We start from the raw sequence: 72,089 nt of genomic DNA, 5'->3' as shown, positions 1-72,089 counted from the left end.
CTACAAGATAAGCCACCCAATATGGAGGCTCTACAAAACGAAGGTATTCTAACCAACACATTTTTATTTAGCTGTGCATTTTGCTTAGAAATTCTAGAAGCCTTGGACCATATCTTCTTCTCTTGCTCCAAAGTCAAATTTCTCTAAAAAAAATATTTTTCAATGGGTAGAAATTAATTCGATTATGGAGGAATCTCGATTTGATCATTTCTAAATTTGGCGAATAACTACGTGACAATAAGGTGTCTAGCATAGTTTGATGATATGGTACACAATTTGTTGGATAATATGGAAGACTAGAAATCGAATTTTGTTTAAAAGATAAATCATTTATATCAAGAAACACACTGAAAAAATTAAGAAAATAACTTAGCTTTGCCTCTCAAGCAAGAAATCACCCACTTTATATCACAAGTATTGTGTTGTGATTGGGCGAACAAATATTTATTATGTTTATCCGGATTTTAATTTGTTTTTTCTCTCATTAATATATATATATATATATATATATATATATATATATATATATATATATATATATATATATATATATATATATATATATATATATTATTTTTTATTATTTTTTTTTCTATATATGTAAAAATAATTAAAAGAGATTATAATTAACAACAGGGGTAGTAAATGTAAGACATGAAGTTATAACTTTATTAAGGGTTGTAATGGAACAAAAACAGAACCATTGATATCCCAACGACAAGATAGTGGGACATGGAATCATGGGATTTATGATTCTTATGACAAATAGTTTCACTAAATGCTACATCACTGGCACTACATATATGAAACATCATTTTAAATATTAAAATTACATGACAATTAGAATTACAAATTCTTTATTGTTGACACCATTTGGTCACTGGAGCTTCATGTTTCTAAACCTGCAAGTGAAACCAAGAAGCAATAAAGAATGTTAAGATAATGAGAAGCTTTTAGAGTTTATGAAAAAGTAAAAAGAATGTATATATAGATAGTATATTACCTTTTCTCGTGATCGAAGGTAGCATTGTTGTTGTAATTTGGGAATGGAACTTGACCTGATTCAATGTGCCTAATATCCCTAACAAGAAGTTCATACTGTCTCTTAACATCTTCAGCAGTTTTTCCTCCACCAACAGCTTTAGCAACATTCGACCAACGATCAGGTGTGTCTTTATCAAACACAGCTAATGCCCTTTCAAATGCTTTGTTCTCCTTACCACTCCATGAACCAGATGCCGACATTGATGCCATTTCTTCTACTACAAACAAATTACTCCCACTTATCCTAAACACCAAACAGACTCTTAAGGTTTCGAAAGTTAACAAAAATAGTAATGCTTTAGATAAGAAAAAGGTTATTCAAAATGTGGAAGATATATTTTGTGTAAGTAATGAAACTCAAGGAAGAGATGATTTTGAAATGTGTAAGCAAAGATTGGTCCTTTATATAAGAAGAATTGGAGGGTTATAAGGTGTGGGGTAGAGCAAGTTGGAATGAATTTTTTTGATAAAATGTAGCATTTGTAAGATTTGTATTCTCAAGAACCACATAATAGAGGAGGACCAAAATTGAGGAGCAATATTGGAGAATCATCAACTAGCTACAAAAAATGGAAATGTGTAAAATAAGTGAATATATAGATAAGAATAGGACTACTCAAAAGCTTTTTAACTTTTTTTTCTCCCACTACTTTTCTTGATAAGAAGTCATTTGGTAAAAAATTTACTTTCATTTTAAGCTTGTGGATTTATGAGCCATAAAGACTCAATTGATTTTTAAAAACTCAAAAATGTGACTTTTAGATTTTTTTTCTAATTATTTATATTGATTGATTATACCATCTTATGTAATTAGTAGAATATTGTATTATCTTTAGATATCATTTTATGATTCTCTTAGTTTTTATTGATGAGATTTGTCATGTTTGTTGCAAGGTGCGCTTGATATATTTGAGGAATACACAGTTCATTGTAAGCATGGTAGTCAGAATTGCTATCCAACTCGAAGAATAAGACGATTTTGCGATCTTGTAACCCCCTTCGTGTTGGAGTATGGTCAAAATCATTTTTTGGTAGGCGCGGTTGGAATCTCTGCAAAAACGGTAGAAACATTGAAATCGCCGCGAAAGCACAATTCTATTCACAACACAGAAATTCAGGTTTGCAGGTTGGGTTTGCGACCTGAATCTTGAATATTATGACCCGATTTAGAAATAAAAAAACCTAAAGATTCTTGATTTTTTTTATTGTAGAGACATTACTTGAAAGTTGAAACATTTATTCTACCTAATTAAAATAATTAATCAATAACTAATCAATAATTTGTGGAACTTCCTAATACACACCCATAATTAGTAAAACTTACTGGATTCATGTCTTCACTTCATCTCACTTGTTAAATATGCAAAGTTAAGAGACGCGAAAGTCATTAAGACGTGGTTTTGGATAAAATAAATTGGAAGAATATTGTTATTTGTTTGAGGGGTGTGACACCTCTCATTAAAATGCTTCGTTTTGTTGAGTTAGATGAAAAAACCAGCCACAAGATTAATCTATGAGGCAATGGACCAATCAGGAAATTCAAAAGAATTTTAATGGTGTAAAAAAAGATATATGTTTTATTTAACTTTTTTTAATTATTTGTGGTATGGTCTTGTTGATATTAAAGGTTAAAACTAAATCAAATTGTTATAATTTGTAGTTACAAGCCTATTTGGAACATCATTGATGATAGATAAGACAAAATGCTACATAGGCTACTACATGTTGCAGCCTATGTAGCATTTGAGATGGTGGCACTTGAGAGAGAGTTTGACGATCTTAGATTTAATGATGATTGATTTATGGGTGAAGATGGCGGCAGTGATATTTTGGATGCATACTTTGTTCAAGTGAATCAAGAACAAATAGAAAAGGATGATATTCTTGTTCATAATTTAGAAAATGAACATGATGGAGGCAGAGATGAAAATGAAATTGAGGATGACTTTGAAGATGAAGGAGAAAATGGAGAAGACAATGAGATGTGGATCATGGAGTTGATGATCCCCTAAGTGATTATGACCAACTCCAACATTAATTGTTTGAGAATTAAGTTAATTATCATTAAGTTTTCAAGTTCTGATCTATTGGAGTTGTTTGATTTCTATTTTGAAGCTTTTTCATCTGTGTTGTTATTGTTCTGGTCTGGTTCGGTTTAGATTTTTTAATTGTTATTTTCTACTGTTACAGGGGTTTTGAGATATTTTTAGGTGTGATATACTATTGTTTGGAATGTTTGAGTTATTTTCGGTTGTTTCTATGAATATTATCATCCTAAATTTCAGTTTTTTAAAAGTAATTTTAGTGTTATTTGAAGTTTTTTCCCACTAAATTATGTTGCTTCATATGCATATTATGAATTTATATGTAATATTCTTGAATTCCTAAATTTGGTAGGATCCTACAATCCATGTTACAATCCTCTGATTCACGAACTTGTTACTAATACCCGATCTAGTGTAGGATCTCGAATTTGACTACCTTGATTGTAAGGAGTTTTCATGTTAAATGTAGACATGACTTTGCTAGAGATGTATTGTTTAATATATTTTGGTGAACAAGAGTATTTGTGAAGAACGATGCATTTGTGAATTTTTTACTCACCCACAAGAGAGAAGATCGACACTTAAATACGCATATGTTCTAGTGTATGGGTGAGTAGAAGGGAAACATAAATGTGTAGATTTAATTGAAGTTTTTCTACTTATGGGACTGGAGATTAGATATTTTTCTATGGGATATTCAACATACTTTTATACCATTTATATTTCACATTTTTGACTTCTTAGTACTAAAGATTGTTGGTCATTTACAAAAAGTACAAAAGTTGATATATAAAAATGTTATGTCTTCTAGGACAATGAATATAATTTTTAAGATGATTGATTTTTTCATAAAAAATAAATACTGATACAACTTTTTCGCTTGCCTTCCATTTATGGTTAATTTTTATTTTTTAAAATATTTTGATATAGAAACAATTATATTTTGGTTTATTTCATTTCTCTCTTTTATGTTACTTTAATATATTAATTTTTCAAACTATCTACTTTGTGATATATTTGTGATATATAATAGAATAAATATTTTACATTAATTCTAAGTATCAACTAAAATCACTTTTTATTCATTCAACTTTAAATATATTTTCATTAGTAATTTTAAAAATAAATAATTATTATTAAAGCGTCATTAATAACTTTAAAAAAAATATTGTATCAAGATTATCTTTTGAAAACTCTTTGTAATTCTATCTAATGTGAAGAATTTGGAATATTTTTGTTTATATTGGTGTTCATACGACTCTTTCTATCCTAAATGTTTCATATATTTGATTATTTCACACAAACTTAAAAAAGTATGATAAATAAAAAAAGTAATTAATTTTTTTATCTAATTATTTATATTAATTCTTGATATATATATATATTATTCTAACTCAACTTTATAAAACCAACTTAAAAGATAAGAATTGTCGGTCAATTATTGAGACGATATCCATTTTAATAGGAGATTCTTTAACATAAGTAGAACTTAAATCACAACACACCCAAGAAAACCATCTTGTTTATGAAGCAGTAGCAAAGAAAAATGTCTGTGGTTGAGATTCCATTCTAAGGAGCCCTTATCAAGTAGGTCATCAAAGTGCCTAACTTTAATTTTATTCTTACTTTTGCATGAAGGAGGGTCCAACATCTCAATCCAGTGAATCCCATTTCAGGATATATCAGAGGCTAATTGACGTATGCACCACACAAGCCACAATATCTTTGTCCATTTGCATATAGAATGTGTGTTTTCACCATTGCAGGTGACGCTTCTAGGTTTAGTTTTGTTTGTACTGAACAACATTCCAAACTTCTAGCTGGCTTATTGTCTCCGTACAATTATTTATGTTTGCTATGACTCCCAAAAAGAAAGGGTCGTATAGGAAATGCATGGCTTTAAATGGTTGTCATGGTAATGGTTGTGGCATGTCGCCATCCTTGTAATTGTGGATAATTGAGATCAAATACATATAAGGTGGCGTTCATCCGAGTCTCGTTTTCTTTAATAATTTGGATATCTTCTACATGAAGAGATTAATCACTCGAATGGAAAAGAATCTCAATAAACAATAGCATGAGCTATTTGAGAGAAAAATATTTTTTGATTTTTTACGTATACCAATAAAGCTAATTGGTATATAGCTAATCATTAATGTCATTTTTTAAACAATAATTTTTCTTTTATCTATAATAATTTTAATTATTTATTATATTCATTTTACTTTTTCTCTATCTGTTATAATTACATAGGGATAATTTTGATAAAAATACAATTAATACTACCTTGAATTTTACAAGTGACAATAAAAAGAAACAATTTTTTTTCAAGAAAGTTACACTTATAAAGGAATCGGAGTATATGTTTTTTTAATAATTTTTACAAAGTGTTATTTTTTGGTTGTGCTCGTATTTTAGTTTTGTTTTTTATTTTCTCTATATTCATTTTTCTTAAAATTAGTATCGGGTTTCGATCGAGGAATATGAGTTCTTAATATGTTTTGTGGTTGCAATATTGTCCAATCTTTGACATCAAAAAAGAAGTTTTGTGTAATAAAAGTGTTGTTTTGAAAAGACTTCAGCTAGGAAAGACTTAATACTTAGTCCATTGTGACTTCACCTCTCATTTACGGAAACTTTTATGTTGCACGGTTGTCGCCATAAATATAGTTGCAAAATTTGAGTTAGAGAAAATTGATGAAATAATTATTTTTTATTTATGCAAAATTCAAGTCAATGATATGTTGATACAATCAAGATTACTCAATATGTTGATTAATATATGACTATTGATTGACATTAATACAAGATGTGTTATGAGATTGTGTCATGGTTGAAGAACTCCATGCCACCATGGGAGTTGCACTATAAGTTTTTAGTCTGATTTTTGACATGTTAAAATTCATGGAGTCGTTTAGTTCCAAGTGAAGTATGATAGATCTTTTGAACTATGATTGTCAATAAAGAATTTGTAAAAATTCGTGAAGTAGTGTAGCTTCAAGTGATAGTATTTTTTATTGTGAAGTATGATTTTTTTTTTAACTAAGATTGTCTATATAGATATTAGATGATCATTTCAATTTAAATCAAAGTGGAGATTGTAGGTGAGAATTACCAGTCATTACTATTGGAACTTGAAACCACAAGATTGATGCATAATGGAGAAAATTAGAGTGTGGAGAGGACAAGAGAAAATTGGGAGAGATAATTTAGGGTGAGACTATTTTCATTAGTTAAAAATGAGGATGCCTCCAAGGATATTATACAAGTGTTACAAAGTGATTGAGACTCAAAATATACAACTACATAGCTAAAAACACAAAAACTATGGCATGTAACTGGTTACACTAAACCTATAATCGGTTACAGCTGCCATGAAAATAAATCTCCTTTCAGTGGTAACCGGTTACACTCAGATGTTAATCGGTTACAACTTCGACATTTTTCCTGTTTCTTCAGCTCAGAAGTGAAATTGCTCTTGCTGTAATCGATTACACCCCCGTATTAACCGGTTACATCACTTGAATTACTAAAGACACTTTTAACACAACATCTTAATTCAAGTGTTCCAAGTCTTTCATGCCCATGTTCATCTTCAACCTTTTGAACACATCATTTGTGATTCCCTTAGTCAACAAATCAACCACTTGAGTGTAACAACCTCACCCTCTTTGTTGTCCATCTCCTATAATAGATTCATTAGTCACACGACTTGTGTAAGTGCAACTTTCTATTTAGATGTGTTTTGTATGATGTCAAAGCTAGGATACTTTAGTGTTTATGTACATTGGACGATATCAACTTGAGTCTAGTTGTGCATTTTGCATTAGGAAGCATGACAACATGATTGGAAATGGTTTGGGGAAGATTTATGCATCAAAAAAATGTTTTATGCATCAAAAATTCACTTTGGGGTGGAAAGCTGCCTATAGGTCGACACATAGGCTTTACAGGTCGACCTATAGAAAAAAAATTGTGTACAGGTCAACACATACGATTATAGGTCGACCTATAGAAGAATTATTTTAACTACAGATCGACACATACGATGCATAAATCGACACCCATGTTGCAGTATTGAAGTCTGTAAGTTTTGACTCATGTGCCGCCTCTTTAGGTCGACACATAGGTAGCACACATCATGTACATATCGACTCATGACTTGTATAGGTCGACCTATAGATCAAAAATCTTGAAAATTTGCTTTTTCTTTCTATTCCTTTTGCATTCTTTTTTCTTGTAACATGTTTACATATATATACTCGGTACATGCATTATTCTCTAGCAAGGTTTCTAGTGAGTAAAACCTATATGAAACTGGGATTTCAAAGCATTTTCATCATCTTCAATCTCTCTTTTATGCATACGCATAATCAAACTATACTTAATCATTTTTTGATTAGGTGCCATCTAGATTAGGGTTAATAATGTCCAATTAGGTTGTTTGTACCGTTGATATTGGGTTGAGAACTTTGAGGATTTCAAATAAAAAAACCAAGGCGGGGTTTTCCTTCAAGATCGTTAGGGTTTGAAGGTTTTGGACACGATTATGCAAGCCGGATCTGACCAAGTGAAGTCTTTGAAGATCCGGAGGTTCTTGGGCAAAGGAGTTGCGTTGGACGGTGGGTCGCATTCGTAAATCTTGGGTTTTGACAAGTGTGCGCTTAGAATTAATTTGACCTAGTGAAAGCTTTAAATAACAAGGGGTTTCGTTCAAAGAAGTAGTGTGAGAATAATGAATTGAATCGACATTATTGATTACTTGATCAATCTTTGATCAAGGGTTTTGGAGGCAGTATTATTAATATCAAACATAGGGTCTGTAGGGTTAGACTTCTTCATCTCTTATATTCACAAATTTGTAAAGTAAGATATAATATAATATCTCGATTCAAATTCAAATTGAAGGAAGACGTATTCATAGCGAGGTCGATTAGGGAACTGCCTAAACAAATCATTGTGTACTCTCTCTCTCTCTCTCTCTCCCTCTATCTATCTATCTATTTATCTCTTTTATTTTCGGTTTGCAAATTGTCAATTACATTAATCGTTTGATCAATATTTTTTGGATCATAATTTTGAACATATTTTGAAATTGGTGTTGTTGTATAGATCACAAACCATTTGGTTGTGATTGGATTTCTAGAACAACAATACCATATAGAATTCCAAACATTATTGATCACACACTAAGTGCTCAGAAAATTGTCTCACTTGTTTTTTTGTATGAATTATAATTGGAGATAGATTTGTCTGTATTACTTTGAATTCAACTAGTTATGATTAGTTATTGTTGACCGATTTGTGAATCATTATCATATTGTTGCTTTTAATACGCATATCTGAGCTTTTTGATAGCGAGTTTGGTTAGACGATTTTTGATCCGGGATATTTGTAACTTGCTTCCGCTTCATAAATTTTTCAAACAATTTTTTTTATCAGGTTGATAACTCGGGATATATTCACCCCCTCTAGATCTAGACGTATCGTCTAACAACTTGGCACATATATAACAAAGCGAATATATACTCGACCTTACAAGACGAGAGTGCAACTACCAGTTCTTTCTTCGAACATCATGAAATTGGTGTTCCACCAAACATAAAGATGTATCCAGTTGTAGACTTTCAATCATCTTTATCTCCGCACCAATTGGAATCGATAAAGTCATGCAAATTACATTTTTTCATGTATCTGCTGTAGGAAAGAGAATTTTGCAACCAATAAAACCTTTGACATGTATTAGGATCCTCTTGACTGCTGCCATGTAAGACTAAATGCTATGTTTGGTCGCGTATTTCACAAATATCGGAGGATCCAATCATCCTCCTATACTGAGTTGGATCAACATCTAGCTCATCCTCATTCTTTGACAAATGTAACCTCGGTTCATCTGGAGTAATGGCAACATTACAATGCTTCATTTCTGAATTCTACAATATCTCAAGCATTTATCTTCTTTGGTGCATGAGCAGTCCCATTTTGGACTTGTGGAAGTCAATGCCAAGGAAGTATGTCATAAGGCTAAGGTCGGTCATCTCAAATTCTTTCATAAGTTCGCCCTTGAACTTAGAAATGCATTTTCCGTTGTTTCCCATTATCAACAAATCGTCTACATATAGACAAAGGATAATCACTCATTCACTTGTATCCATCTTCACATACACGCCATGCTCGGATACACATTTCTTGAGGCCAACCTCCTTTACAAAACCATCTATTCTTTTGTTCCAAGCTCTTGGAACTTGCTTCAAACCATATAACGTTTTCGTCAACTTGTAGAACTTTAGATCTTGGTTTCTCACAACAAAATTGTTGGTGTAAGCCCTAGAGGCCAATACTTTTGGTACTTTTATCGAATTATTTATTAATAATAAAAGGCTTTTTCTTTATTATGTTTGTTTAATAAAGTCCCTAGAATAGCTAGTCCGTTTAATGTATCAAGTGTGACTTAATCATAAGATCACATTAAACATAAGGACATTATTCTTAAAGTATCCGTAGTCGAGCTTTATTGTGAAGTGGGATAACATTAAAGCATTAAGACTATTATGTATATAGACTGATGATCATATCTCATGGATCATGGATAAGGAGTTATCAAGTCTTAAACATAGGTATGAATATTAAGAGTAATATTTATACTGGATTGACCCTCTATGAGAATAATATATAGAATGTTATGCAAAGTGTCATAAGTTATTCTCATGGTGATAATGGTGTATACCACCCTTCGACCTGAAACTACTATGGACCCTAGATGTAGAGTCGAGTGCCTTATTGCTGATCAAACATTGTCCGTAACTGGATGACCATAAAGACAGTTGATGGGTACTCCACGAAGCATGCTGAGGGACATGAGTGACCTAGATGGAATTTTCCCATCCTGCGTAACAGGATAAATGTCTATGGACCCAATATTGAAATGGACAAGGATGACACTGTCTATGCCTTGTGTTCAATATAGACATAAGGGCAAAAGGGTAATTGCACACATAAGTATTATCACAAAAGGATTTGTCAGATCACATGACATTTTCAGGTCTTGGGTAACAGTGATGTGTTGCCAGATACCCTTCATTGTTTATTATGTTAAATACGATGTACTTAAGTAGAATACTAAATATGGTAAGGTACTGTAACACCTCAAAATTTGCCCTCCTCTCTTGGGACTAGCATTTAACATATTACATATCATTTTAGGTCATTAGGCATTGCATATTGCATATCATGTGGTTACATTGTGCAAGTCATTCTCCCATGTCTTGTCCAGCAGATGAGAAAGTCAAAGTGCAAGCCTAGGGTTTATTGACTGATCATTGGCCATCTGAGGATTGGGCTGTGAATTAGGGTTTTGTGATTCTCAAAGGATATTGGTATTCATCTTGATTGAAATGATACATCATCATCATCATGGTTTGGTATCATCAGGACATTGAAGCATAGTCCTTGAGATTAGGGTTTTGACCACTGGTCAACCCTAATCAGTTGCATTGGGCCAATCAGGGCATAATCAGGAGATGAGGTTTATGATGGCTATGGGGTTCATTCCATGGTTTTATTGAGATTATTGAGGCTAGGGTTCTATCCTTGAGCCATTTCATCAAGAGTTTGAGGCTCAACTTGATCAGTGCATTGCCAAATTCATCTGTCAGATGAAAAGTCAACTGTGGTCAACTGTACATGATCTGATGGATGTGGAGGTGGAAATGAGTTGGATACACTTCATTCATGTTGGAACAAGTGTTATATGACATCTCAAAGCTTAAAACTGAAGAAAATCAAGTCAGGACAAAAACTGCCAAAAATAGCAAGTGACTTGTAATTGAAGTTTCCAAAAATGGAAAGTTTTGGACTTCAAAGCCACGTGTCCAAGGAAGCTTCAAATGAAAATTTGTCCAACATGAAAGTTGTAGATCTTGCTCTCACCTTTCCAAAAAGTCCAAGAACATGAATTTCTCATTTGTGGTTGGCAAGTTATGGATTGATCTAAGCACAAAAGAGTTGAATTTCGAAGGGGCATAACTCTTGATTCACAAGGCCAATTCATGTGGTTCTTTTTTTGAGCAAGCTCCATTTGACATGTACTATCATAATCCATCATCACATTTCATGAAAACTCATCACATAAAAAGTCCATTTTTCAAGTGATTTAATTTTAAAAAGTGGAGGGAAAAAGTGATTTTGAGAAATATTCATGGTTTACACATAATTTCACTTGCATTGGCTTACAAACATCATTTGAAACTTGCTTCAAAACATATTTTTTGAGTAAATTTGAAGGAAAATTCATGCACTATTCACCATGCATTTTCATGCATAGGGTGAAAACTCAATTTGCCAAAACACTCCCTAATTCATTCATTTCATTAACATTTGGCTTAAGTGTGATTAGAGAGTGATTAGTAGAGCATATATATACTCTAATCATAACAGAATTTGGGAGGTTAATCATTTTTTCACCATTTTTGGATCTTGAAACTTTTTCCCTCCAAATTTTCTCTCAATCAAAACTTGAAAATTCTCCACATAGCATAGCATTTTTCTTCCATATTCTGGTTTATTGAGTGTAGTGGATGCAGAATCAAGCATTGGATCATCAAATTCGAGCAAAATTTGTGTACATTTCAAGCAAACTCATGAAGATGGAAGTGGAAAATTAATCAAGATCTAGTTCGTTTCAAGCTTCAATTCACACATAAAGCTTCAAGTTATCATCTCAGGAGCTGATTTGGATCGTTTAAAGCCTTGGATCGTGCACATTTAGGGACTGCTCTTCAAGAGGTTCAGTTTTCGAATCTCTCAATTCTTAATTCCATTAACATGTTTAGATAGAGTTTTTCATGCTGATTAATCTGATATAAAATTCGTGTGAAATGGATAAAAAATGAATGAGTTATGCTTGCTTAAAGTTTGACATGTCAAAATGTTTTTGCTCGGATCTCTTAATCCATGGATTGTTAGGTTTAGATATTGATTGATCTGTAATCTACATTGAAAGAGCTTTCTGTTGATGTATGCATCTCAAAATTCTGGAAAATTTTCTGAACACAGCTCCGCCGTCTTCGCGAAGAAGATGGTGGAAACCACCGCTGGCCATACGCGTATCACTATGCGCCATACGCGTATCACTGTGCGTCATACGCGTATCACTATGCGCCATACGCGTATCACTGAGCCACCACTGGCCATACGCGTATCACTGTGCGCCATACGCGTATCACCTGCAGCATGTTTTCAAACTTAAAATCCATTTTATTTTTCCCTACAATTTCCATATGCATTGTTTTCCAAACTTCAAAAATTCATAAGTTCTTCATTTTTTGTCCAAATTTGATGAGACTTTTTGCATTATTCTCCTTGTGATGTGTAGTTTTTTATGGTGATTTTTAATATTTTTTTTTCACGTGTAGAAAAATAAATTGCCTAGGGTTTTCTCATGTATGTCCATTTTTGATACATTTTGGTAATTGATCCATGAAATGCTCATATCATAAAATAAATTTGTGCCAATTTTTTGTGATGATTCCTGACTGGTTGATGGTCATTTATATGTAAATTTTGTGGATTTTTGATACCTGGCCTTTGAGTTATGATTTTTGGAACATAGGTGTGACAATTTGTGTCACACCTCTTGATGTCAACTTGTGGAATTTAATTGATTGGCCTATACATGTTAGAATTGAATGAAATTTTGCATGGTGTTTGGTTGACATGTTAGGATGCTTGTTGAATTTTTGTGGAATTTTATGTCGTATTTTCTAATTGATCATGATTTTTCATTTCTGGTGATTGAATGTGCAAGTTCATATGACCTAGGTTGGTAGAATGATTGGGAAATGCTCATGTTGTACTGTATGGTCATGAAATTTGGTATGAATGTTGTAGACACATAATGTGACCTCCCTGTTTTGGTCTCATCCATTTCTTTTTTGTTTTCAATGAGATATGAATTTTTGAAGTGGATGTATGCATTGATGTTGTGAATTGAAGCATGTAATTGTGTCTGTTTTTGTTGATTTTCATTGACATGGTTCCATTTGCCCAATTAAGCTCAAATTTGACATGGTAGACCTTGATTAACCCCTGTTTAGGTGTATTTAATTTGAAAATTTTTGGATGTGTTTTGGTATGGATTTGAATGCAATACTTCTGTTGGTATGTTTGGTGCTTCATTTGAACCAATATGGATTGTTTTGTGCATGAATTGAACATGATGGATGATATAAACATGAGACCAATGATGTTTGCTTGTGTTTGATGATAATTTGATGTTGGATGGTGGATACCTTGCTGTTTTAACTTTTTTCTTGCTTTTGGACCCTAGGCTTGGCCTAGTGGTCTAGTTACTAATATTTGCTTGGTTTTTCAGGATCAAAAGCATAATGTACATGGAGAATGATACAAGTTGATTTTAATTGATGTTGTGGATGTTTGTACACTAACATAACATTGTTTTGTAGGTGTTGGAGCTTGGGCTTAAGCCTTGGGCTTGTTTTGTGTTGTATTGTTTAAACTGTTTGATTGTTTGCTGTACAATTTGTCTGATTGAATACTAACTGAGTTTGATTGTTTCCAGGTACTTTAGTTGCTTAGTTCCTTGTGAACTTTTGCTTTGCTTTGCTTAAGCAACTTGCATTTGAGGTATAACCTTCTTACTTCATGTAGTCTGGAGACCCGGCTGTTACCGGGCCGGGCAAATTGTCTGAAGTCCTCCTTAAGAGGCAATGATTGTGTATGTTTATTTTAAGCCCAAGCAGGAAAAGTCCTTCAAAGAAGGCAATTGGTGGAAGTTAGGGACAAGCAGCCTGTCCCCCACTATTCAGTGAGTCTTCTCCTTGCTCCCATTACATGGTTGTAGCATTGAGATCAAAAGCCCAAGATCTGTTGTGTCAGAGTCATCGAGTATAGAAGGGTTCCCCTATTCTGGACCCATGCTCATTTGTCAGCTCTCCCTGGTTAGGGATAAGAGCTGTGAGGTCTCATCCTCACTTCATCCTTTCATCTGCTTCACCTTAGCCTCGTAATGGCAAGGTTAAGAGCAAACACAGCCTGTACATACGACTTGCTTAGGCAGTCAAACCTGATTGATTGAGCCCCTTGTGTGGTTATAGTGCGTGCTATATGGATATCTGATTGACATGCTTGTTTGAGATGCCTGTTCTCATTTGATGTATGATATGATTGTGTGCTTGTGTGCTAGCTTCTTTCCTGGTTAGGTTAGTTTGCTTATGCAAGTAGGATAGAAAACCGAACTTAGGGTTAACGATGCATGACAACATTAGGCTCGAGTCTCAGCTCCCTAGTTGTGTATCTTTCCCCGGTTTCTGGTTAGCAATTTAGTCCCTTTCAGGGGAACTACATCGCCCTGATCCTCGTTCCAGACGAGGTATGTAGGCAGGTGGTCGTGCGAGACCACTCCGGGCAACCTTTTTCTTTTTTGCGTGTGTTTACTTGCTATCTGATTGTATGTTTGGGTTCGGATGCCGACATAAGCCCAGTGATTGGCTGTCGGGCTCCACGTTTGCCCTTTTGAGTGTGTTTTGGTTCGGATGCCGACGTAATTCCATCCAGTGGTTGTCGGGCTCCATGTTTGCCACCCTTGTTTGTTTTTGTTGTTTTGTGTTGTTTGGCGTGCGTAAGCCGAACTACAGTGGCTCTGATTCTTGTTCCAGACAAGATATGTAGGCATAAGGTGCGATACCTTATCGAGCCCTTTCTTCTTAACCCCACCTGCGTTCCCTGTGTGTGTGTGTGATGTATGTTTATAGCAACCTTATCTTTCTAGAACGTGGATCCCGTCGAGTACGACGGACGTGAGGGGTGCTAATACCTTCCCCTTGCGTAACCGACTCCCTTACCCTTTCTCTCTGGTCGCGAGACCGTGTCTTTCCAGGTTTCTCTGAGCGTTTCCTTTCCCTATCTTGGGATAAATAACGTTTAGTGGCGGCTCTGTGTGTTTTTTACTTTTAGGCTCGCCGGTTGATTTTTCGCAGGATGCGACAGCTGGCGACTCTGCTGGGGACGTGGATGTAGACCTATGCTGGTCCATCGTCCCTAAGCGAGTCCTTCCTAGCGTTTTAGGGTTGGTTTGGGTTGCTTGTTGTGTGATTTATTGCATTTATTATTCTAACCAGTGTGTATATATTTGCATTAATGTTTGCATGCATCATACTATCATGTTGTTGCCGTCCTCTGTGCAGGTGGTTCCCTCTGTTTGGGGTGGGTGTTCTGAGTGGGGCTAAAACCCAGGCCCGAGTATACACCTAGGACTAGTGTGGTCTCACGTTGCCTCTTTCATGTTAGATCAACATGTGCCTGGCGGCGTGATGTGCCACAAGCCGGACGAGGCTCAGTTGATAGTGCTCATCTTTGTGGAGTATCCACTTTATTTGAGTCACTCCATCTGAGTTGTTGACTCTGGTGACCGATCATTTCCCGGATCTTTGGTTTAGACGATTTTAAGAGAGCTACAATGGCACACCCGAAAGGGCAAACCCATTGAGTATCTCCGCCCGATTGTCGAGACTATTATCCGCCTTAGGATGGCTTGATTAGAACTTACCTGTGAGGGGAGGGGGTTCTGTCAGATGTTTGTTCAGATAGCCTTCAGATGGTGACTTTTGATCAGAGATTCAGAGACATAATTATAAGTCGGATTTATGGTCATTTATTGCCGTGACGCCGGAGTGCTGTCCGTGACTTATCAGTGGGGATCCGTTTATTTCAGGATTCCCCGGGCCGAGTTATTTATCAGTGGGGATCCGTTTATTTCGGATTCCCTGGGCCGATTCAGATAGAGATGGTTCAGTGATGATGATGATGTATCTGTCTTCCGTTTATTTCGGAACCCGTGAGTCAGAATTGTGATTGTGTATTCCTCAGATGGTTGTGATCAGTTCAGAAGCCAGATTCAGTGCAGAGGATCAGATGACTTGGAGGATGGCAACGCATTGCATTCATTCATCAGCATCATTACATTTTGCATTAATTGCATCTAACACATGTTTACCCATATGCAGGGACACTTTTGATCGAGATTCTGGTTGAGAGACTTGCTGCTCCGATATGAGGACCGGTCTGAAGCCCGATGTTGTATACAGTTTCTTTGATCCTGAGATTGGTGTGCTGAAGGATATGGTAGCATTGATTACTCCTGACCATGTGGGGATGTTTAGAGAGTCCTACGGTGGTATTCTGAAGACGGTTTTCAGGCTCACTGACTGTGACAGGAGCGCCATCCACACTCTTCTTCAGTTCTATGACCCGGGGCTGAGGTGCTTTGTATTTCCAGACTATCTGTTGGGGCCTTTGATGGAGGATTATGTTAGCATCTTGGGTATTCAGATCCGGGATCAGATTCCTTTCCATGTTACGAGGGTAGATCCAGATGTCCTTGGGATTTCACGTGCTCTTTATTTGAGTCCGGAAATGGTCAAGGAGGGTTTGAAGGAGAAGGGAAAGCTACCTGGGTTTCATTTGAGTTTCTTGGAGGCTAATGCCAAGGAACATGCTGCAATGGGTAACTGGAAGACGGTTTGTGCTCTGATTGCTGTGAGCATTTATGGGATCGTTCTGTTTCCTAACCAGAAGAATTTCGTGGACCATAATGCTATCAGGTTGTTTATGCAGAGAAACCCTATTCCTACTCTGATTGGAGATGTGTACTACTCGGTTCATAACAGGAACGAGAAGCGGCGAGGTGGTCTGATCAGGTGCTGCTCTCAGTTGCTCTTTAGATGGTTCATGGGATATTTGCCTTCCCGAGGTGCCTTTGTTCAGATTGATCCCAGTGTCAAGTGGTCCTTCCGGTTGATGGGTCTGCGGGCTGAAAACATTGCTTGGACTCACAATGGTTTAGCTGGTCGGGACTTCGTATGCAGTTGTGGGAGTTTACCTAATGTGCCTTTAGTGGGAGTTCAGGGTTGCATTAATTACAACCCGATGCTTCTCCGGAGACAGATGGGATTCGCTATGGAGGTTCCTCCTCTCGGGCGAGAGATTCAGGAATCCTTTTACTTTCCGATTGATGGCAACCAGGCCAAGCTGAGGCAAGTGTTAGATGAATGGCGAGATATCCAAAGGAAGGGTAAGGTTCCGTTTGGTAAAGTCAATTGTCAGTATTTTCCACTTTTTGAAGATTGGTTGCGGAAGAGGATTGAGTCTACATTTCTACCGTTTCCTGGAGGTGACTCTGTGTGTCATATGATTGAGGGTCCTAGTTCTTCTGTTAGCATGGAGGAATTCCTTGAGATGAAGAGGGCCAGAGATCAGTTACTTGCAGAGAAAGCTGAATTGGAGAGAAGTGTTGCTCGTTTTCAGGCGTCCAACCAAGAGATCAAGATGAAGATGGAAGATCAAGACAAACGGCATGCCTTGGAGGCCAAGCGCTTTGAGATGGATACAGCCTATTATGGGAAGATCAGTCAGGCCTTAGCGTCGTCCAACCGGGAGCATGACATCACGAAGGAGAAGCTGTTCAGAGCATCGAAGGTGATTGAGGATGAGAAGAGGAGGCAAGTCCTTGTCAAAGATCAGAGAGATGACAGAGTCAGAGGTCTCATTGCTGAGTGGGAGGCGAAGCTGCAGGTCAAGGAGTCAGAGAAGCTAAAGATCATTGCAGAGAGAGATCACTATATGGCAGAGAGAGACCACTACTTCAGGCAGATGAAGATTCATCAGAAGGAAGTTGGGAGACTACAGCAGGAGAACACCGAGCTCAGGTTCGCCGCAGAGTTCGCAAGGATGGAAGGCGAGATGGGGCCACCTGCGGGACCCTCATCTGGATAGATCTTGCATTTGTGTTGGATTACCGTCAGGCTTGTTGACGGAATCCACTTGTCTGTATTTCTTTCTTATTCTGGAGGATTGTATTTGATATCTGGTTGATGTATGACTATAGCACTGTTTGTGCACTTTTTTGGTTATGTAATGATGGTTTCTATTCAGTGATTGGTTGTCAAGCTTTATTTGCTTTACCGTATGCACTTACACAAGCACACACATGGTTGGGGGTATCATGCTAAATCACGTATCTCCGATCTGCATGATGAAATCAAACACTACTAATCAGAATATTGATGCCGGATTGTTATTTGTCTCGATGATGCCAGGATCAAGAGACAAAGTGTTCTTCATATGGATAAACACTGCATCCATGCATAATCATGATAACTTGTGTTTTATTTTGCAGGTGACTGTTACTAACATGCTTGCTTGTCACAGGAATCATTGCTCGCGCTCGAAGGACAGTACCTTTGCACTCAACACGCCCTCACAGATATTACACAAGGAGAAACACTCCCAGACTCATGGAGCTTCCCAGTGCTGATATGCTTGAATTGAAGGAAAAGATGACCGAGCTGATCAATATAATGCAAGGCTTTGCAATTGGTCAGAAGGCTCTGGCGGACAAAGTTGAGAAACTCGAACGGGTTTCTGCAGCAAACAGTGGGGTCAACCTGGATGGAGTCTCCAACCAGGGGCAGGGATCCAGAGACGGCGGGAAGAGAACAACAGTTGGTCTGGTGAATAATGCTGGTGGTGTTGGTGGCCAACCGGTGCAGAATACGAAAGACAACTTTGTGCCTCCGTTTTATGGTTTTGATGATGATCAGGAAGAGGACAGGGAGGCGGATCAATTCTCGATACAGAATGAGCCCTTCGTGCCTTACAATATTCCTCCATAAAATAAAGAAATCCAGCTGCTGGCTGAGAAAATAAAAGTGCTTGAGAGCTATGCCACTCCTGGGGTGGTGAATATGTCCAACATGGGATTGGTGGAGGGGATTGTGATCCCTCAGAAATTCAAAGCGCCGGCGTTTGATAAGTACAACGGAAGTTCTTGCCCGGAAACTCATCTCCAGGCATTTGTTCGCAAGATCTCAGCGTATACCTCAGATCAGAAACTGTGGATGTATTTTTTCCAGGACAGCCTGTCCGGGGGTTCCTTGGAGTGGTATACCAAATTGAAATCGTCTGATGTAAAAAGCTGGCAGGATCTTGGGGATGCGTTCTTTAAGCAATACCAGTTCAATGCAGACATGGCTCCGAGCCGTACCCAGCTGCAGGGTATGTCTCAGAAGCATAATGAGGGCTTTAAAGAGTATGCGCAGAGGTCCCTGAGAAAAAAGACCGTTTTGGGGTTGGATATCAACCGGGCCGAGGCTTGGGACGAGGAAGAGGACGTCGGGCGTCAGTTACTTTCACGAGTGCCGGAATGCTGGATCCGGACCACATCTGCATGATGGGTGAAGATACTGACAGCGACTGTGACATGGACCGGTGGATAACGCCGTGCGTACCAGGGATGGAAATCCAGAACTGGAAGGCCGAAGAGATCATCCGGGTCACTCTCCTCGAAGAGTAATATTTTTCTTGTTTCTTATTTGCATGCAAACCTTACGTGTTGCCCGACACGTAATGGTCCATTGTAAGGGCCACCTCATGTTCATATTTTGCAAAGTTTTGCATCATTAATAAAGGATGTTTTTCAATTAAAAGCGGTGTTCCCTGTTTTCATTTATCTTTGCAGTTTAAAAAATAAAAACAAAATAAAAATGGCAATGTTTTCATTTTTCTTTTTGTTTTCTCGCACCGGTTCTAAAGCAATGCATGAATCAACATTCATGCAGATGCGATTCCTCTCCGGATCTCATTGATAACAATCCTGTTACACCCTTGTACGACTTCGACAATCCGATCTATCTTGCTGAAGAAGAAGACGAAGAAGATTGTGAACTGCCAGGGGAATTAGCCAGGTTGTTAAAACAAGAGGAGAAGGTGATTCAGCCGCATGAAGAGCAGATTGAGGTCGTGAACCTGGGTACCGACGAGGTTAAGAAAGAAGTGAAAATCGGGGCTGCTTTGGAGGAAAGTGTCAAGAGCAGATTGGTAGTGTTGTTGAAAGAGTATGTCGACATCTTTGCCTGGTCTTATCAAGATATGCCAGGGTTGGATACCGATATCGTTGTGCACAAGCTACCGTTGAGAACAGATTGTCCTCCAGTGAAGCAGAAGTTGCGCAGAACTCGACCTGACATGGCAATGAAAATTAAAGAGGAAGTGCAGAAGCAGTGGGATGCTGGTTTCCTTGCTGTCACTAATTATCCGCCATGGGTTGCGAACATTGTGCCAGTCCCGAAGAAAGATGGGAAGGTGAGAATGTGTGTGGACTACCGAGATCTGAATAGAGCTAGTCCGAAGGATGATTTTCCGCTACCTCACATTGACGTGTTGGTAGATAATACAGCTCAATTCTCGGTATTTTCCTTCATGGATGGCTTTTCTGGCTATAATCAAATCAAAATGTCGCCAGATGATATGGAGAAAACAACGTTCATTACACCGTGGGGCACCTTTTGTTACAAGGTGATGCCATTTGGTCTCAAGAATGCCGGTGCTACTTATCACAGAGCCATGGTGACTTTGTTTCATGATATGATTCATCATGAAATTGAATGCTATGTTGATGACATGATAGCGAAGTCCCAGACAGAAGAGAGGCATTTGGTTGATCTGGCCAAGTTGTTCGACCGGCTGAGACAATTCAGACTGAGGTTGAATCCGAACAAGTGCACATTCGGAGTGCGGTCCGGTAAATTGCTGGGGTTTATTATAAGTGAGAAAGGAATCGAGGTTGATCCTGCAAAAGTAAAAGCAATAAAAGAAATGCCTGAACCGAGGACAGAGAAGGAGGTTCGTGGTTTCTTAGGTAGATTGAACTACATTTCACGGTTCATATCTCACTTAACAGCCACGTGTGAACCGATATTCAAATTGTTGAGAAAAGATCAAACGGTCAGGTGGAATGATGATTGCCAAGCGGCGTTTGAAAAAATAAAAGAATATTTGCAGGAGCCTCCGATTCTGATGCCTCCTGTGGAGGGAAGACCATTAATTCTGTACCTGACAGTCCTCGAGGGGTCTATGGGGTGTGTATTGGGGCAGCATGACGAGTCTGGTCGAAAAGAGCATGCCATATACTACCTTAGCAAAAAGTTTACCGACTGTGAAACAAGATATTCACTGCTCGAGAAAACTTGCTGTGCTTTGGTCTGGGCTGCTCGCCGACTGAGGCAGTACATGTTGGTTCATACCACTTTATTGATTTCCAAGATGGATCCGATCAAGTACATTTTTGAGAAGCCAGCATTGACCGGACGGGTTGCGAGGTGGCAAATGATTTTGACAGAATATGACATACAGTACACCTCTCAGAAAGCAATTAAGGGGAGTGTATTGTCTGATTACCTCGCCCAGCAACCCATTGATGATTATCAACCGATGAAGTTTGAATTCCCTGATGAGGACATCATGTTTCTCAAATCGAAAGATTGCGAGGAACCAATCCCGGAGGAGGGGCCTGACCCTGAATCCGAATGGATTCTGATGTTTGATGGGGCCGTTAACGTGAATGGAAGCGGTGTTGGTGCTGTTTTGGTTACGCCGAAAGGATCTCACATTCCTTTTGCTGCCCGGCTAACATTCGAATGTACCAACAACGTAGCTGAATATGAAGCTTGTATCTTGGGTATTGAAGAGGCGATTGATTTGAGGATCAAGAACCTTGTTATATATGGAGATTCAGCTCTAGTTGTGAATCAGGTTAACGGAAAATGGTATACGCATCAATCTCATTTGGTTCCGTATCGAGATTATACGAGGAGATTGTTGACGTTTTTCACCAAGGTGAAGATGCATCATGTGCCCAGAGAGGAGAATCCTTTGGCAGATGCTTTGGCTACTCTGGCTGCCTTGATTAAGGTGCAGAGGTGGAATCAGATCCCCAGTGTGGAGGTTGGACGTCTGGATAGACCGGCTTATGTGTTTGCTGTTGATGCAGCGCCTGATGATGAGAAGCCGTGGTATTATGATATCAAGCGCTATCTTGAGACGCAAGAATATCCTGAGGGAGCATCCAAGAAGGATAGAAAGACTCTGCGGAGATTAGCCATGGTATTCTACCTGAATAAGGATGGGGTTTTGTACAAGAGGAATTTTGATTGGGTCTTGCTCAGATGTGTTGATGATGCAGAAGCGAGCCAATTGATGAAAGAGGTTCATGAAGGGTCGTTCGGTACCCATGCCAGTGGGAATGCAATGGTAAAGAAGCTGCTAAGGGCAGGTTATTATTGGATGACGATGGAGGCCCAATGTTTCAATTACGTGCGGAAGTGTCATAAATGCCAGATTTATGCTGACAAGGTGCACGTGCCTCCAAATCCGTTGAGTTTAATGTCATCTCCATGGCCGTTTGCTATGTGGGGCATTGATATGATTGGGAAGATAGAACCTACGGCTTCGAATGGGCACAGGTTCATATTGGTGGCTATTGATTACTTCACCAAGTGGGTTGAAGCAGCCTCGTATACGAATGTGACAAAGCAGGTCGTTGCCAGATTTCTCAAGAGAGACATCATTTGCAGATATGGGGTTCCCGAGAGAATCATTACAGATAATGGTTCTAATTTGAATAATAAGATGATGGCAGAGCTGTGCCGGGAATTCAAGATTGAGCATCACAATTCTTCTCCCTATCGTCCGAAGATGAATGGGGCGGTTGAGGCAGCCAACAAGAACATAAAGAAGATTGTGCAGAAAATGGTGGTAACCTACAAAGACTGGCATGAGATGTTGCCGTTTGCCTTGCATGGGTACAGAACGTCGGTACGCACATCTACTGGGGCGACTCCTTTCTCGTTGGTATATGGGATGGAGGCTGTGTTACCCGTGGAGGTTCAGATTCCCTCTTTGAGAGTCCTAATGGATGTCAAATTGCAAGAGGCTGAATGGGTAAGGACCCGATATGAAGAGTTGAGCCTGATAGAGGAAAAGAGGCTAGCAGCCATCTGTCATGGGCAGTTGTATCAGCAACGGATGAAGCGTGCTTTTGACAAGAAGGTACGACCTCGGGTATATCACGTAGGTGATATGGTGCTGAAAAGGATCCTTCCTCCTCAAAACGATCGAAGGGGCAAATGGACGCCGAATTATGAAGGTCCATTCGTGGTCAAGAAGGTTTTCTCTGGTGGAGCCTTGTTGTTAACGACCATGGATGGCGAGGATTTTCCATCCCCTGTGAATGCGGACGCAGTTAAAAAATACTTCGTATAATTAACCCGCTGGACGAAAAGAACAAAATAGTCCAGGCAAAAATGGGCATCCCGGCGAACCAAAGACAGAAAGAAAGGTTCGGGCAAAAATTAGGGATAAAAATGAAAATATACACCCGGCAAGTCGAAAACCTGAAGAGGCGACTTGGGCAAAAATGGGTATCCCGGTGGACTGAAAACCCGAAAGGGCGGTCCAGGCAAAAGAGGGATTGAAACGAACAACTGTGTCTAGCATGATCGTTTGCGCTTTGGTTAAAGCATCATGGATAATACCCGGTAGGGATCAGTTGGAATCGTCTTGTTCAGAAGGCAGAAAGCATGGAGAGTCTGAGGACATATGGGGTGTAACCGAGTTGGAACTCGATGAGATCACGGGTTTCACATTGCCATTAGGATAGATTTTTCCTTTTGAGCGCAATTACCTCTTTTCAGGAATTGCTTCCCTTTGTATTGCTCATTTGAGCCACACTTTTCCAATCAATAAAATGCATATTCAGTCAAATAATTTTGTTTTTGTTTTTCATTACCGCTTTGATTGCAAAAACATCCGATTATTTTGATAAAGAATCTTTGCATTTTAAGACATACAGGTTCCTTCCAATGCATGTTTATAAGATTGAATGCTGGAAATCTTATTTGGAAGGTTGAGTGACCCAAGTGTTGAAATCTTGACACGCCTGGGGCACGGTTTTATCTGACGATCTGTTTGCAGGTACTGTTAGATATTCTTCACTCACTTGCAGGTTGTGATGTGGAAGCTTTGTAATAGATCCCCAGAGAGTTCGCTCAGGGATAAACGAATGAAGAATGACGAAGACGTTGCGGCGTACGACGATCCTTGATGGTAATCAAGAAGACTCTTCAAAGTCGGAAGACTTGAAAGTTTGTAATTCCCCGCAGAGTTCGATCAGGGACGAGTGCACAAAGGAGGGCGACGAAGAGGCGACGAGAGACGTCCGACGACCCTTGAAATTAACCAAGAAGACTCTTCAAAGTCGGAAAATTGAAATTTCTGTATAATCCCAGGAGTACGTCTCTCGTCGAGCGCGGAGCGACTTGGAATGTAAGATGATGGAGCAGAAAAGGTCCAGTTGAGTCTGGGAATTCTCAAAAGTGGAAAGTGGATGCGAGTAGTAGAGGTGGATACCGTGGTTCGACGAGTCGACGGGTGTTCTGTGCCAACTTTTCTCATTTCCCAGCTAGTCCCCCAAGCAGAGTTTAGGGAGCCAACTCCCCAGCAGATTCCAGATCTGTGCTTCTCCAGCCGAGTCGGGATGGTTATCCCGGACAGGTTTACAACGATGTTTCCTCAGCAGCCAGGTCTGAAGGTTGCTATTCCCCGAGTGGAGCGGGTTTCAATGAAATATATCTCCAGCAGTGTTCATCCTACCAGTGGGTTGAACATGTTCCCGTAGCGGACGGATTTTTGCATCTCCAGCTGAGCTGATTCTACCTATGGATTGCATGGATTGTCCCCAGCGGAGTAGTATGCATTCCCTAGCAGGGTCAGGTGGTTATCTCCAGCAGGTGATGTATTGATGTTTCCCCAGTTGAGCCTGGAGGTTGCTATTCCCCTGACAGAGTATCTGTGAGTATTTCCCCAGTGAAGTCAACGGGTATCTGTGAGGGTTTTCCCGAAGCGGAGTCAGGATTGATATCCTCAGCAAGTCAAAGACTGTGGTATCCCCACAGAGTGTTGGTGGTGCTTATCCCCAGCGGTTTCTCGAGTGGATTGGGTGCAAAGGAGGTTCTTCCCCAGCAGGGGTGGCCTTATTCCCAGCAGCAGTGCTATTCCCTAGCAGGGCGGAATCGGAGCGGTGACGAGTTCCTCAGCAGAGCGTCTCGTGTTCCCCAGAAGAGTCCCTTGAGGGGGATGTTTTTATCCTTATGCATTCATCATGAAGAAATAACATGGCATATTGCATAGAAAAATAAATAATAGCGTAGCATTTCCATAATTATGGAGCATTACGCAGAAAAAATTAATCATGCATCATTGCAAGCATAAGCTAGTCTCAAGCCGTGGTTACCGTTTGAGAAGTGGTTTTGGCCAGACAGTGAAGGTGTTACTCCGAGGAGTTTAGCCTCATGATTTGATCAAAGGTATTTCCCCAGTAGTGCGATACTGGAGGAGGTTTTTGTCATGCGAGACAAAAGTTGGATGTTACTCTGAGGAGTCTAGCATCATGACGTCAGATCAGCAATGTTCCCCAATAGTGCGATATTGGAGGAAATGTTTCCGTCGGACAGAGATGGGAATAAAGTCAGTGGACGTTACGCGATCAGCGCGATTCCGGGGTTCAAATGGAGAAAAGGAAGTGCTGAGGCATTTTCTGGGGTTCAAATGGAGATGGAGTTGAAGATTTTATCCGGGATGAGGTCCTCAGGATTATCTTCTGTTCATGTGTTACCTTAGACTCTGGCTGAGGCCAATGGAGGTCGTTATAGGTGTCTTCCGAGGAAGAGTTACACATGCTACCTTCTTTATGAAGGTTTACCCTCTGACATGTCGCCCTCAGAGTGGTGTGGTGTAATTTCCGATGTTACCAGCGGAATTATCACGAGAGATTGGAGAAAAGGGTATGCTGAGGCATTTTCCTGGGGTTCAAACGGAGAAAAGAGATGCTGAGGCATTTTCTGGGGTTCAAATAGAGAAAAGGAGATGTTGCGACATTTTCTGGAGAACGGGGTTCATATTGGCGATCGCGAGTTATCGTCAGGCGACTGGGGTTCAAATTGGAGATCGGGGTTCATTATGTTGGCAAAGAGGAGTGCTGAGGCATTTTCTGGGGTTCAAATGCAGAGATCCGAGGATCGTTTGCGCACAGAAAATTTCGGGGTTCAAGAAAAGCAAAAAAGAAAAGAAGAAATGACAATCCCGAGCGGATATGTGGTGTTCAGGCCATAATTCTCCCTGTGTTACCATTTATTTTGGTACCCAGGTCGACGTTGTTTCGGTGATCAGGCCGACTTTCTCCGTTCCAGACGGGTTTCTTCAGAGTTTGTTTCTTCGCCGATGCTGACAGGCGTTGTTAATTATTATCCCACCAGAGTGCAAATTGTTCGTCTGTTCTTGGTATTCAATCACTCTTCATCCTGATCATCCGAAAGCCGAGGCTATTTCGTGTCGACAGGTTCACAGTGGATTGAATAGGGGCAGCTGTAACACCTCAAAATTTGCCCTCCTCTCTTGGGACTAGCATTTAACATATTACATATCATTTTAGGTCATTAGGCATTGCATATTGCATATCATGTGGTTACATTGTGCAAGTCATTCTCCCATGTCTTGTCCAGCAGATGAGAAAGTCAAAGTGCAAGCCTAGGGTTTATTGACTGATCATTGGCCATCTGAGGATTGGGCTGTGAATTAGGGTTTTGTGATTCTCAAAGGATATTGGTCTTCATCTTGATTGAAATGATACATCATCATCATCATGGTTTGGTATCATCAGGACATTGAAGCATAGTCCTTGAGATTAGGGTTTTGACCACTGGTCAACCCTAATCAGTTGCATTGGGCCAATCAGGGCATAATCAGGAGATGAGGTTTATGATGGCTATGGGGTTCATTCCATGGTTTTATTGAGATTATTGAGGCTAGGGTTCTATCCTTGAGCCATTTCATCAAGAGTTTGAGGCTCAACTTGATCAGTGCATTGCCAAATTCATCTGTCAGATGAAAAGTCAACTGTGGTCAACTGTACATGATCTGATGGATGTGGAGGTGGAAATGAGTTGGATACACTTCATTCATGTTGGAACAAGTGTTATATGACATCTCAAAGCTTAAAACTGAAGAAAATCAAGTCAGGACAAAAACTGCCAAAAATAGCAAGTGACTTGTAATTGAAGTTTCCAAAAATGGAAAGTTTTGGACTTCAAAGCCACGTGTCCAAGGAAGCTTCAAATGAAAATTTGTCCAACATGAAAGTTGTAGATCTTGCTCTCACCTTTCCAAAAAGTCCAAGAACATGAATTTCTCATTTGTGGTTGGCAAGTTATGGATTGATCTAAGCACAAAAGAGTTGAATTTCGAAGGGGCATAACTCTTGATTCACAAGGCCAATTCATGTGGTTCTTTTTTTGAGCAAGCTCCATTTGACATGTACTATCATAATCCATCATCACATTTCATGAAAACTCATCACATAAAAAGTCCATTTTTCAAGTGATTTAATTTTAAAAAGTGGAGGGAAAAAGTGATTTTGAGAAATATTCATGGTTTACACATAATTTCACTTGCATTGGCTTACAAACATCATTTGAAACTTGCTTCAAAACATATTTTTTGAGTAAATTTGAAGGAAAATTCATGCACTATTCACCATGCATTTTCATGCATAGGGTGAAAACTCAATTTGCCAAAACACTCCCTAATTCATTCATTTCATTAACATTTGGCTTAAGTGTGATTAGAGAGTGATTAGTAGAGCATATATATACTCTAATCATAACAGAATTTGGGAGGTTAATCATTTTTTCACCATTTTTGGATCTTGAAACTTTTTCCCTCCAAATTTTCTCTCAATCAAAACTTGAAAATTCTCCACATAGCATAGCATTTTTCTTCCATATTCTGGTTTATTGAGTGTAGTGGATGCAGAATCAAGCATTGGATCATCAAATTCGAGCAAAATTTGTGTACATTTCAAGCAAACTCATGAAGATGGAAGTGGAAAATTAATCAAGATCTAGTTCGTTTCAAGCTTCAATTCACACATAAAGCTTCAAGTTATCATCTCAGGAGCTGATTTGGATCGTTTAAAGCCTTGGATCGTGCACATTTAGGGACTGCTCTTCAAGAGGTTCAGTTTTCGAATCTCTCAATTCTTAATTCCATTAACATGTTTAGATAGAGTTTTTCATGCTGATTAATCTGATATAAAATTCGTGTGAAATGGATAAAAAATGAATGAGTTATGCTTGCTTAAAGTTTGACATGTCAAAATGTTTTTGCTCGGATCTCTTAATCCATGGATTGTTAGGTTTAGATATTGATTGATCTGTAATCTACATTGAAAGAGCTTTCTGTTGATGTATGCATCTCAAAATTCTGGAAAATTTTCTGAACACAGCTCCGCCGTCTTCGCGAAGAAGATGGTGGAAACCACCGCTGGCCATACGCGTATCACTATGCGCCATACGCGTATCACTGTGCGTCATACGCGTATCACTATGCGCCATACGCGTATCACTGAGCCACCACTGGCCATACGCGTATCACTGTGCGCCATACGCGTATCACCTGCAGCATGTTTTCAAACTTAAAATCCATTTTATTTTTCCCTACAATTTCCATATGCATTGTTTTCCAAACTTCAAAAATTCATAAGTTCTTCATTTTTTGTCCAAATTTGATGAGACTTTTTGCATTATTCTCCTTGTGATGTGTAGTTTTTTATGGTGATTTTTAATATTTTTTTTTCACGTGTAGAAAAATAAATTGCCTAGGGTTTTCTCATGTATGTCCATTTTTGATACATTTTGGTAATTGATCCATGAAATGCTCATATCATAAAATAAATTTGTGCCAATTTTTTGTGATGATTCCTGACTGGTTGATGGTCATTTATATGTAAATTTTGTGGATTTTTGATACCTGGCCTTTGAGTTATGATTTTTGGAACATAGGTGTGACAATTTGTGTCACACCTCTTGATGTCAACTTGTGGAATTTAATTGATTGGCCTATACATGTTAGAATTGAATGAAATTTTGCATGGTGTTTGGTTGACATGTTAGAATGCTTGTTGAATTTTTGTGGAATTTTATGTTGTATTTTCTAATTGATCATGATTTTTCATTTCTGGTGATTGAATGTGCAAGTTCATATGACCTAGGTTGGTAGAATGATTGGGAAATGCTCATGTTGTACTGTATGGTCATGAAATTTGGTATGAATGTTGTAGACACATAATGTGACCTCCCTGTTTTGGTCTCATCCATTTCTTTTTTGTTTTTAATGAGATATGAATTTTTGAAGTGGATGTATGCATTGATGTTGTGAATTGAAGCATGTAATTGTGTCTGTTTTTGTTGATTTTCATTGACATGGTTCCATTTGCCCAATTAAGCTCAAATTTGACATGGTAGACCTTGATTAACCCCTGTTTAGGTGTATTTAATTTGAAAATTTTTGGATGTGTTTTGGTATGTATTTGAATGCAATACTTCTGTTGGTATGTTTGGTGCTTCATTTGAACCAATATGGATTGTTTTGTGCATGAATTGAACATGATGGATGATATAAACATGAGACCAATGATGTTTGCTTGTGTTTGATGATAATTTGATGTTGGATGGTGGATACCTTGCTGTTTTAACTTTTTTCTTGCTTTTGGACCCTAGGCTTGGCCTAGTGGTCTAGTTACTAATATTTGCTTGGTTTTTCAGGATCAAAAGCATAATGTACATGGAGAATGATACAAGTTGATTTTAATTGATGTTGTGGATGTTTGTACACTAACATAACATTGTTTTGTAGGTGTTGGAGCTTGGGCTTAAGCCTTGGGCTTGTTTTGTGTTGTATTGTTTAAACTGTTTGATTGTTTGCTGTACAATTTGTCTGATTGAATACTAACTGAGTTTGATTGTTTCCAGGTACTTTAGTTGCTTAGTTCCTTGTGAACTTTTGCTTTGCTTTGCTTAAGCAACTTGCATTTGAGGTATAACCTTCTTACTTCATGTAGTCTGGAGACCCGGCTGTTACCGGGCCGGGCAAATTGTCTGAAGTCCTCCTTAAGAGGCAATGATTGTGTATGTTTATTTTTAAGCCCAAGCAGGAAAAGTCCTTCAAAGAAGGCAATTGGTGGAAGTTAGGGACAAGCAGCCTGTCCCCCACTATTCAGTGAGTCTTCTCCTTGCTCCCATTACATGGTTGTAGCATTGAGATCAAAAGCCCAAGATCTGTTGTGTCAGAGTCATCGAGTATAGAAGGGTTCCCCTATTCTGGACCCATGCTCATTTGTCAGCTCTCCCTGGTTAGGGATAAGAGCTGTGAGGTCTCATCCTCACTTCATCCTTTCATCTGCTTCACCTTAGCCTCGTAATGGCAAGGTTAAGAGCAAACACAGCCTGTACATACGACTTGCTTAGGCAGTCAAACCTGATTGATTGAGCCCCTTGTGTGGTTATAGTGCGTGCTATATGGATATCTGATTGACATGCTTGTTTGAGATGCCTGTTCTCATTTGATGTATGATATGATTGTGTGCTTGTGTGCTAGCTTCTTTCCTGGTTAGGTTAGTTTGCTTATGCAAGTAGGATAGAAAACCGAACTTAGGGTTAACGATGCATGACAACATTAGGCTCGAGTCTCAGCTCCCTAGTTGTGTATCTTTCCCCGGTTTCTGGTTAGCAATTTAGTCCCTTTCAGGGGAACTACATCGCCCTGATCCTCGTTCCAGACGAGGTATGTAGGCAGGTGGTCGTACGAGACCACTCCGGGCAACCTTTTTCTTTTTTGCGTGTGTTTACTTGCTATCTGATTGTATGTTTGGGTTCGGATGCCGACATAAGCCCAGTGATTGGCTGTCGGGCTCCACGTTTGCCCTTTTGAGTGTGTTTTGGTTCGGATGCCGACGTAATTCCATCCAGTGGTTGTCGGGCTCCATGTTTGCCACCCTTGTTTGTTTTTGTTGTTTTGTGTTGTTTGGCGTGCGTAAGCCGAACTACAGTGGCTCTGATTCTTGTTCCAGACAAGATATGTAGGCATAAGGTGCGATACCTTATCGAGCCCTTTCTTCTTAACCCCACCTGCGTTCCCTGTGTGTGTGTGTGATGTATGTTTATAGCAACCTTATCTTTCTAGAACGTGGTTCCCGTCGAGTACGACGGACGTGAGGGGTGCTAATACCTTCCCCTTGCGTAACCGACTCCCTTACCCTTTCTCTCTGGTCGCGAGACCGTGTCTTTCCAGGTTTCTCTAAGCGTTTCCTTTCCCTATCTTGGGATAAATAACGTTTAGTGGCGGCTCTGTGTGTTTTTTATTTTTAGGCTCGCCGGTTGATTTTTCGCAGGATGCGACAGGTACCACACACTTAAGTGATTTTGGCATAATATAAGATATGAGCCACATACACTTAAGTGGGCTTTTTAGCTTGCAGCCCACACAAGTGGTTCTATAATAGAACCCTTGTGCAAAAGCATTTGTGCAATTGTAATTTCGTTTCTCTCTCTCTCTCTCTCTCTCTCTCTCTCTCTCTCTCTCTATCTATCTATCTATCTATCTCTCTATCTATCTCTCTCTCTCTCTCTCTATCTATCTATCTATCTATCTCTCTCTCTCTCTCTCTATCTATCTATCTCTCTCTCTCTCTCTCTCTCTCTCTCTCTCTCTCTCTCTCAAAGCCTTCATTTGTAGCGGCTAGCACTGAGATTGAAGGAATCTGTTCATGTGGACTGAGTAGAGGCGTTGTCACCATTCAACGTTCATGATTGCTCCGTAGATCTGCATCAAAGGTTTCAATCACCACAAGATGTAACGATTCTATCACTAATCATGCTCATTCGTAAGGATCACTAAAGGAGAAATTTTTAAATTCCACTGCATTTTCGATCACTTTTCTCCTTCAAAAACTAGGTGGTTGTTCTACGTACACCTCTTCTTCAAGCGGTTCGTTCAAAAATGCAGATTTGACGTCCATTTGGTAGATGGGCCAATTGTTGTTATTCGCAATACCAACAACTAGCCTTATGGTTTTAATCATAAAAACTGGTGTGAATACATCTTCAAAGTTTATGCCTTATCTTTGCAAGAATCCCTTTTCAACTAATCGAGTTTTATGCTTGATTATTTCACCATTGGGATTCACCTTCACTTTGAACACCCATTTTACACCAATCGGCTTATTTTTGTCCGGTAAATCAACCAACTCCCAAGTATTGTTCTTTTCAATTGATTCCAACTCCTCCTTCATAATACAAATCTATTTTGGATCACTTAAAGCCTCTTTCATTTTAACGGGATTCAGCCATAAGTCCAAAATGGACGAAATCACCATCATCATTGACTAGGTTGTCTCGAAACAACTCACAATCTTGGAGTCTTTGAGGCAAACCTCTTTGCCTTGTCGATCTTCTAACATTCTCTTAAATTTGGGTTTCGGCAACGGGAGTTTTTGCACTTTCTGTTTTTGCAGAATCTGAATTTTCAAAGATGTAATCGATTATAGCTAGAGCTGACAAAATGGGCTAGCTCATATGGGTCGGCCCGCTAATCCCGAAAAATCATAAAGGGCTCGAAGCTTAAAATTAGAGTCCATATTTTTAAGGCTTTTTTTAGCCCAGTCTTAAAAAATCTGCTACCCATTAGGGTCAGTCCGTATAGGTCGCGGGTTGTCCGTTAGGCCCGCATAACTATGTATTTTAAAAAATAATATTAATATTTACGTTGTTTCCCTCCAAAATAACATATTGATTTTTTTCCCTCACTAAATTTTATCTCTATTCTATTCAATCTTTCTCTTTTAAATATTATTTATTAATATAATCAAATTAACAATAAATTATTTTGGATTTTACTTCACAATTTTCTCATATTCTATTAGTTTATCTTATTTTAAATATTTAATTATTATTATATACAATTTAAAAATGTATTATATTTAAAAACATATTATAGTATTTATAAAAAATAATATAGTACATAAATATGTATTATACTTAAAATAATATAATTTTTTATTATATTTAAAATAAATATTATGAAGTTATTATTTTAATTTTTTGTAAAAAAAATAATTAAAAAAAATCCCATTTAGAGCGGGTAGCCTGAGCCCTTACAAGGTCGGGCTCGGGTAGTAATTGTTTAGCCCATATTACAATAGGTTTTTTTTGCCCGATCCCTAAAAAACCCGAGGCCCGTCAGGGCCGGGCTGTTTAGGATCGGGTAGCCCATTTTGACAGCTCTTGTTACAATTTTTACGTAATCGATTACAGGCTGCTGCAGTTCCTTGATTTCTTTGACAATGACATCTCGATTGATCATAACCCTCCTCTTTGCTGGATCAAACAACTTATAACCACCGGTAGACTGATACCCTATAAGTATCATCACTTCTCCTTTATCTTCCAACTTATTTCTAATTTGCCCCAGAACATGTCGATACATTACGGAACCAAAAACTCTCAAATGGTTTAGATTCAGTTTGAATACCAACTATGCTTCCTTTAGTGTTACCTTCTAGAGCTTCTTTGTTTGACACCTATTCAAAAAATAGGCAGTTGTGGATACCGCTTCTCCCCATAACTCTTTCGGTAAATTATTCCCATTTAACACGCTTCTTACTGTTGGTGTAAGCCCTAGAGGCCAATACATTTTGGTACTTGTATCGAATAATAAAAGGCATTCTCTTTATTATGGTTGATTAATAAAGTCCCTGGAATAGATAGTCCGTTTAATGTATTAAGTGTGACTTAATCATGAGAACACATTAAACATAAGGACACTATTCCTAAAGTATCCGTAGTCGAGCTTTAGTGTGAAGTGGGATAACATTAAAGCATTAAGACTATTATGTTTGTAGACTGATGATCACCTCTCATGGATCATGGATAAAGAGTTATCAAGTCTTAAACATAGTGTTGATTCCTTAGGATTGGCAGTAATTTTAGAAAACAAATAATGTAATCATCTCTGTTGTTTTAATATGTTGGGTTGAAGAAATTCAACATCTGGACCAACATGTCATGTACGATGTCACGACATCAGGTCTGTGACATCGCACATGTGTAGGAAACTGAATTAATTAATTCAGTATATGTCATGGGATCAACAAGGATATCTGGTGAATATCCTAACTCCCATGTGGAGGTCTTGAAGACTAAATCAGAATATATATATAGGCTCTAAACATGGAGATATATATGGAGAGAGTTTAGGAACTTGAAGACCTTGTTTGTAGCAGAATTTTTCTGCTGAAGTTGCAACAGCAAAGAACAAGTCTGCTGCAATTTTCTGAAGGCCCAAATCCAGTTGGGTGATTAGGTTATAAATAGCTGATTGTAATCTAGTTTTTGTAAGCCTCTTAGAATGAATTTTTAGGGGTGTGTGTAAGGTAAACCTCCCAATCTGTGGGAAGGTTACCATGTGTTTCTCAGTGGTAAACCTGAGAGTGTTTGTTACTCAAAGCCTGTAGGCAAGAGTAATTATGTTCTTGAATGAAGCTGTGAAGCAAGTTCAAGGTGTTTGCACATTACATTGTATTTGTAGTGATAGGAATGGAAACTGGAGGTTTCTATCTAGGAGTTCCTAGGTATAGATTGCATTGGGTAGGGATTAAGTGATGAGTTGTAAACGGGGGAGTTTAACTCTGAATTGATACTACTAATAGTGGATCTTCTTCCTGGCTTGGTAGCCCCCAGATGTAGGTCATGTTGGACTGAACTGGGTTAACAATTTCCTGTGTTTGTTTTCCTTCTGTATGATATAATCATGTCTGCCATAACTAAGCATGTATTCCAGTCTGTTCATCAAGATAATAGCAGACCTGATACATAGCCTTCTGTTGGAATGTCAATCAGAATGTTTTGACATTCATCAACAACAGCACATACTGTTTAATAAGCTGATGAATTCAGTTCAGTATGTAGTGAAGTCTGGAGTTCAAAAGCACACCAGACCTGGCCAAAAAGGATCTTTGTGAAACTGTCAAACTGGATGCCTTGACAGTTCTTCCTGTAAGCTGATACTGAAGTAGAGACTGGTTGGTCTTTTACAGTACAGCAAATTTAGCACAGTCTGTTTTCAGGAACCAAACAGACTTAGCATATGGTTCTGGACTTGGATGTCAAACGGAATGTTGTGACATTCACTCATGACTGCATATGCTAAATTGTTGGATGATTAGTTTTCTGTTTCAGGATTTTTCTCAGGCTATTCACCAGCTGATCTAAAATCTAGGAAACTAACAACTAAGCTACAATTAATGAACCTGGCAAATAATCTATTTGTTGGCTCCTTAATAAGTGAAGATTAGTTTAACTTGTTACAACCTTTAATTTAGGAAATACAAGTACATGACCAACAAACTGGAACAATGTAACAGATAATGTTCAAAACAGGATTGAGACATCGTGCTGATATCTGTGTAGGAAAACAACAGAAGTGAAGGTTATGGTGCACATAACTAAGGGTTCCTCCTTTCTAGGATGACATAGAAGGAGAGGTCGTGACACTGTGAAAAGGTGCACATTAGTACAGAGTGTAATAACTGTCTTGCTGTAATAGGTACAATGTTAGATCAGATGTCGTGACTTGAAGTAGAACATCTGAATACTGACTACGCCAGAATTTCAATTGGTATCAGAGCAGGCATCCTGTTCTGTCTCTGGATGAGATCCATGGGTGATACTTTCTGGTAGCTGGCAAGGAGTTATGTTAGTACTGATGCTGGAACCTGTGTAAGGTTCTGTAATTCCCTGAATGGTCCCTTGACGTAGGTGGATGGACTGTTCATGACAGGAATGGTGTGTACCTGTCTCTGGAGGTTGGCTATTGGCCTGTGTGTGGGACAGCTGTGCCAGTACTAAAACACATTCAAACCTGGTATGATCTTGGAGGCCAATCTGGTGAAGTGTGTGTTCATAGGTTGAGTTGTATTATGATTTCCGCTGCATAATACATGGCAAAACTCAAACTCTGATGTAGTTTCCCCTCATGTGGATGAAAGGCTGCTGTGTTCAAGATCTCATCATAATCTACTGAAGATGTCAAAGATACTTGAGTCCCCTCAAGTCCACTCATCATGACGTTCTCACTTCAGGATGGTAAGAGTCACTTAATCACTGATTCTCTTACTCTCTTGAGTAGTGTATATGAAGACCTTGAAGACCTTCAAGGAAGGTTTGTTCTAAGGAGGTGGAACCAATGTTCTATGTGATGTTAGAACATGTTGTTCAACAAGTATGCAGCTACTGGTTGAAGAGCAGATGGTTTTAGGGTTCAAACAAAGGGATAATTCTGTTTGGAACCTACTCCTGACCTGGAAGAGGAGACATCTGTGTGTGCTAAGTTGACAAGAGCAGGGTCAACTGGGTGTGTGCTCAAGAAGGTCATCCCTAGAAGTTGAGCTGGTTGAGATGTGACATTGTGCAAACTCCTGCTGTTTGGCATTCTCCTGCAGTTTGATGAGGATTGGATAGTTGTTCCCTGAAGTACTATGGTGTGTTGGAAGACAAGTCCCCTGGATGTTAGCAGTCAATAATGGGGTAACCTGAGTGCTGTATCATCTATGAGGATTGGAACCATGAATCAGGTTATTCAAACACCACGTGCAGAAGTGGCAGTTCTGTCAAGGAGTAAGAATATGAAGATTCAGAGGTTGGTTGAAGTAGTATGCCCTGGCAATGCATAACTACTATCGACTGGTTTTGTGTGTCTCACTAGTACTTATGGTCAGCTGGAGTCTGATTGGAGGAGTTAGTTGCCACTGGTAGGGATAGTGTATGTCATGTTGAGACATATGTGTACAATGCATGGATATTGGTGTGGAGTATCCATGATTGTTAAGTTGAGGGGGAGTTTTGGTTAACCTCCTCAAGTCTGGTCAGCCTAGGGTCTGGTTGGCTGTTGACCTGTGTCACATGGGTTCTGGTGGTTGTGTGACACATTTGCAAGGAAGAATTCATCTCTCTCATTCCTAAGGGTGAATTTAATCTGGGAAGACTTTCAAAATTGTCTAGGTGCTTGCAAGCAGAAGATGTTGACACAAGAAGAGTACTTTCAAAGTATTCTTATGGTGAAAGTATCTGAAGGGATGATTGGGAAAGGATTTAAGATCAATGTTTACTTGTGCCAAGTGCAAGTGTTTAATTGATTATCCTTGGAGCTCAAGATAATTGATGTTCTCAAAGATGTTGGAACATCACTTCTTCAAAACCCTGTGCAGAATCACAGGAAGGACAGTACATTGGCTTATGATCTATCTCTTTGGTGGCAGCAAAAGCACATGATCTCTGAAAAGGTTTCCTGGCAAGAAACATGTTCAGCCTTGGTATGTATAAGAAGAAGAAGACATCATAGTCTTGATGGTGGTTACTTGGATCAGTTTATTTCTGATCTAGGTAAGGAAGTGCATTAGCTTATGCACACTGTGAAGTCAAGAACAAGTGGCAGCAGTCTTGACATCATGGAAACAGCCTTGCCTTAGGATGTGGAATCCTTGGTAGAGCTGAAGGGTTAGTTTCTAACTGGTCCTTCTGAAGACTCATACATCAGAGTGTCTGATGTCTTTGGAGAAGAAGCAGGGATTCATCAAGGTGTAAGCTTGGATGACTTAACTGCAAACCTGCAGGATGGAGGTTGTTTACTCAAACTTGGTTCCACAATCAAGTCTATGAGAACATTGAACTCTTGTTCTGTGAAGGGAGGAAGTTCTTTCAAGTGGCAGAAGAAGGAGCTGAATTCAACAGCTGGATGTCAAAACACAATGTTGTGACATTTGGTTCAACATCAGATTCTTAGTTGGTGAAGTGGCACATCAACTTGAGATAGATAGGTCTACAGGGTTGTAGATTGGATACTTCAAAAAGCTTGAAGTTCAAGTCTCACTTGGAAGGTCAGAATATCTTTGGGAGAAGTCTGATAAACTTGGGGAGGTCAAAAAGCAGCATTTGACCTTTTCATATGAGGATTCATGAAGGAGGTAATCAACCAGTGGCAGTTGGTCTATCCTTTTCGTTTTCACTCTCTCTCTCTCTCTCACTCAAAGCCTTCATTCGTACCAGCTAGCACTGAGATTGAAGGAAGCCGTTCGTGTGGACTGAGTAGAGACGTTGTCATTGTTCAACGTTCGTGATCGCTTCGTGGATTTGCATCAAAGGTTTTGATCGTTACAAGAGATCTGCACCAAAGGTTTCAACCGTCACAAGAGGTAAATATTCTATCACTGATAATGACCATTCGTAAGGATCTCTAAAGGAGAAATTTTAATTTCCGCTGCGCTTTGGGTCACAAATTCTCCTTCACTTACCATGTTTATATGATAGATCAATTCTTCCTTTCGGCAACACTGTTTTATGGCGGTGTATAAGGTGGTACAACCTCATGTACAATCCCTTATTGATCAGAAAACCTCTCAAAGTCTTTTGATACATATTCGCCTCTACAATCCGTTTTGACCACTCTGAGTTTGTGACCTATTTTCCTCTCAACCATGGACTTGAACTTCTTAAACACTTTAAATACCTCATCCTTTCTCTTGATTAGGTATTTCCATAGCTTCCCACTATGATCGTCGATGAATGAGACAAAATATTTATTGCCACCAATAGAATCTGCTTGTATCAGTATATACACATCTGATTACACCACCTCAAGGTGATTCTTGGTTCTACAACATGAATCCTTGTCGAGTTTACCCTTATGTTGCGTTGCTTGCACACATTCTTCACAAATTTCATCCTATATGTTGATCATGGAAACCTCGTCACCATTCAGTTCTCTTGCAAGTCGTTGAGATCTTGAAATTTGAGATACCCAAGACGACGATGTCATATCCATTCTTCTCGAATTGCCTATGTGGAAAGACATTTATGCTCTATAACCTTCAGCTCAACATTGAAGGTTCTATTGGCAGGCATAGGAGCTTTAAGGACCAAAACCCTATTTGCATCCATAATGTGCAACCCCTTATTTTCCATGTGAATCTTGTTACCCTTCTCAAGCAATTGGTTAATACTTAGAAGATTACATTTGATTCCTAGAATGTACAATACATCTTTGATTAAGTAATGTCCACCATCACTATTTATGATCAAAACATTATCGATCCCATCGACCGCTAGAGTGGTCCCATCTACGAATTTTATTTTGTTCTTCATGGCACGATTGATTTTAAGAAACCAATCCTTCCTCCTCATCATATGAGTAGAGCATCCTGAGTCCAAGAAGAAGAAGAGATATTAATTTAATATTTCATTTAAAATAATAAAAAAAAGAAATTACTAATGTCACATCAATGGGTTGGGTCAATGGGTTCGTGAGTTGTAAAACTCAAACTTGATATCCGAACCATAAATGTACGAGTTGTTGTGGGTTGGGCTAGGTATACCCATAAATGAATGGGTTCGGGTAATTTATGGGTTGGTTCGATTTGGGTTAGTGGGTTCGCGGGTCCACCCTGTCATACCCTAACTTTTAACCATAAGATCCCACGTATCATTTGCATCCTTGCACACAAACAAGGTCACATCTTGGTCCCTCCCCTATCCATTTTTGGGTTTACTTCTTGCAGGGATCACCAAGCACTTTTTTGTTAGTGTTTTATCTTTGTGCTTATATGATTAATTGTTGATCTAACCAGTAATCAAAATAGAAAAAATATGTTTATTTTCCTTAAGTTTATTGTTCAAGGTAGGGCTTTTCAATCAAGGGCATCTCAAAGTTTTGCTGCTTACTTCTCAAGGAAAGTCAAAGGTTCGTGTGTTTATTTCCATGCCTTCTTCAACAAGCAACTTCAATCTTTGAGAAATTTAATCAAGAGTAAATCAAGGGCACCTTATTTTTAGTTCATATGATCATCTGTGTGCTTTGAAATGCAAGAAAAGTCCAAGTACACAAGCTTGTTCCAAGTGGTTTGACCAAAAAGTCAACATTTTGAAGTTAAGGCTCTAAGGATCACAAATTCTTCAATTCTCAACATTTTTGAATTATTATTTTTGCATATGACTCTTCTCAACATCCATTACAACTTCTATTTACATGATAAGATCTAATTATGTTTGGAGGATCATCAAAGGTTTGGCGACATTATAGGTCATTTGTGGACTTAGTGAAATTTGACCTATTTTTAAGTGACTTTTCCCCAACTTTAAAAGATCATAGCTTCTTCAATTTTCAACATATGAGGTTGATTATTTTTGCACAATGCCATTTGTGATGCCCTCTACATGTTTGCTTCAAGGATCAAGGTCAGAATATATTTGGAAGGCCATGGAATTCATTGAAACATTATAGGTCATTTTCAGCCATGAAGCACTCGAATTTTTCTAAGTTATATGATCAATTTTTTCATGCCAACTTTAACATGACATAACTTTGTGCTCAAACATCCAAATGAAACATTTCTTGGCACATTGTAATCCTTATCATGATGTCAACACATTACAAAAAGAATGGGATCAAAAAGCCTCTTGAGTAGGATGCCCCATTGGGTTGAACATGATGACTTGTAACTGAAGAAATTATCATTGCCCGAATTTTGAGTTTCACTAATCTCAATTCCAAGCCAAATTAGCATGTGTTTTGGACCTAAAAATGTTTTAAAAAGTCTCAAGAAGTTAATTGACCCTTAAAACGCATCATTTGGCTGAGTTTTGAGGAGCTTCAAGTCATATTTTTCTCACATTCTGATCAAATTTGTTTTGCACGAATTCTGCATCATTCCACACTTATTTGGATCCAAACACATTTCCTATAAATAGAGGAAGCTACTGCATTCATTTTCAAGCTTTGGAGAGCCAAGAAATCCCTACTGCAACTTGAAATTTTTTCAAAAATTTCAACTATCGTGTGTCGAGTTTCAGCTTGGTTCAATCCAATTTCTTGATTCCATTAGCATCTCCAGCATCCTCTTAAACTTTTGCAATAATTCCCAAGCTCTGAGACCTTCTGAAGTGCTCTAACCAGATCGAGTTTCATCAACTTCTGATCACCATTTGGACAAGGTAGTTCTGAGCATCATTTAAACTCAAACAAGTTACCACAATATAGTCATTCACTCTCGGATGCTTTCCCCTAACTTATCTGGTGTTGATTGATCGTGTTCATCATTAGTTTGATTTTTCGTGACTTGTTTGTTTCTGAAACTTGTTTAAAATTCTCTTTGCTTAGTTTATATAAAAGAATTTGGAGCATGAGGTTGAGTTCGGGATGAGAAGAGAACCACAATGGTGGTGGTCTCGTGCTCTGAATTTACCAAACGGTGAAGCTCCGGTGAGAGCTCACCGGAGAAGACGATCGGAGTATTCTTAGGTTATCTGAGTTTGGCCAGACATGTTGGAGGAAGGAAATGTTCTAATTGGTTGGATTTGAATTGGATCATGTGTATTGCTTGTAGCGTGTTCCGTCGTGTTCTCTAACATATGTAGTGTTGGATCTGCCACGTTAATTAATGAAGCGTGATCCAACTCTCCATGTTTTTTCTGATTTTAATTATTTTTATTTTATTATTTTTAATTTCTTTTTCTTTTAAAATTCATAGTAATTTCATTTTTATCCAAAAAATCGCAAAATAATTTGTAAAATTCTCTTTTATTTTTCTTCATCTGATTTTTATTTTTTCATATTTTATTTCACTAGTTTTCTATTTTTCGTGATTTTTCTCTTTTCATTTCTAACCTTCTATAATTTTCTTTGCCATTTATTTGATATTTTGAAGGACTTTATGGATTTTTCATTTTATTTCTATTTTAAAAATTCATTTAAAAAATACTTTTGGTGCATTTTATTTCATTTAATTGCATTTTTTTTGTGACCTTATGAACTTCTGTTAGCCTAGGATTGTGATGGTTTGGATCATGAGTCTCATCAAACTCAATGGATCTTGGGTGTTGATGGGGTGAAAACCCTAATCCACAAAAATGGATGATTGATTTTGAATGATGACTTTATCAAACTTTTGGTCCAATTTGGGCGTGACTTCTCTTGTCTCCTTCTTCTTCATCTCTTTCTTTTCCTTTTGATCAATTGGATGGTTTCTATCCATCTTGCTCGTGATATGTGGTTTGGTACTTGATGAACTTTCATCATTTCAAATCTACCTCTTAATTGATCATGGATCATTTAAGGTACTTTGGATTGATGCATAAGTTTGTCCTAAGTGTCATGAAATGTGTATTGAAGTAATGGACCATCCTCCTAGCCTTTGTGATTGATCATTGTAAGACCCCAATTTTGACCCTAAGATCCCTCATGTTATCTCATCATATGCATTGGCATTGAGATCATACCTTGGCATCCTCCTTGCCCCTCATTCATTAGGTTTGTATTAGGAGAGATCACCAAGCACTATGTGATTGTATCATACTTGTTATTTTACTAACTAAAATACCAAAAATATGTCTTTGCATTTGTCTAACTCTTTTGTAGGTAAAGCACATGATCACCTTTGATTTATCAAGCTCACATCTAGGGTTTAAGACTCTCATTACTAAGAGCTCAACCAAGAAATGATCCATAATGGCTCTAGGAATCATAAATGAGTCCCTATGATCTTTACATGGTATTATGATCAATAATCCTTCAAGAGTTTGGAATTGGTTTGCCTTGGAACCCTAGTGCATCTGGGTATCTTGTGTAACTTCTTCACCAAGCTTATTCAACAATTGATCAAATATTTAAAGAGGTACTTCAAATATCATCATCTTATGCATATATGGTCTCCCATGAGTCCCAAAAGTTAAGAGAATTTCAAGTTAGGAAGTTGGTTGATGGTGGTTGACCAAAGGAATTCATCTGATCAAAACTTGGGTCCCCTAGACCCTATCTCCTACAATTTTTATCATATGAAAATGATTCCAAGATAATATTTACTCTAAATTACATTCCAAATAACTTTCATGTTGAGGTCTAGATCTAGTTTTTCTTGGAAAGTCATTGTTTATGGTGAAATATTATAGGTCATTTTGTCTAAACCCTAATTTGGAGGTCAAATTCCCAAGGCCATAACTTGCTCAATTTTTATGAGATGAAAGATTTCCAAGTTGCACAATCAAATTTTATGTGTCTACTTTAACTTTGATGTTTGGAGTAAGATCTAATTCAACTTTTATGAGCATGTGATATGAGGATACATTATAGGTCATTTTGGACCAATGCCATTGAACAAGTGATTTTCCTCAACTTCAAAAATGCATAATGCATTCATCTCAACTCCAAACCAGGTCAAATTGGTAACCATTTTGAAGTATTTTGAAATATCTACAACTTTGGTGAAGACACTCTTCTCATTTGAAGCTCACATAAAAAGTTAGCCAAGGTGGAATAAGTGAACATATGGTTTGACACTTAGAAAAAAAATTGATATGTTAAAATTTCCAAACTTCCACCTCAAAATTCATCATGATATAAGCTTCAAATGGAAAAGTGTTCAAAATAATAGTTATTCCTCTTGATCTGACCATTCCAAAGAGTCCAATTTCATCCATTTTGGACAAGGTTTGAGTGGTCTGCGCATGGCTTGAACAGGGCATCATCATTTGGAAAAGATCAAACTTCAAACAGTTGTACACATTTGCCTTGCATTCCAATTCACTTTCAGATTCATTCACACTTAATTATGGACCTAATTGAGTGACTTCATGGGCCTGTACACGCCCATGCAAGCATGCATCATCCATTGCCAAATTTGGAGGTTGAATTTGAAGGTGCAAATATCACAAGCTGAAGCTATAAATAGAGACCTCTAGCATCAGAACTAAAGACCCTTGCGCGCCAACTTTGCTCCAATACCCCAAACCCTCACATTTGAAAGGAGAAACCTGAGAATTTTCGTTAAAAGTTGTTTTTGAATCTCACTGTTTGGAGATTCAAAACTCCAGGGATCCAAAGCTTTTGTTCCATTCTAATCTACTTCTACAAGCTTCCTGAGTGAGATCAAGCAAGAATCAAAGCAAGAGCAATCAAATTCTGCACAACATTGAGGGTATTTTCCAGATTTTTTCTCCTCTTATATTCTCTCTAAATTCTCATCAATTCTCTTGGATCCTTGGTTGTCTAAAGTTCTACCAATGTAGGCAAGAAGATTGAGTTGCTTTGAGGTCAAATCAAAGCAACTCAGATCATGTACCTCAAGTTTCAACACCATGTATCTCTCAATATACTTGGAGTTAGGATGAATTGAGGTCAGATTCGTGATCAGTGTTATTTTTACTTTGAAAGAATGTCCTTCTTTTTTATTTTTGTGATGGTGATGAGTGAACCAGTCCGGCCAGGGTCGCCTGAGAAGGTGACCGGCATTTTGCTCCGGTGATGAGCTGGAATGGTTCAGAGCCACATGATCATTTCATTTTGTTTTAATCACGAGCGTTGGTTTTGAATACCGTTTGTGTGGCGTGCTGACTCAAGTGCATGGTGGAACGCGCATTTGGATCCACTTGATCTGCCACCTCAATTAATGAGGGAGATCAAGTGGTCCACGTTTTTTCTGATTAATTGATTTTCATTTTAATTGTGTTATTTTCATTAATTCATATTAAATTTAATATTGATCTAAAAAATATGAGAGTTTCACCAAAAATATTTAAATAACCTCTTTCATTTTCTGAATTAAAATTATTTTTTGGATCATTATTAATATTTTTCATTATTTAATTGATTTTGTGAATATTTTTAATTGTTTGAAAATACTTTTAAGTTTCCAAAAATTATGAAATTTTTTCTCCAAGGTCCTTTGACCTTGTTTGACCTATGATAAATCTCATGGCCATTTCTTGCTGTTTTGATGAGGTTTTAGGAAATTGACCAACCATTATTTAATTTAATGCATATTTTAATTATTTTTAATTGTTTAAATACCAAATAAATTGTGTAGAGCCCTTTTAATTGACTTGGTGAGTTTGACTTGTGTTGTTGGACCTTGGTCAAGATTGATTTGACTTTGTTAGGTTAAGATCATTGGATTTAAGGGATTGATGGAATGTACATTCCATCTCTCAAAATGAATGAATGATCTTAATTTGACCAATTTGTGTTGAATCCATCCCCCCCCCCCCCCCCCCCCCCCCCCCCCCCCCTCTTCATCTCATTTCCCTTCTTTATCCATTCATGTCATGGGTCTATGATATCTCTATATCCTAAGGCTAGTTGATTGCAAAATCAACATGAGTATGGATGAGATTAGGTCCACCTCTTTGCATATTCTTTTTGCGTGTGGTATGTTTCATGAGAATAGTCCATTATACTATGTCTCTAACATGCATTAACACCAAAATTCTATTGTCCGTCCTCAGATAGTTGTGACTTCTACATATGTCCAATTACGATTGCTTAACATAGCGCTAAATTTGTGACATAAAAAGGCATACCATTCTAGTTAGTGAGATTGTAAGTCTCCCCTCTTTCATGGTGTTGTGTGGAAACTTGGCCTTTTTTCCTTCCTTGGAAGATGTCTTGGTTCAAGGGTCCATGCTTGTGATAAGTGGGTTGAGTGTTCTCCAAAAAATAGCTTAAACAAAACAAAAGCAAAAGCAATACTAACTTCTAATCAACTAACAACTAACATTTAATTTCAAGTCATTTACTTTTATGCACTTTAATTTTTAAGTTTTTAATTCATTTGCCATTATTCATACCATTCAATTTGTTTACTTTAATGTTATTTTCACTTTGCCCACTTGGGCCATATTTTGTGATACATTGTGTTTGTTTATACTTGTTTGTTTGTTTGGTCTTTTGACCTTAATGTACATAATAAGAACAAAAACCCTAAAAAAACATCTTGTGTGGACTGTTGGTTTGATCTGAGACTATTGGACTTAGAACTTAGGCAACATTCCCAATGCAAAGTGTCATACCCCGATTTTGATCCTGAATTTTTATGTTTGTTTGGCATGCTTGGCCTAACCTTACTCTGGTTTTTATGTGAGAATTGGTCTTGGTCCAAAAGTCATGGTGTTTGTTCTTGAGATTGTTAATATGTCTATGGTCTGGGTCATTTGAACAACCGGTTTCCTTGTGTTTCAAGCCACTTTCTAGTCATGTTATTGGTTCATGGATACTATGCCAAAACCCTAACCTTATGGTCTCATTTCATGGTTTTGTTCATACACATTATCAGTCAAGTTATTTTTCTTTTCAAAAAAAAAGGGTCAAATATTCTAGTCATGATTAAACCAATTGTGAAACCAATTCCCAATAATTTTCAAACCATTTCAATCTATTTCATCCATTTTAAACCATTACATTTGATTCCATACAAAAAAAAATAATACAAAATTTGGTCAACTTTGACCAAAGTTAACCCAATTTCATTAAACCCAAAAATTCACCCATAATAGTCCATTGAATTCCATTTACAAAGAAAATACAAAAAAATGCATTTTTGACCAATTGTTGGCTTTGGTCAACGGTTGACTTTTTGGTCAACTTTGACCAAAGTCAACCCTCACTTGCTCTTGCCCACCCAACTTGGCCTGGCCTTTTTTCTTCAATGTGTTATCCAACCCTCATGTTTATTTATGTTCGTTCTTGGTAGCTTCCATCACAAATAACACATGTGGTGCACCTTGACTTTGTAGCTTTTGAACCGTTAACCATTCGCCACTGGCCTGCCCCCTAACCATGGACCAAGGAGCCCCTAACAGTTCAACCATTATCCTTTGCTCATGCCCCTTTGGATGCAATAAAAACCTTATGCAACAAATCCATGGATGCAGATGGTCTAGCCAATGCTGCTGCCACAATCATGTCACATCCTGCTATGACAGCAAACAGAATTAGCTCTGCCGTTTTGGTTTACAAAGAAAATCTCAACACAACATTTTTTAAGTTAAGTATGGTACGGCAACCATATCCAGCTACAGACTATTACAAGGGAAGTGCATAATTGTTTCAATATTACTCCATTATATCAGGAACTGATGTAAGGTACAGCAAAATCACAAGAAGAGCAATTTAAACATGCAATGAAAAGAAAGGTTACATATAACATTCAGGTTTCTAATCCAATCAAGACAAATGGCACGAATAAGCTCCAAACTGGAAAATACGTATCCCTTTTGCCATGATGCTTGCCCGGTTTTTCCCTGCATTTATTTCTACAGACCGTTGCGAGCTCGTTCTAGAACCTGCAGGATACCTTCTAACGGCGTGATGCAGCCTACAAAGTCCAAAAAAAACCAACAGCTGCTCCTACAATAATGCACACAACAAAACGCAGGTTAAGTGAAAAATGAAAACATGCCGGAGTCGAACTATGGCCAATTATCAATCTACATCAATAGCAGGAAAACAGCCAAGTAAGATTTACGGTGCATGAGCTGAAGGTTACGGTCATTACCTATCGAAACAGAAGCGGAACGGTGAGGTAAAAGTTGAAGTCAGCCGCCAATTCGTGTCGGCATAGCAGCACCACAGGCAGACCATTCAGTATATACTGCCACACGAACATGAAAAGCTTTCACAAGTTGAGTTATTGGTTGTTGATGAAGCAGCTGCTATTCCGCTGCCAATGGTGAAGTCTTTACTTGGCCCATACATGGTCTTCCTGTCTTCTACTGTTAATGGTTATGAAGGAACTAGACGATCTTTGTCACTAAAACTTGTACAGCAACTGCGAGAGCAAAGCCACGTGTCTTCCAAGAGCACAGAGGGCACTGGTCGCCTGTTCAAGAAAATAGAACTGAGTGAATCCACCAGATATGCTTCTGGGGATCCCATTGAAAGCTGGCTTAACACATTACTTTGCTTAGATGTTTCAAACGCCATACCTAGTATTAGCAGGTTACCTCCAGCCAATGAGTGTGATCTATACTATGTTAATCGGGATACTCTTTTTTTTTCCTATCACAAGGACAGTGAATTGTTTTTGCAGCGAATGATGGCCTTATATGTTGCATCACATTACAAGAATTCTCCAAATGATCTACAATTGATGGCAGATGCTCCGGCACATCACTTGTTTGTGCTACTTGGGCCTGTGGATGAATCAAAGAATCAACTTCCTGATATTTTGTGTGTCATCCAGGTTAGCCTTGAGGGGCAGATATCTCGTCAGTCAGCCATCCAAAGTTTGAGCCATGGTCATCAACCTTTTGGGGATCAAATACCATGGAAATTCTGTGGGCAATTCCGAGATACAACTTTTCCTTCACTCTCTGGCGCTCGCATTGTACGCATTGCTACACACCCTAATGCAATGAGGCTTGGTTATGGTTGAGCTGTTAACACGTTATTATGAAGGACAACTTACGCCTATCTCTGAGAATGATGTTGACAATCTTGCTGACTTTCACCTGATTTTAGATTTAGTTCCTACACTGTCGCACCTGCATTTCCAAGAAAAGATTCCAGTTACATTATCACATGCTCAAGCTTGTGTGTTACTCTGCACAGGTCTGCAGAATCAGAACATTTCCCACATTGAGGGACAAATGAAGCTGGAAAGACAACAAATATTGTCTCTATTTATTAAGGTTATGAAGAAATACTACAAACACCTACTGGTACCACATCTGTTGCTGCTATGGAATGGCTATGTACCAAGCCATGAGATATGTTGGCTTACCATCCCGAAAATCTGTTGAACCATATTTGTTACCTTGCAACTCAAACCTACCAAGCATGAACGAGGATGCATCCAACCAAGCTCACCATTTTTTACTGCGGTAAAAAAGGACACATTAATCAGTCAATTTGCAAAACCTAAAGTGCAAAACCATTTAACCAACAGTCAGAGGGCAAAGTCCAAAAAAACATCCCAAATTGGTATGAGGTCAAAGCAGAGAAGAAAGTTTGTGAAGGATACCTTTTCTTGAATCTAACATGGATAGGGTAATTATGTGTCTGAGCATCCAAAGTGCTTTGCAGAAACACTCCTTTTGAACAGCAAGGACCCCATTGGAAACCCTAATTCACAGAATATAAAAGGAGAATGAATCAGTAAGCAACAGGGACCTAGAGGCAAAAATCTGAAGCAGAGAAAACCCTAATTTCTAAAGGTTAGAGGCGGCCACTATTCACAGAAGACCAGGAGGCGAAGAGATTTCAAAGAAGAGAAAACCTAATCCTAAAGGAAGAACAAACCAGCACTTGAAGAGGCGAAAGAAAGTTTCGATCGTCACCTGAGCTGTCATCTTCATCAAAGGTCCGAGGGTGAGCTTCCTGTTTTGTAACAGTCTTTGTTTTTCTTGATTGTTTGAGAGGGATTCGGTGAGGTCGTGATGAGAGAGAGGTTTGAGAGATAGATGCGAGCGATTTTGAGAGCAGAGGGAGTTTGTTTTCGTTTGAGCAAGTTTGAGAGAGAGAGGGTTGGACGTGTTTGAGAGACGGTTGGGTAAGGTGGAGGGATAGCGATTCCGCGAGCGAATGAGAGGTTGGGAGAGGTGAGCAAAGGTTGAGGAAGGCGAGGGCGATGGGGAAGACGAACCTCTGTGTTCTTTTCCCCGTTTCCATTTTTTTCTTTTTTTTCTGTTTTCCTTTTTTAATTCATTCTTTTTGTTTTATTTAACTTAATTTGCTTTTTAACAGAGATAATAAAAAACATAAAAATGTTTGTTTTGTTTTTTTTTATTTATTTTGTTTGTTAGTCCAGTTCATATATTTTGGGTAGTATCTTAATAACAAATATTGTTGAGTGGTCTAGTGGAAAGAGGTTAGTTTCATAATATTAAATGGAGAGGGTTCGATACTCATGGGTGACACCTTTTGCTTTTGATTTTATTTTCCTTTAGCATTTTGTTATCCTTTTAGTATTTTGTTAATATCTCTTTTTATGCTTATTATAATTTCATGTGTTAATAATGCGTAGTTATTGTATTTGAATTTAGTTCAAAAACCATTTTTTAAAAACTATAAAAATCATACTTTCTCGATTTAATATCGAGCCCATTTTTTTTCACCCTTGTAAGTCGATTGCTTTTTAAGCATCGCCATCAACCTCACATAGCTTACTCTTGGGCTTTCTTACAATGAGCCGGTTCCCTTGCACTTACACTCATACATTGTTTATTGTTTCATTATTTCATTCTTTGATTATTTGATTTGATTATATACTTGTTTAAATATCTTATTGTCTGATTGACTGTTGCCTACTTGTATGGTGTATGAGGCATGTATTATTATTGTTTGATTGCCATGAACAACCCCCATTCGTAACAAATGTACCCCTCTCCCATGAAATGTATAAAATTTACTCTTTAATCCTTTATTCACCTGTTAATACAAGAATTAAAATGAACATTCGATAACCATTTCAAAACAAGATCAAAACCTCGATCCAACGTCGAGTAATCATTTCTCAAAACCTAACAGAACCAGCACGTATTCATCCACCCCTTTTGTAAGTCGATTGCTTCATGCATCGCCATCAACCTTGTAAGCCGATTGCTTTATGCATCGCCATCAACCTTGTAAGTCGATTGCTTCATGCATCGCCATCTACCCTCATCCCTAACACTTCTCCTTGCTCCATTCGTCGATTCTTGTTCCGATTAGGTAGCACCCATTAGATAGAACCCTTTGTATGATAACATAGGTAGGATTCCCATATCCTTTTGTATGATAACATAGGTAGAATTCCCATATTTCTTTGCATGCTAACATTAGGTAGATATTCCCATTTGTAAATCCTAAACACCTAAGTACACATTGCATGACAACTATAGGGCAGAGCTTCCCCCACTTCTAGACCTTTCCAAGCGTCTCCGATCTTGTGGCATGTAGTCCGTTCTATTGCAAAGAGGTAACTGCCTAAGACTCGATTCAGCGAGCTGCGACACCTACTGCTAGGACGTGAACACATTGCCCACTCTCCTTTGACACAACTGGTGTCCTCCTTCTCTAAGTCCATATTCAGATGGCAACCCCTATGTAGGGGAACTACGTCGCCCTGATTCTCATACCAGATGAGGTACGTAGGCAGGAGATCGTGCGAGATCTCTCCGGGCGCCCTTTTTTTCTTCAACCTTTGTGTCTCAACCCCCCTTGTGTGTGTTGTTGTGTGCTCGGAAGTTGATGTAAGTCCATCGAGTGGCATTCGGGTTCCAGTGTGAGTTTGTTTGGTTCGGATGCTGATGTAAGTCCAGTGATTGGCAGTCGGGCTCCACGTTTGCCTCTTTGTGTGTGTTTTGGTTCGGATGCTGATGTAAGTCCAGTGATTGGCAGTCAGGCTCCACGTTTGCCTGTGTTTGTTTGTGTGCGTGTTATCCGAACTACGGCAACTCTGATTCTCATGTTCAGATGAGATACGTAGGCACAAGATGCGATGTCTTGCCGAGTTTGACTAACGACTAACAACTAATCCTTGTTTGCTTTCGCCCTCGTTGCGATCCTTTCTCTCGCCCTCGTTGCGATTGAGACCTTCCCTTTCTCTTGCCCTAGTTGCAATCGAGACCTTTGTTCCCGTAGTTAGTTGAACTACGTTTTGCTCTGATTCTCATTCCCGGTGAGATACGTAGGCATAAGACGCGACGTCTTAGCGAGCACACTTACCCTTAACCCATAGGCAGCCGAGCTACGAAGACTCTGATTCTCATTCCAGATGAGATACGTATGCAGTGGATGCGACATCCGTGCGAGTCATTTTCTTTGACCCTCTCTTTCAGTAAATAGTACATTAGATAAACATACACCCTTTAGACAAGAACAACAAGAGTGGATCTCGTAGAGTACTACGGATGCGTAGGGGTGCTAATACCTTCCCTTCGCATAATCGACTCCCGAACCCAAGATTTGGTTGCGAGACCTTGTCTTTTCCTTTCCTCTCTTCAGGTTTACTTCGAGCGTTTCCTTTCCCTCCTTTGGGATAAATAACGCACGGTGGCGACTCTTCTGTCATTTCTTTCTCGCCGGTTGTTTCTTCGCATACCGTATTTTTCGGGCTGCGACAGCTGGCGACTCTGCTGGGGACTTCGTTTCCCTAAGCGAGTCCCTCCTAGGTTTTGTAGGTTTCTTGTTTGTTGGGTGTTTATTCTTTTGTACAGTCATTTATTTTCAGCATTTACCTGCTTTACCTTATTGCATTCATGTACATATGCTTGCTGTATCTGTGGGTTGTTTGTTTGTTGGGTTGGGACTGTTCTATGAGAGATAAGCCCACTACCCAGGCTTGAGTGTACACATAGGTATTAGAGTGGATAGTCATGAGGCTTGCGTGGTATGTTGCTACGTTAAGTCGTTCATGAGACACACATTCCAGACGAGGTTTCTTTTGGATATATTTTGTCCTATGGGTGTTCCATAACGACAGATATTCCTCTAGAAATCGTCGACTCTGGTGACCATTTCCCGAGAACTCAGTCGAGGCCTCTCCTCCGAGACGTGATTATGTTAGCTCTGGTGGGCGCATTCTCGCTGCTCAATCCGAGGACCCCGAGACTGGGAACTTGCTTTAGGATATCCTGTTGAGGGGAGTCAGCAGAGGTCTTTTATCCCGTAATAATGCCAAACCTTCAGTGGTAAACGTATTATTCTCGACTGAAGGGCTGAAGCTGACAAACTTAACCTACCAGTGAGGGGAGGGTTTGATCTCTACAGATATGGTTTCTGCCAGTGGTGTTGTGATGGTGACTTTGGTTCAGCCAAATTTATGGGCATTTATTTCTGGGACGCCGGAGTTCTGTCCGTGGTTTATCAATGGGTTCCGTTTATTTCGGATCCCCGGGTTGAATTTGAAAGTACCTGTTCAGAGGATCTGACTGTCATCCGTTCAGTGGATGTTCCTGTGATGATAGTGATGTAATCTCCAGTTCCGTTTATTTCGGAATTCCCCAAGTCGGATTTATGGTGACTTAGTCCCGATGACTGTGACTAGTTCAGAGAATGGGTCTTCAGATGACTTGGTGGCGCAGTGACTTGCATTCATGCATTTGCATCGCATTCATCTGCATTCAACTCGTGTCTATCCGTACTCAGGGTCCACTTTTTGATTAAGATTCTGGTTGAGAGATATCCAGATGTCAGAATGTTATTGATGAAAAGATTATCTGTCTCTGTGAAACCAAAATCAAAGGAATATTCTTGGTACGGATAGACATTGCATGCGTGAGTCATACTAACCCATTTGCTGTTTTGTAGGTGTCAACCGGTGCGCATAGCTCTTCCATTCAGACATACAGTCAGACTCAACAAATCCAAGCTGATGGATCTTCCCAACGCCGACATCCTTGAACTGAAAGAGATGATGAGGGGATTGTTCAGTATTGTGCAAGGGCTTGCCTTGGGGCAGAAAGCCATGTCTGAGAGATTGGAAAGGATTGAGAGCTGGATGATCAAGGAGAAAGTTCAGGGAAAGGTTCCATCATCCGATGTAACAAATCCCTTTGGCTCGGTAGCAAAGAAACTCTCTGACAGTGGTCCGCTCAAAAAGGAGGTTGAGTCAAGTGGTGTGCCGGCAAAGAAAGTACGCAGTAAGGATCGTTATCATCCTTATGCTGTTGCTGTAACCACTCTTGTTGGTAACTCACCCGTACCCCCGCAACAACCACCACCTCAACAGAAGGCACCGAGAGCTAGGAGCCAGGTGAAGAGAAAGAAGGAAGATCGTCAGTTTGAGGAGCCACCTGTGACCTACACCCTTCTGTTCAGGAGATTGAGGGATTTGGGGTTAGTCCAGCCAAGGATTTTGATTCCCATAGCACAACAGAAGAGGCCTGCACACTATGATGAGAATGCCAGTTGTGAATTCCACTCTGAGGCACCCGGGCACAGTGTTGAGGGTTGTAAAGCTTTCAAGCATATCGTCCAGGACATGGTGGACTCCAAGACCATCAGCTTGGCCCAGATAATGAATGGGGATGTCAACCCGGTACCCAGGCAGGGTCCTGTAAAAGTGAAGATGGTGAAAAAGGTCAAGAAAGGAATGGAGATGACTGAGGAAGATCAGCTAAAGGTTCCACTGGCTGTGGTCCCAAAACCTCTGGTGCAGGATGGAGTCTTCCCTGTGGTTGATAATTGTTGTGCAGCCGTTGCCACAGAGGGGTGTGTATTGATGGGAGACACGACCTAGAAGATGAAAGAAGTAGAAATGGACATTGGAAAACTTGAAATACCCAGTCAAGCAATCGAAACCGTCCAGGTGGAGAGCGCTCTTGTTGTCGAGAGAGAGAAGAAGCTGTCCATTTCTTCTTATAAACAAGCTCTGGAAGTGGTGAAGAACAAAGAGGCCCAAGGCTGGGGAAGGATCATCGACATAGTGGTAAAGGCAGACATGTTCGGGATTGGTTATCCAGATCAAGAGTCGTCTAGACCAAACAGAGGACGTCGTCCACCGTACGTCTTTGTCAGTGCAGGAATGTTGGATTCTGATCATGCTTGTTCAGTGAGTGAAGAGGTTGACTGTGACCGCGAGCTCGAGCTGTGGATAAAGTCGTGCGTGCCAGGCGATTGGAGGGCCTCCAAAAGCATCACTGTCGCTCATCCGGAAGTGTAGTATTTCTGTTTTTAATTCTGTTTGCATGAAAGCCATACGTTTTGCCCGAAACGTACTGGTCCATTGTAAGGGCCATCTCATGTGTTTCATTTTGCAACGTTTTGCATCAGTAATAAATGGATGTTTTTGTGATTAAAAACGGTGTTCCCTGTTTTTCATTTTTTTGGGTTTTAAAAAAAATAAAAATGGCAATGTTTTTCGTTTTTCTTTTGAACTTGTCTCGTTCCAACCTCAAAAGTGATTACCCTTCTGATCTCATCGATAACAATTTGGTTACACCTTTGTATGACTTCGACAATTCGATCTATCATGCCGAAGGAGAAGGCGAAGAAGATTGTGATTTGTTGGAATTAGCCGGGTCGTTGAAACCAGAGGAGAAGGTGATTCAACCGCATGAGGAGTGCTCAGAATTGTCGCTCCAAGCACCGCCGAGGTCAGAAAGCGAATATTGAGGCCGCTTCAGAGGCAAGTCAAGAACAGGATGGTATATGTGCGCCCGGTTGTATCTAGATACACCAAGGTAAGATACCAATGTTGTGGAGGCACGAGTTACCATGGAGAGAAGACTGTCCTCCAGGGAAGCGGAAACCGGTGCTGAAAGATGAGAATGTGTGTGGACTGTCGAGATGTGAGCTGAGTTAATTTGAAAGATGAATTCCCGGTACGTCACAACGAGGTATTGGATTGATTATAATGCTCAGTTTATCTTCATGGATGGCTTCTTGGCCGAGACCAGATTGAACTGTTGCCAGATGATATGACGTAAACCATGTCCATCACACAAGGGGCACCTTCTGGTTATAAGGTGATGTCGCTCAGTATCGAGAAGGCCGGTGCCAAGTATCAGAAGTCTAGGGTGACTTTGTTTCGTGATATGATTCATCGTGAAAGCAAATGCCATGTTGATGACATGATGGCAAAGTCCCAAGCAGAGGAGGGGCATCCGGTGGATCAAGTTGTTTGACAGATAGAGATAACTCATACTGTTGAGTTCGAATTAGCGCACTTATGGAGTGCTGTCCAGCAAGCTGCCGAGGCATGTTGCAAACGAAAGAGGAGTCGAGGTCGATCCTGCTAAAAAAAAAGGGTACTAGAAACGCCTGAACCAAAAATAAACAAAAAAGAAAGAAATCAGATGGTCAGGTGGAATGAGGACGGCCAAGGGGCATGGAAAGAAAAAAAAGGAGTAGCGGGAACCTTTGATTCTGATACCTTCCGGGGAAGAAACGACTGCTAATCTGGTACCTGACAGCCCTTAAGGGGTCTATGAGGTGCGTATTGAGTCAGTATGACTAGTCTTGTCGAAAAGAGCACGCAATTTACCTAAGCAAAAAGTTTATCGACTGTGAAACAATACACTCACTGCTCGAGAAAACTTGATGTACTTTGGCATAGGCTGCTCGCCGATTGAGACAGTGTATGCTGGTTCATACCACTTTGTGGATGTCCAAAATGGATCTGATCAAGTATGTGCTTGAGGAGCTAGCATCGAACGGACGGGTTGTGAGAGGGCAAGTGATGTCGACTGAATACGATATTCAGTATACCTCCGGGAAAGCAACCAAGAGGAGGGTATTGTATGGTTATCTCGCCCAACAGCCCACTGATGATTGTCAACCAAGGAAGTCTGAAGTCCCTGATGAGGGCATCTCGAGGTACTCGAATCGAAAGATTGAGAGTGACCGATCCCGGAGGAGGGGCCTGACCCCGAATCCGAACGGGTTTTGATGTCTGATGGGGAGAGTTTAAAGAGAGTGAGCTAGTGCTTCCCCGATAACATGTGAACGCACCAATGATAGTGGATGAGTACGAAGTTGGTATCCTGAGTGTCGTACTTTGGTACGTGCATCTACTGGGGCAACGCCTTCCTCATGCGGTATGGGATGGAAGTGGTATTGCCTGCTGGAGGCTAGATTTCATTGTGAAGAGTCCGGATGGATGAGAAGTTAGAAAAGGGCGAGTGGATGAGGACTCGGTATAACGCATTGAGCCTGATCGAGAAAAGAGGCTGACAGTTACTTGTCATGGGGCAGTTGTACCCAGTAAATGAAGCGTGTTGTTGACCGAGAAGTGCAACCTCGTGGGTAGCATGGAAGAGATGTGGTGTTGAAAAGGATCCTTCCTCCTCAAGACGATCGTGGGGCAAGTGGATAAACAATTATGAATGTCCGTTCGTGGTCAAAAAGGGGTTTTCTCTGACAGAGCCTTGTTGCTGACGACCACGGATGATGAGGATTTTCCATCCCCTGTGAATGCGGACGCAGTTAAAAGATACTTCGTGAAAAAGAGACCCGCTGGACAAAAAGAATAAAAGAGTCCAGGCAAAAAAGGGCATCCCGGCGAACCAAGAAAAAAGAGAAAAGGTTCGGGCAAAAGTTAGGGATAATAAAAAGAAAAAAAACTGTACACCCGGCAAGTCGAAAACCCCACAAGGGCGACTTGGGCAAAAAAGGGTATCCCGGCGGATCGAAAATCCGAAAGGACGGTCCAGCCAAAAGAGGGATTGAAACGAACAACTGCGTCTAGCATGATCGTTTGTGCTCATGATGACTTGGATAATCTCCGACAGAGACCGATCGGAAGCATCTTGTTCAGAAGACAGAAAGTGCGGAAAGTCTTGAGGACATATGAGGTGTAACTGAGTTGGAACCCGATGAGATCACAGTTTCACGTTGCCATTAGGATAGATTTTTTCCTTTTATGTGCAATCACCTCTTTCCAGGGTTTGCTTCCTGTGTGTTGCTCGGTTGTGAGCCATCTTTTATTCCAGTCAATAAAATGCGTGTTCAGTTAGATAATTTTGTTTTTGTTTTCATTACCGTTTTGATTACGAAAACATCCATTCGTTTTGATAAGAATAGTTGCATTTTGAAACTTAGAGGTCCCTTCCGATGCATGCTTATGAGGTTGAAATCTGGAAATCTTATTCGGAAGTTTGAGTGACTTAGGCGTTGAAATATCGGAACACCTGGGGCATACCTGGGGCACGCTTTTATCTAACGATCTCTGCTGCAGAGCCTGATCAGGGGCAAGAGATAGTTGAACGGTGAAAAGACAGTGAAGGATTACGACGACAGTCCTGGAAAGTTAATCAAGAAGACTCTTCAAAGTCTAAGGACTGGAAAGTTTGTATGAATCCCAGGAATTCGATCTTCGTGGGATGAATCAGAGGAGTCTAGGTGAGTCTGGGTGTTCTCAAAAGAGGAAAGCCGACACTGTGGGTGGACGATGGATGCCGCTGTTCGGCGACTCGACAGGTGTTCCGTGTCCAATAAGCTGTATTTCCCCAGTGGGTGTGAGAGGGTTACCTCCCTAACAGATTTGAGATCAGTGTCTCCTCAGCGAGCCTAAAGGTTACTGCCTTCCCAGTAGGGTTTGTGTTGATGGTTCTCCCTCAGCGAGGTCCCCAAGCGGATCGGGTTCGGAGAAAATCATCCCCAATAGAGATAAGAATGGGTTGCCTCCCCTAGCAGGGTAATCTCCAAGCAGTTCGGGTTCGATGGAATGCATCCTCAGCAAGGTTTGTCTTTCCCCAGCAGGGTGGAAGTTGACGTGATTATAAGATCCTCAGCACAGTTCCTGGAGTTCCCCGGTGTTGTCTCTGGAGGAGACGTGTGTTTATGCATTCATCATTTAGATAAGCATAGCATATTGCATCATTAGTGCATAGCATTTCCATGATCATGGGGCATTGTGTAAAACAAAAAAAACTCATGCATCAACATTGCAAACATGTCCATTAGCCCTAGACCGTGGTGACCAGCCGAGATTGGGTTGTTGGAAAGAGTTTAGCATCGCGCCATTGGATCGGCTTCAGAATTGGGTTCATCAGCATGGTTGAGAAGTTGGTGTTTTCCCAACAAGTGACTCCTTAGTTAAGTGGGTATCCCCAGCAGTGTTACTCCCCGAAGTTGGCATCATTTTGCAAGCTTGGTTCAATTCCCCTAGCATATGTGGGCGTGTCTGATCTCTCCATATAGAGTCGACCCCTTAGGCAGAAAATGTCCACAATTCCTTCTGCGCTCCCCACCGAGATACATCCTCGTGGATGACGGTTGCTTCCGTTCCCTCCATAATGGGATGGGTTTTCCCTATTGAGTTCTTTCCTCATTAGGATGAGTCTTGATTCAGTTTGCCTTTTTGGATCGATCCTAAATTGGCTTCCTGTTGGCTGTCTCCCGTGCTTCCCTGGGGCATAAATGAATAGTCGCTCACTAACCGGCACTCATTCATCTCATCCTCAGCGGAATTTTTTGGCTTCTACCAACGAACCGGTAGTTGTAAGTCTTATCTTTGTGGTTTTCTACCTACAAGCTGGTAGTTGTAAAATCCCACTTTCACCCCCTAGCAGAGGTAGCCTTTGTGGTTCATGCTGTTTTTGGCTTCTACCTACTAACCGGTAGTTGTAAGTCCTATCTTTGTGGTTTTCTACCTATTAACTGGTAGCTGTAAAATCCCACTTTCATCCCCTTGGTGGAGTTAACCCTGTGTGCTCATCCTATCGATGACTGGTTACTTTTCCGTGGTTTTCTGCCTACTAACCGGTAGATGTAATCCCCTCTTTGTGGTATTGATAGTCTTGTCCCCTCTGGATACTTGCCTTGATCAAGCAGTATTGTCCCCCATTGGGTCTTCCCCTTCTTTTTGGATACTTGCTCCGAGTAAGCAACTTTATCCTCTTTTGATTGGTCATCTTATTCATACCTAGTCTGGTACCCCGTTGCCTTTCTTTTCGGTCGTTTATCCATTTAACAACCTGCAACCCGGTTATGGATAATCTTCCATGCGAGTGTATTATCTACGTTTTGACGGCTATAGATAATATATCTCATGCACTCTTTGGTCAATCTTTCGATTGTTATCCCCAGCATAGGTCTTTGGCATGCGTGCCAGCTCACGTATCACTGTTTTGTTATCTTCGCCGATGCTGATAGACATGAAGTTTTTTCCGGTATCCAGACCGAAGTGGTATTCAGGCCAGTTCCCGGTATCCAGACCGAAGTGGCATTCAGGCCAGTTTCCGATTTCCAGATCGAAGAAGTTCTCAACAATCAGGACGAAGAACTTATGGTATTCAGACCAGTTTTCCCGGTATCCAGACCGAAGTGGCATTCAGGCCAGTTTCCGATTTCCAGATCGAAGAAGTTCTCAACAATCAGGACGAAGAACTTATGGTATTCAGACCAGTTTTCCGGTATTCAGACCGAGGTGGTATTCAGACCGAAGTGGCATTCAGGCCAGTTTTCCCGGTATCCAGACCGAAGTGGCATTCAAGCCAGTCTTTCCCGATTTTCAGATCGAAGGGGTTCCCGGTATCCAGACCGAGGTGGCATTCAGGCCAGTTTTCCCGGTATCCAGACCGAAGTGGCGTTCAGGCCAGTCTCCGACATCCAGATCGAAGAAGTTCTCAACAATCAGGACGAAGAACTTATGGTATTCAGACCAGTTTTCCCGGTATCCAGACCGAAGTGGCATTCAGGCCAGTTTCCGATTTCCAGATCGAAGAAGTTCTCAACAATCAGGACGAAGAACTTATGGTATTCAGACCAGTTTTCTGGTATTCAGACCGAGGTGGTATTCAGACCGAAGTGGCATTCAGCCCAGTTTTCCCGGTATCCAGACCGAAGTGGCATTCAAGCCAGTCTTTCCCGATTTTCAGATCGAAGGGGTTCCCGGTATCCAGACCGAAGTGGTATTCAGGCCAGTTCCCGGTATCCAGACCGAAGTGGCATTCAGGCCAGTTTCCGATTTCCAGATCGAAGAAGTTCTCAACAATCAGGACGAAGAACTTATGGTATTCAGACCAGTTTTCCCGGTATCCAGACCGAAGTGGCATTCAGGCCAGTTTCCGATTTCCAGATCGAAGAAGTTCTCAACAATCAGGACGAAGAACTTATGGTATTCAGACCAGTTTTCCGGTATTCAGACCGAGGTGGTATTCAGACCGAAGTGGCATTCAGGCCAGTTTTCCCGGTATCCAGACCGAAGTGGCATTCAAGCCAGTCTTTCCCGATTTTCAGATCGAAGGGGTTCCCGATATCCAGACCGAGGTGGCATTCAGGCCAGTTTTCTCGGTATCCAGACCGAAGTGGCGTTCAGGCCAGTCTCCGACATCCAGATCGAAGAAGTTCTCAACAATCAGGACGAAGAACTTATGGTATTCAGACTAGTTTTCCCGGTATCCAGACCGAAGTGGCATTCAGGCCAGTTTCCGATTTCCAGATCGAAGAAGTTCTCAACAATCAGGACGAAGAACTTATGGTATTCAGACCAGTTTTCCGGTATTCAGACCGAGGTGGTATTCAGACCGAAGTGGCATTCAGGCCAGTTTTCCCGGTATCCAGACCGAAGTGGCATTCAAGCTAGTCTTTCCCGATTTTCAGATCGAAGGGGTTCCCGGTATCCAGACCGAGGTGGCATTCAGGCCAGTTTTCCCGGTATCCAGACCGAAGTGGCGTTCAGGCCAGTCTTCGACATTCAGATCGAAGAAGTTTCCGACGATCAAGTCGAAGTACTTGTGGCATTCAGGCCAGTTTTCCGATTTCCAGATCGAAGTGGTGTTCAGACCAGATTTCCGGTGATCAGACCAACATTGATACTCTCATATTCCGATGCTTAGTGCGGCGTTCAGGCCATGGGTATTCCTGTGTTACCATTTATTTTGGTATCCAGGTCAACTTGTTGTTTCGGTACTCAGGCCGATTTTCACCATACCAGCAAGATTCTTCTTTTGAGATTGCTTCTTTGCCGTTTCTGACAGGCATGGTTAATTATTTCATAGGGATTCAGGATCAAAATTCAGGTCTTCTTAGTATTTAATCATCTCCCACTATGATCATATGAAGAACGTCCTGCTTCATTTTCTCTAGTTGAAGACGCTTAAATAGGGGCAGCTGTCATACCCCGATTTTGATCCTGAATTTTTATGTTTGTTTGGCATGCTTGGCCTAACCTTACTCTGGTTTTTATGTGAGAATTGGTCTTGGTCCAAAAGTCATGGTGTTTGTTCTTGAGATTGTTAATATGTCTATGGTCTGGGTCATCTGAACAACCGGTTTCCTTGTGTTTCAAGCCACTTTCTAGTCATGTTATTGGTTCATGGATACTATGCCAAAACCCTAACCTTATGGTCTCATTTCATGGTTTTGTTCATACACATTATCAGTCAAGTTATTTTTCTTTTCAAAAAAAAAGGGTCAAATATTCAAGTCATGATTAAACCAATTGTGAAACCAATTCCCAATAATTTTCAAACCATTTCAATCTATTTTATCCATTTTAAACCATTACATTTGATTCCATACAAAAAAAATAATACAAAATTTGGTCAACTTTGACCAAAGTCAACCCAATTTCATTAAACCCAAAAATTCACCCATAATAGTCCATTGAATTCCATTTACAAAGAAAATACAAAAAAATGCATTTTTGACCAATTGTTGGCTTTGGTCAACGGTTGACTTTTTGGTCAACTTTGACCAAAGTCAACCCTCACTTGCTCTTGCCCACCCAACTTGGCCTGGCCTTTTTTCTTCAATGTGTTATCCAACCCTCATGTTTATTTATGTTCGTTCTTGGTAGCTTCCATCACAAATAACACATGTGGTGCACCTTGACTTTGTAGCTTTTGAACCGTTAACCATTCGCCACTGGCCTGCCCCCTAACCATGGACCAAGGAGCCCCTAACAGTTCAACCATTATCCTTTGCTCATGCCCCTTTGGATGCAATAAAAACCTTATGCAACAAATCCATGGATGCAGATGGTCTAGCCAATGCTGCTGCCACAATCATGTCACATCCTGCTATGACAGCAAACAGAATTAGCTCTGCCGTTTTGGTTTACAAAGAAAATCTCAACACAACATTTTTTAAGTTAAGTATGGTACGGCAACCATATCCAGCTACAGACTATTACAAGGGAAGTGCATAATTGTTTCAATATTACTCCATTATATCAGGAACTGATGTAAGGTACAGCAAAATCACAAGAAGAGCAATTTAAACATGCAATGAAAAGAAAGGTTACATATAACATTCAGGTTTCTAATCCAATCAAGACAAATGGCACGAATAAGCTCCAAACTGGAAAATACGTATCCCTTTTGCCATGATGCTTGCCCGGTTTTTCCCTGCATTTATTTCTACAGACCGTTGCGAGCTCGTTCTAGAACCTGCAGGATACCTTCTAACGGCGTGATGCAGCCTACAAAGTCCAAAAAAAACCAACAGCTGCTCCTACAATAATGCACACAACAAAACGCAGGTTAAGTGAAAAATGAAAACATGCCGGAGTCGAACTATGGCCAATTATCAATCTACATCAATAGCAGGAAAACAGCCAAGTAAGATTTACGGTGCATGAGCTGAAGGTTACGGTCATTACCTATCGAAACAGAAGCGGAACGGTGAGGTAAAAGTTGAAGTCAGCCGCCAATTCGTGTCGGCATAGCAGCACCACAGGCAGACCATTCAGTATATACTGCCACACGAACATGAAAAGCTTTCACAAGTTGAGTTATTGGTTGTTGATGAAGCAGCTGCTATTCCGCTGCCAATGGTGAAGTCTTTACTTGGCCCATACATGGTCTTCCTGTCTTCTACTGTTAATGGTTATGAAGGAACTGGACGATCTTTGTCACTAAAACTTGTACAGCAACTGCGAGAGCAAAGCCACGTGTCTTCCAAGAGCACAGAGGGCACTGGTCGCCTGTTCAAGAAAATAGAACTGAGTGAATCCACCAGATATGCTTCTGGGGATCCCATTGAAAGCTGGCTTAACACATTACTTTGCTTAGATGTTTCAAACGCCATACCTAGTATTAGCAGGTTACCTCCAGCCAATGAGTGTGATCTATACTATGTTAATCGGGATACTCTTTTTTTTTTCCTATCACAAGGACAGTGAATTGTTTTTGCAGCGAATGATGGCCTTATATGTTGCATCACATTACAAGAATTCTCCAAATGATCTACAATTGATGGCAGATGCTCCGGCACATCACTTGTTTGTGCTACTTGGGCCTGTGGATGAATCAAAGAATCAACTTCCTGATATTTTGTGTGTCATCCAGGTTAGCCTTGAGGGGCAGATATCTCGTCAGTCAGCCATCCAAAGTTTGAGCCATGGTCATCAACCTTTTGGGGATCAAATACCATGGAAATTCTGTGGGCAATTCCGAGATACAACTTTTCCTTCACTCTCTGGCGCTCGCATTGTACGCATTGCTACACACCCTAATGCAATGAGGCTTGGTTATGGTTGAGCTGTTAACACGTTATTATGAAGGACAACTTACGCCTATCTCTGAGAATGATGTTGACAATCTTGCTAACTTTCACCTGATTTTAGATTTAGTTCCTACACTGTCGCACCTGCATTTCCAAGAAAAGATTCCAGTTACATTATCACATGCTCAAGCTTGTGTGTTACTCTGCACAGGTCTGCAGAATCAGAACATTTCCCACATTGAGGGACAAATGAAGCTGGAAAGACAACAAATATTGTCTCTATTTATTAAGGTTATGAAGAAATACTACAAACACCTACTGGTACCACATCTGTTGCTGCTATGGAATGGCTATGTACCAAGCCATGAGATATGTTGGCTTACCATCCCGAAAATCTGTTGAACCATATTTGTTACCTTGCAACTCAAACCTACCAAGCATGAACGAGGATGCATCCAACCAAGCTCACCATTTTTTACTGCGGTAAAAAAGGACACATTAATCAGTCAATTTGCAAAACCTAAAGTGCAAAACCATTTAACCAACAGTCAGAGGGCAAAGTCCAAAAAAACATCCCAAATTGGTATGAGGTCAAAGCAGAGAAGAAAGTTTGTGAAGGATACCTTTTCTTGAATCTAACATGGATAGGGTAATTATGTGTCTGAGCATCCAAAGTGCTTTGCAGAAACACTCCTTTTGAACAGCAAGGACCCCATTGGAAACCCTAATTCACAGAATATAAAAGGAGAATGAATCAGTAAGCAACAGGGACCTAGAGGCAAAAATCTGAAGCAGAGAAAACCCTAATTTCTAAAGGTTAGAGGCGGCCACTATTCACAGAAGACCAGGAGGCGAAGAGATTTCAAAGAAGAGAAAACCTAATCCTAAAGGAAGAACAAACCAGCACTTGAAGAGGCGAAAGAAAGTTTCGATCGTCACCTGAGCTGTCATCTTCATCAAAGGTCCGAGGGTGAGCTTCCTGTTTTGTAACAGTCTTTGTTTTTCTTGATTGTTTGAGAGGGATTCGGTGAGGTCGTGATGAGAGAGAGGTTTGAGAGATAGATGCGAGCGATTTTGAGAGCAGAGGGAGTTTGTTTTCGTTTGAGCAAGTTTGAGAGAGAGAGAGGGTTGGACGTGTTTGAGAGACGGTTGGGTAAGGTGGAGGGATAGCGATTCCGCGAGCGAATGAGAGGTTGCGAGAGGTGAGCAAAGGTTGAGGAAGGCGAGGGCGATGGGGAAGACGAACCTCTGTGTTCTTTTCCCCGTTTCCATTTTTTTCTTTTTTTTCTGTTTTCCTTTTTTAATTCATTCTTTTTGTTTTATTTAACTTAATTTGCTTTTTAACAGAGATAATAAAAAACATAAAAATGTTTGTTTTGTTTTTTTTTATTTATTTTGTTTGTTAGTCCAGTTCATATATTTTGGGTAGTATCTTAATAACAAATATTGTTGAGTGGTCTAGTGGAAAGAGGTTAGTTTCATAATATTAAATGGAGAGGGTTCGATACTCATGGGTGACACCTTTTGCTTTTGATTTTATTTTCCTTTAGCATTTTGTTATCCTTTTAGTATTTTGTTAATATCTCTTTTTATGCTTATTATAATTTCATGTGTTAATAATGCGTAGTTATTGTATTTGAATTTAGTTCAAAAACCATTTTTTAAAAACTATAAAAATCATACTTTCTCGATTTAATATCGAGCCCATTTTTTTTCACCCTTGTAAGTCGATTGCTTTTTAAGCATCGCCATCAACCTCACATAGCTTACTCTTGGGCTTTCTTACAATGAGCCGGTTCCCTTGCACTTACACTCATACATTGTTTATTGTTTCATTATTTCATTCTTTGATTATTTGATTTGATTATATACTTGTTTAAATATCTTATTGTCTGATTGACTGTTGCCTACTTGTATGGTGTATGAGGCATGTATTATTATTGTTTGATTGCCATGAACAACCCCCATTCGTAACAAATGTACCCCTCTCCCATGAAATGTATAAAATTTACACTTTAATCCTTTATTCACCTGTTAATACAAGAATTAAAATGAACATTCGATAACCATTTCAAAACAAGATCAAAACCTCGATCCAACGTCGAGTAATCATTTCTCAAAACCTAACAGAACCAGCACGTATTCATCCACCCCTTTTGTAAGTCGATTGCTTCATGCATCGCCATCAACCTTGTAAGCCGATTGCTTTATGCATCGCCATCAACCTTGTAAGTCGATTGCTTCATGCATCGCCATCTACCCTCATCCCTAACACTTCTCCTTGCTCCATTCGTCGATTCTTGTTCCGATTAGGTAGCACCCATTAGATAGAACCCTTTGTATGATAACATAGGTAGGATTCCCATATCCTTTTGTATGATAACATAGGTAGAATTCCCATATTTCTTTGCATGCTAACATTAGGTAGATATTCCCATTTGTAAATCCTAAACACCTAAGTACACATTGCATGACAACTATAGGGCAGAGCTTCCCCCACTTCTAGACCTTTCCGAGCGTCTCCGATCTTGTGGCATGTAGTCCATTTTATTGCAAAGAGGTAACTGCCTAAGACTCGATTCAGCGAGCTGCGACACCTACTGCTAGGACGTGAACACATTGCCCACTCTCCTTTGACACAACTGGTGTCCTCCTTCTCTAAGTCCATATTCAGATGGCAACCCCTATGTAGGGGAACTACGTCGCCCTGATTCTCATACCAGATGAGGTACGTAGGCAGGAGATCGTGCGAGATCTCTCCGGGCGCCCTTTTTTTCTTCAACCTTTGTGTCTCAACCCCCCTTGTGTGTGTTGTTGTGTGCTCGGAAGTTGATGTAAGTCCATCGAGTGGCATTCGGGTTCCAGTGTGAGTTTGTTTGGTTCAGATGCTGATGTAAGTCCAGTGATTGGCAGTCGGGCTCCACGTTTGCCTCTTTGTGTGTGTTTTGGTTCGGATGCTGATGTAAGTCCAGTGATTGGCAGTCAGGCTCCACGTTTGCCTGTGTTTGTTTGTGTGCGTGTTATCCGAACTACGGCAACTCTGATTCTCATGTTCAGATGAGATACGTAGGCACAAGATGCGATGTCTTGCCGAGTTTGACTAACGACTAACAACTAATCCTTGTTTGCTTTCGCCCTCGTTGCGATCCTTTCTCTCGCCCTCGTTGCGATCGAGACCTTCCCTTTCTCTTGCCCTAGTTGCAATCGAGACCTTTGTTCCCGTAGTTAGTTGAACTACGTTTTGCTCTGATTCTCATTCCCGATGAGATACGTAGGCATAAGACGCGACGTCTTAGCGAGCACACTTACCCTTAACCCATAGGCAGCCGAGCTACGAAGACTCTGATTCTCATTCCAGATGAGATACGTATGCAGTGGATGCGACATCCGTGCGAGTCATTTTCTTTGACCCTCTCTTTCAGTAAATAGTACATTAGATAAACATACACCCTTTAGACAAGAACAACAAAAGTGGATCCCGTAGAGTACTACGGATGCGTAGGGGTGCTAATACCTTCCCTTCGCATAATCGACTCCCGAACCCAAGATTTGGTTGCGAGACCTTGTCTTTTCCTTTCCTCTCTTCAGGTTTACTTCGAGCGTTTCCTTTCCCTCCTTTGGGATAAATAACGCACGGTGGCGACTCTTCTGTCATTTCTTTCTCGCCGGTTGTTTCTTCGCATACCGTATTTTTCGGGCTGCGACACAAAGGACTTGGCCAATGCCAACTTTCATGAAACCAAGTGCTTGTGAAATGAATATTTCATCTGAAGCAAGTATTGAAGATCCATTTGAGTTCATCTGCTACGTGATCTTGTTGAAGCTGTTATTTTGAACTTGTGCCTAGTGCATATCCTTGAGTTTATCTGATACATGGGAATTTGTGAAGAAGATCATGGAATTGCTAAGCTTGGATGTGGCTATCTTTATTTGATGTCATGCTCTTCATCTTGCTATTTGTGTATTGGTATTGCTTGATTCTAAAATCCAAGGGAAATTTGGGTTTCTATATGACATTCTTGTCTATTGGATTGCAGCTCATTGGTCAGATCTTTTCAACCCTTAACTTCTAATTTTTGCTTAGGATTAGTCTCTTCATCTCTTCCCCATTTATTTAATTTCAAATCTTTCCCTCCTTTTAAAAATCTTCTTTACTTGTGATTTCTAAACTTAGACTTTATTTTCAATTAGAAACTTTGGCCTTATGCCATTGTATTTTTAAAAATCTTTTGTTAATCAAACTTGTAAATTTAAATAATTCATTTTTTCAAATAAATATCTAAACTAACTCAATTTTTCAACTATTTTTCAAAATAATCCACTTTTAAATTAAAAAAATTCTCAAAACAAATGAGGCGTCAATTTAATTGACGCATATATACAATACATAAGAGGAGGCGTCAATCCAATTGGCGTATGAGAGAGAATGTACTCTCTCCTATATATTTGTATACTATTGTCAATTGGATTAACGTCTCATTTTATGTGTTGTACATAGGTGTCAATTGGATTGGCGTCTCCTTTATTTTGAAAATTTTTTATAAAAAAAATAAGTTACTTTAGAAAATAGTAGAAAATATGGGATGTTTTAAGTATTTATTTAAAAAAAATGGATTATTTAGATAAAAAATTCTCATAATCAATTAGGCAGTGATGTCCTGAAATGGGTTTCATTGGATTGAAATTTTGGAACCACAGAAAGAGCCTCTCCTTCATGTAAATGATAAAGCAAAAGAAGAATAACATAAAGTTAGGCATTTTGCTGACCTACTTGATTGATAAGGGCTGCCTCTCATCTCGTGTATATAATGTTGTTGGGATCTCAACCACAAACATTTTTATACTATAATTGTGTTTATTTGCTCAACCACGTGATTTTAAGCCTTATTGGAAACTAGTATAAACATCTGAATAAAAGTGTTTTATACATTTTGTTTTAAAAGATAAATGCATTTTTGCTATATTATATTTTTATCAAAGTTAGCATTTAGTTTCTTACTCCCTTCATATCATAAAAGTATTTAATTTATATTATTTTTCTCTATCATAAAATAATTGTTTTTTTAATATCAATAAAATATTTTATTTTTTATTATTATACATTTATTTATTGAATTTAATTGAAATATATTGACATTGTAAAAGAATTTTACACATCCAGTTAATCATATACTTTGGATATTGAAATAAGTTTGACTTTTATTTTAAAAATTTATAAAATAATGCAAATGGGTGATAGTAATAAATCGACCGTATAAAACTTTTTTCACCTACAGTGTATAGTAATTAATCATTTATTTATTAACTACATCATTTTATTTAACTATTTTATTAATTATAATTAATAAAGATATAATAATAAGTGATATTAATTTTATCATTAAAATAATATATCTAATTATTTTCTTAAAAAATCGTATTTGACTATATATATATATATATATATATATATATATATAATATTTTTTATGAGACGAAGGGGGAAATTTTTTTAAATTGAGCTTTTCCACCTATTTTACAATATTTAAAAAATTTTGACCTCTATATTTTACAATATTATTATTTATTATAATATATAGAAATACAAAAACAAAATAGTTGATTGTCATCTAATAACCTATTTAACCACATCATTATAACGATGAAGTATCATCATAAAAAATAATTTATTCATTTCTTATCAATATTATTGAGACCTAATTTTTATTAAACATTAAAACTCATATATATATATATATATATATATATATATATATATATATATATATATATATATAACATTTACAAAATCATATAAATATATCTTTCACTAATAATTTTATCTTACATAATCTTGTTTTTTTAATCACACAAATTAAATTAAATTTATAATTCTATTAGTATTAAATTTTATTATTAATTTTAAGAATTTTTCGATATCATAAAATTTTATTCTTTCTACCAATTTATATATAAAAAATTATAAATTATTTCTTCAAATCTCATTGAATATGTATATTTCGGTATCTCATTAAAAAGTATTTCGTTCATTTCGACCTCATATTTTATGGACTATGTATATTCGGACTCTTTTCGAGCCAAATATACCTCCTGGCATAGGACAATTGGGTCGGGTAAGAATTTGGATATAGACTAACCTCAATATAAATGGGTCAAAGCGAACAAGACGGACAAAGATGCATACGTCAAGTTGGTAATTCATACAATTCAATATGAAAGAACTTATAAAAATAAAATGTTTTCATAAGTTATTTTCAATTTATTTCTATAAGTTATCCAAAATATTTAAATATTTTATTTGAATATTTAATTATAAAAAATTTATTGAAAAGTAAGCAGAAAACAAAAGTTAAAAAACTTTTGAGTAGTTTTATTCCTATCTATATATTCATATATTCACTTATTTTACTCACTTCCATCTTTGTTTAGCTTGTTGAAGATTCTCCAATATTGCTCCTCAACATTTTGGTCCTCCTCTATTATGTGGTTCTTGAGAATACAGATCATACAAATTCTACATTTCACCAAAGATTTTCATTCCAACTTGCTCTACCCTCCCATTCTTCTTATATAAAGGACCAAACTTTGCTTACACATTTCAAAATCATCTCTTCCTTGAGTTTCATTACTTGCACAAAATATATCTTCCACATTTTGAATAACCTTTTTCTTATCTAAACCATTCATATTTTTGTTAACTCTCGAAACCTTAAGAGTCTGTTTGGTGTTTAGGATAAGTCGGAGTAATTTGTTTGTAGTAGAAGAAATGGCATCAATGTCGGCATCTGGTTCATGGAGTGGTAAGGAGAACAAAGCATTTGAAAGGGCATTAGCTGTGTTTGATAAAGACACACCTGATCGTTGGTCGAATGTTGCTAAAGCTGTTGGTGGAGGAAAAACTGCTGAAGATGTTAAGAGACAGTATGAACTTCTTGTTAGGGATATTAGGCACATTGAATCAGGTCAAGTTCCATTCCCAAATTACAACAACAATGCTACCTTCGATCACGAGAAAAGGTAATATACTATCTATATATACATTCTTTTAACTTTTTCATAAACGCTAAAAGCTTCTCATTATCTTAACATTCTTTATTGCTTCTTGGTTTCACTTGCAGGTTTAGAAACATGAAGCTCCAGTGACCAAATGGTGTCAACAATAAAGAATTTGTAATTCTAATTGTCATGTAATTTTAATATTTAAAATGATGTTTCATATATGTAGTGCCAGTGATGTAGCATTTAGTGAAACTCTTTGTCATAAGAATCATATATCCCATGATTCCATTGTCCCACTATTTTGTCGTTGGAATATCAACGGTTCTGTTTTTGTTCCATTCCAATCCTTAATAAAGTTTTAATTTTATGTGCTATATTTGTCCATTATTATAATTATAACATTAGTTTTATATGTTGAGGAAAATAAATAATATATTTTAGGTGACCATTTTATGTAGGGATGTTCCTACAAGTTTATGCTGGTAATTAGGAGTTCAAATCCAAACCATTTAAAACATAAAAACAAAACTTCATCTAAAAAATTCAAAAATTATAAATAAAAAATTAATACTATTAAATGCTCTTGAATTTCATTTGTAGAAACACTTGGATTTTATCTTGATTTTTTTAACAAATCCAAACCGAACCAAACCATTATATATTTTAATACTTATTTATTTTTTATTTATATGATATATTGCATTAATTTTTCATTCACTAATTTTTTTAAATTAACTATTAACTGAATTTAATCTATTTATTTTTATAATTTTATTTGTTTTAACAAATTAATTTTAATATATTACATGTTATATATTACTCCAAACTAATCTTTTTAGTATTTTTATAATATTTATTAAAAAAATATATTAAATTATAGTTTTGATCCCTCAATTTCGTCTGATTCACAAAATTAATCTCCCTATTTTAAATTCAAACAATTTTGATTCCTCTATTTTATATTTAAACAGTTTTAGTCTGACTCATACATTTCTTTCATAAAAATTGATGAGATGTTCATATTTTAACTTATATTTTTATTTATAAAGTTCAACAATGTGTTTATATAAGAAGAATTGTCAAGTTTCATAAATAATTTATTTTTTAAAAAATAAAAACTTCGTTAATTTTGAATGCAAAAATATAAGAGATGATCAAAATTGTTTAAATTTAAAATAGGGGGACCAAAACTGTTTAAATTTAAAATAAGGGGATCAATTTTATGAAATAAATAAAATAGGGGGACCAAAACTATAATTTAGTCAAAATAATATATTTTATAATTTAAATATTTAAAAATGAATCTAAATTAAATAATATAAAATAAGATTAAATCATGTTTTTTAATCATTCATTTAAAACCAAATCCAACATAAAGTAATTTTTTTTAATCAGATAAATTATTGATTCAAACTCCAAAAAACTAAATGCTTCTGATCTTTTAAAACATAGTCAAAATAGAGGTTTTTTTTAAGGTGAAAACTTAGATATAATTTTACAGATGTGATTTTTACTATTTTTCAACAACAATATATTAACAGATGTAATTAAATATCATTTACGAAA

The 72,089-nt window shown here is 38.8% G+C and overlaps 3 protein-coding genes and 2 pseudogenes across 3 annotated transcripts; 4 read left to right on the top strand and 1 right to left on the bottom strand.

Annotated features, from left to right (window-relative positions):
* Window positions 1-648: 648 nt before the first annotated feature.
* On the bottom strand, window positions 649-1,543 carry LOC127082913 (protein RADIALIS-like 3). The gene is made up of 2 exons (XM_051023137.1): window positions 1,004-1,543; window positions 649-902 (listed from the first exon to the last, which is right to left on the bottom strand). Exons 1-2 carry the CDS (start codon window positions 1,252-1,254, stop codon window positions 878-880), a joined length of 276 nt encoding a protein of 91 aa, XP_050879094.1. The 5' UTR covers window positions 1,255-1,543; the 3' UTR covers window positions 649-877.
* An 11,688-nt stretch (window positions 1,544-13,231) lies between these two features.
* LOC127082911 (uncharacterized) lies at window positions 13,232-17,949 on the top strand. The gene is made up of 2 exons (XM_051023136.1): window positions 13,232-13,733; window positions 16,112-17,949. The coding sequence occupies exon 2, from the start codon at window positions 16,158-16,160 to the stop codon at window positions 17,877-17,879; it is 1,722 nt and encodes a 573-aa protein (XP_050879093.1). The 5' UTR covers window positions 13,232-13,733; window positions 16,112-16,157; the 3' UTR covers window positions 17,880-17,949.
* A 28,623-nt stretch (window positions 17,950-46,572) lies between these two features.
* LOC127081667 (RNA cytidine acetyltransferase 1-like) lies at window positions 46,573-49,687 on the top strand (annotated as a pseudogene).
* A 12,359-nt stretch (window positions 49,688-62,046) lies between these two features.
* On the top strand, window positions 62,047-65,164 carry LOC127081666 (RNA cytidine acetyltransferase 1-like; annotated as a pseudogene).
* Window positions 65,165-69,958: 4,794 nt separating this feature from the next.
* On the top strand, window positions 69,959-70,886 carry LOC127082909 (protein RADIALIS-like 3). The gene is made up of 2 exons (XM_051023134.1): window positions 69,959-70,541; window positions 70,643-70,886. Exons 1-2 carry the CDS (start codon window positions 70,291-70,293, stop codon window positions 70,665-70,667), a joined length of 276 nt encoding a protein of 91 aa, XP_050879091.1. The 5' UTR covers window positions 69,959-70,290; the 3' UTR covers window positions 70,668-70,886.
* The last annotated feature ends 1,203 nt before the right edge of the window (window positions 70,887-72,089 follow it).

The sequence above is a fragment of the Lathyrus oleraceus genome, chromosome 5 (assembly GCF_024323335.1).
Source record: "Lathyrus oleraceus cultivar Zhongwan6 chromosome 5, CAAS_Psat_ZW6_1.0, whole genome shotgun sequence".
NCBI classification, from domain to species: Eukaryota; Viridiplantae; Streptophyta; class Magnoliopsida; order Fabales; family Fabaceae; genus Lathyrus; species Lathyrus oleraceus.
This window is presented reverse-complemented; position numbering and strand designations above follow the sequence as displayed.

What these genes read in the sequence shown, in the direction of transcription:
- LOC127082909 (XM_051023134.1), top strand. Translation starts at nt 70,291, where the DNA reads ATGGCATCAATGTCGGCATCTGGTTCATGGAGTGGTAAGGAGAACAAA. An exon ending in ACCTTCGATCACGAGAAAAG is followed by an intron (nt 70,542 to 70,642) that starts GTAATATACTAT and finishes TTTCACTTGCAG; the next exon opens with GTTTAGAAACATGAAGCTCC.
- LOC127082913 (XM_051023137.1), bottom strand. Translation starts at nt 1,254, where the DNA reads ATGGCATCAATGTCGGCATCTGGTTCATGGAGTGGTAAGGAGAACAAA. An exon ending in ACCTTCGATCACGAGAAAAG is followed by an intron (nt 903 to 1,003) that starts GTAATATACTAT and finishes TTTCACTTGCAG; the next exon opens with GTTTAGAAACATGAAGCTCC.
- LOC127082911 (XM_051023136.1), top strand. Translation starts at nt 16,158, where the DNA reads ATGAGGACCGGTCTGAAGCCCGATGTTGTATACAGTTTCTTTGATCCT.